We start from the raw sequence: 72,089 nt of genomic DNA, 5'->3' as shown, positions 1-72,089 counted from the left end.
CTGTTCTCTGCTCCCATCAAGTGTTCTTCAGATTACAACTGTCTCTCTTCCTATTCTCATCCAGCACAAACCTGAAACCTATTTGTCGCCAGTAACTTTTAATTTTCTTGTAAAAATTAAAAACATATCACCTTGGTTTTGTTTCCGCATCCTATTGACTTGCACCAAGCACCAGAGCAGGTCATTTCAGGAGTTAGCTACCAGCAGCCACGTTTTCTTTCACTAGTGGGTTCTGCAGGTGCCAAAATCCACTCTCTGCACATCCTTCTCTGATTTCAGCCTTAACTAACTGTTTCTAAAAGGCCTTGTGCAATTTTATTTATATCTTTATTTGTGGGGGATGAGGTCCTAGAAGACAAGCTCAGTCATCATTTCAGCCTCTGAATTTAGTGTAATTGGTTGAGTTTTAACTAGAGAGGCAAATTAGCTCCGGTAATGCTCCCCAGCAAAATTCCTGGAAAACAGCACCTGTAGTGCCCTCTAGTGGTAAGATTACGTCTCTATGCCTGACAGCTCTAGCAAACCTACCGCTAATTTTGCCTCCACGCTTTGCAGTCTCAGAGAAGTTCTCTAGCAAACTAGTTGGCCAAAAGACAAGATCGTCTAAGCATGATCCTTACTTCTCACATTTTACTGAGTTTAAGTCAAGAATAACATCTTATTCTCCATAAACACTGGAAGAAAATCCAACCCTAAGCATACAAAAACCTTTAACGCTTTATTATATTGTATGTAATAAAGAAAAGATTAACCTTTTATTCCAGGAAAGATCCCTCATTTGTTATTTAATTAGTTTTCTCTAATTAATTAGAATTTTTTAAGCTCCCCTGTCTCTCTGGGAGAAAGTGGCTTAGGTCCCTCCCTTTTTCTTCTTTTCTTTTGCTGCTCCTCTTCTTCCTCCTGCTTCCTTTCAAAGTCCTAATCCCATTTTTGTATCCTCAGTATTACATTCCCCCATTCTTTCTTTGTCTGAGATTTTTTTTAGCTTTGCACTGGGAACAAAGTTGGACTGGAATTTACAGAATATTTTTTGGGGCTACTCTTTATTGAAGGCAAGATCATAGAAAACCAGAGGACAAACTGAAGGAAAAGGAATTTCCCCACAGATCTCCTTGCGGAATTTCACCCTTTAATGTCACTGGGGGAGGGGATGAGGTATGAAAAATATTTAGTGCTCCACTAATAAAGCTACTGTGAGAACACAGATTTGGGTTTGGGGGTTGTGGGGTTGTTTTGTTTTGGTTTTTAATTATTTCTGGTTTTACACGGAGTGTGGCTTTAATTTCCATTTTACTTCATTGAAGGTAAGAATCTAAACTTAATCCCAGTTCACACACAGCTGGTGTGTTCTCAACTTTGTTATTGAAAAATTACTTGCACTGGCAACAAAGATCGCTGTGAGTTGTTCACTCCTAAACGATTGAACCCTGAAACATTGTAACTTTCCCACTGCTGGTTCCCTTGGTTTAGCTTTTGTTTTTCACCTAAAGACACATCAAGCAGAACGGCACATTTTCAAATCTCTATTAAACTGAATCAGTTACAGTTTCTTTCATACACAGCTTTCACTGTTAATTTAGAGAACAGACTAATTAATCTTAAAGGTTCGTATTTTTAAAGTAGCAGATCAGTGGCTTAGCAGACCATTCCCTTCTCTTTGGCAATCAGGAAACATTCCTATGGCAACTCCTCCAGGTATAAGTGCAGGAAAAGCAAGTTAGGAAAACTTGTATCCTGTCACTATGTCACTTGAGGCTCACATTAACAGCTAGATTCTGCTTTCAGAGCTAGACAACTCACAAGTGATTCACGACTATGAGTTTTGAGCAATTTTACTGCATAGTAGAGAAAACTTTTTAAGTGAGTTAATATTTCTGGCAATTTTAGTGAACTTTGACAGGAATTATTTGGGATTTGTATTTCAGTATACCTGGATAAGTTCTACAGTGATATCAGATTTTTAAAATACTTCATTTGCATTACTCATTCTTTTCTTAAACAACAAAAAATATAAATCTATCTCACAATTTTGTTTTGTGTACTATGCATTACTAATTGTCAGCAACTTGTCTAGAATTAAGCAGAACATAAACTTAATATGTGGAAAATCCCTCCTCAAAAAGTTACAACCTACAAGTATTTCCCTCATATAAGATAGATTTCTCAGCTCTCTAGCTCTATGATCTTTCACATGCGTATATGGAAGTATATTCATTCTCAGTCTCACTGATGCATCCTTCTCTTGTTTTAAAAGACTGTTCAATATGTTTCAGCTGTATATGTGTCCCCCTAATGATGATTTAGCATTAGCAAAGAACTTAGCATCCATCTTTGCTGAAATGGGCTTAACCCGTTACAGACTGATTAGTCTAAAATGCAAATGCGATAGATCAGTTCACCAAATTACAGAAAAAAAACAAGAGTCAAATACATTAGGAAAAAAAAATATAAAACTTAGTCAGCCACACTTTCAGGACAGAAACAGAAATGTACAATAATGCTGGTGAAGATTTGCATGAGATTCGCCCCCTGTTTTTGATAAGTGCCAGTCTCAATATCATATATACACCCAATGTTCCTTCAAGTCCAATCTAACAATGGTTTATAAGGTAGCAAATACCAAAAGTGAGTTGAGAAATTCCCTGTGCAGACAAAAAACAGCTGGTCTCTGACTCAGGGTTCACAATGTTATCTATGCATATTCATAACCCTGCATGTATATGAATTTAATCTGTGAGTTGGCTTTTTTTAATCAAAAAATCTACTAGTAAATTTCACTTCTTTCTAATAGTGAGACACACCACACAGACAAAATCCTCATATAAACAGACCAATCATCAAATTTAGCTCCCATTATTTTTGCAAGTTTTCTGTGACTTTCACTTGAACAAAGGTTTTGACCATGTCTAGCATCTTTTTGGTAACACTGGTCTGGAACCTGTTCCCACTGAAGCTTTGCTCTTGACATAAATAGGAACAGCCTCCCAATGGTTATGAACATCAATGACATAGCATACGTCTGCCAGCACAGCGTCAAATTAAGCTTCTGTTAGAAGGAAGAGAAAGGTTTCGATCACTCTCCTGAACTCACCCTTTGTGATTGTCAGGGTCAGATCAACATTAAGCATCCAAAATGCTTTTTTCAGTTTCTCTTCTATTTCAGCTGTCTCATGAAGTAAGTGCTGCCCCGTGTCCCGGGAGAAGAATGTGGGATCTGGGACAGAGCTCACAGAGAGCTGTAAAATGTACTAGGCAGTCATCAGATATTCCTAAGTCTGGAAAATCACTCATTTTTTTTTCTGAGAATTCAATACAAATCTGTTCATTTATAGAAATATATAAGTAAATCAGTTATTTTTTTGTCTACTGATTTGAAAGCAATAGATAACCAAACACATTTGCAAGTATTTAAATTAAAGATTACAGGGTATCTTTTTTTGCTACTATGGCCAAAAGAGTAAGTTGGAATATACGCTTAAATTTTCAAAGTTCTAAACCAATAAAGTTATAGCACATAGATGTGTTCTATGAAAGCAGCCCTTCCACTTCAAACTGCAGAGAGGATCTCTTTGACCTGTAAAATATAGAGGCTTTATTCAGTTGTTGAGCTTTGAGTAGAAATTTCACGTAGCAGTGGAGTCAACATCCATTGTCTGTATATGGAGTCTATGGCTGGTAAGTATTTTAGCTCATGCCAGCCCCATTCCCACAATGTGTGAAAACGCAACCAGCAATGGAAGTATCTGACAGTGGAATATGGTGCACAGGGATGCCTTATATTACTTAAGACACCTCTGGCCCTCGTTAGACTTCAATGAGAATTAAACAACACCAAAAGATTTGGCCTGACGGGTTGGTTTTTTTTTTGATTCATAATGAGCCAAATTCAGCCACAGCTATGAGCGTTTAATTACCTTCTGCTTGAATCAAAGGAGGTTTTGTACACAAATCTGAACACTGTGGCTAGTTCATAGGCATTTCTGGTTTTTCCAAACTTTAATCCAGGATCTGCTCTTAAACAAAATGTAACTGCCTTCAGAAGAAGCTTTGTTTATAGAAAGCAAGACGGCAAAATACAGCTTTTTGTTATTTACAGCTTTGCTGCAATTTTATAAAAGCCAATTTTTTTCTTATGTTCATCCCTTCCTTACAAGGAAAGTATACAATCACGGATGCCTTGAACATTTCATTTCAACTTTAAGCCATTCCAACAAAAGAAAGCATTCAAATTCACAGCTGGATACAGCTTCAGTGAAATCAATAGAGCTGTCACAGCTTCCTTCTACAATGAATCTGACCCTAAATCTAAAACTATGTGTCAAAGAGAGGAGGAAAAGTGACATGAACCGTGATAGAGGAAGCCTCACATGATAATAATTAAAAATTACTTGCAAAATGAATCCCACATTGGGGCAGCAAAATCTTACTTGATTTTAACAAACTATAAATCTTACTGCTCCAGTATGATGAGCTTTCTGTGGCAAATGCATAGTCATTTCAAATGAGTTCCCAAAGGATAGGATGTATATCAAATCTGGTAATGTGTTATAATGAAACAGGGGTCTTGTAGTGACTTCAGAACAGAAGTCTGTTCTGAGACAGTGGTCCAATAAGTGGCATCTCTCTTAAGTTCCAATGGACTTCAGAGAAGCAAAAAAAAAAAGAAATACTCTGGTTCCTCACATAAAAGTAGGATTAACAAGAAGTAGGTGAAAAGGGCCATGGCTTCCTCTTTTACCCTCTCTCCATGATTAAAACCAGACTGAGTTTGTTCATGTCCGCAGGATCCAGCAAACATCGTGTATTTGTGGCAGACAACGTCTCTCAAAGTATTGAGAGAAATATGCCCCAAACCCTAAATAGCACAAGGGTTTCTTGGTCACTGCAACTTGCTATATTGAAAGGCACCACTGAAACCCAAACACTAGGACAGAAGGACTGAGAGGGTGATGCTGTCTGCAAGTCACACAGTGTTTGTCCGCTGAGCAATGGAAGGATTTTGAATTAAAGTCCCAAGACTGTGAACACTTAGACTTTGTTACAAAACTGCAGCCAATTTAATTGAGTGCCGCCTGCTGCCACACAATGATGTTCTGGTTTGTGTAGAAGGAGGTCCTGGGGTAAATCTGATGCCCCGAGTGAAGGGGTGCAAGGCGTTGAGGTCTTCTGCGGTTGTCACTCTGGCCATGGTGTCCCTTAAGTTGAAAACAGGATTATGAGAACACGTCAGAATGAAGGACACAAAAAGAAGCACTGTGGCTGCCAACAGCAACAAGAGCGATAAAACCTGGTTTCTTAATACAAGATCTGATTTGACAACAAAAATATGGACTGAGATAGTTCTTGCTGAGCAGCAGTGGCCAGATGAGAGGAGTTCATCGTTTCTGTGGTTGAGCTGGATACTATCTCCCATGTCAGCACTTTCAGATATGCAGTTTAGGGTAGGAGACTGGAGTGGTAGACTAACTCCTTTACCAAATAACGCAGAATTATCTCTGGAATTCTTTCTGGCCATTATTTTGAAGGCCTCTAAAAATATTTAAAAACACAACCTTCTAGTTAAGAAAGCCTGCTATTTTATTAAGCAGTACAGTTCCTTAGATGTTTATTTAGACTTTCAGGCTTTCACAGGAGAAAAATGCATATACCAGATGCCAGCTCATTACACTAATTACTCTGTTTTATGAAGAGCTATTGTTAATTTTCTGCACCAGGAAACCTGAGGCAAACTATACTGTAAGTATAAACAGAAGAGCTAACTGGGAAAATAACAATCAGACAGAGATAGCATTGCACAGCATATGCAACAGTTTGGTGAGTGTGTCTCACGGATGACCTGCTAGACAATGTTAAACCATCTGTATCTGCTTTGCACAGCCATACAACTTCAACAACACCTGTGACTGCACTGAGCTCTTGGTAGGAATGCTGAGAGCCGACAATGCTCTACTGCTCAAAACACTGGGAGATGCCCTTCTGGGGCTTATGAGGCACTTGTCTTTGCCCACATGGAATGTGTTTTTAGTGCTAATAAAATAAGGGTGATCCAGGTGATGGCACTACCACACAATCTTTTCCATGCCATTTTACAGTCATCAGTCACAAAAGTACTTTCCAATATCAGCAGTCTGATGCACTGGATCATAGAGTAATTCTATTGATACTTTCGTAGTTAACACAATCAGACACTTCAAAGGAAATATTTTAAAAGCCCCCATTTCCTCTGTTAAAAACATAATTTAAAATTAGAAATCTGGTTTCTTCCCAAACTTAGTAGCATTCGGGTTGTATAATATATTTCCTCCTCTCTGATTTGTGCCAGAGAGGAGGAAATTTGCACCTTGCTCCTGTCATTCAATTACCACAGTATAGAGAGCAAATGTTAGCACAGTGAATTCTCTGAGTTCTGTAGCCTTCTGAAAATCCAGCTTGCTGTATACAAATGTCAAAAGCCATATAAGGAGGCTCAGTCAATTCTCTGTAAGGGAGATGAGAAGTGAAAATAAAGCAGATATTTCATGGCCAAGAGAAAAAACAGTGGGATGAGAGCAAGACTTACTACCTGTCTAGCAAAAATGCAGCATTACACACAGGTAGAGAAGCTCTTCCTCCTCTTCCCTCCCCATCCAAATTGAATAAACAAATGAAACCACCACAGTTCAAATGCTTCAGGTCTTTAATACATACTTAGCTCAGTGCTTTGGACTACTAGGGAGAATTGGGGGGGGGGGGGGGGGAGGGGGGGGAGAGGGGGAGGAGAAAAAGGGAAAGGGAAAGAAAACACCTTTCTGACAATGTAAGCAATCTTCACATTATCAAACAGAAATTAAGTAGATCTGAGTAGATGTCCTCCACTGCTTAGCATGCAGCAAATATGGGAGTTGTTGGGTTCTGTCGCTGGATGCTGCATCTTCATCGTTGGTACATTCAAATTGTTAGAATAATCTCTGGGTCAAGCAGCTTCCTGGGCACATTTCAGGAGTTAGCTGGGTCAGAAGAAACCATTCCCAACAGGCAGTTTGCATGCAGCCATGCTGTTTCAAAGGATGAGAAGTGTTTAACAGTCTGGACGTGGGCTATTCCATGCCAGCTTGCCTCAGTGCCAAGAAACAGTCACAAGCTCACTGAATTTACTAGCATAGCCCACCTACAGCAGTAACCCCTGGCAGATGTCCTAGCTCTGTAGCCATCTATTAAAAGAAATGAGTCTCCAAGCACTCTTTCTCCACCATTCAGGTGGAAAACAACTTTTTCTTCTTCATCTGATATATGGCTAAGTGTCATCATTACTATAGTCACTTGGCTGATACACTTACAATGCAAGTTTGGCTCCCTAGAAACTGTGAACAGGGAAGGTCCATTTCTCAGAGGCCAAGAGCTCCGATGAATGATTTCTGGCTGCAACACCTAACCCATCTTAAGTCTGGACAGACAATAAGCATATTTGAAACAAACAGAAGCAAGCCAGATCTGTCATTGCCTCCTCAGGCACCACCAAGCTCTATTGCAGGTACTGGGGGGGGGGGGAATCATGCTGAAGACGCTGTGCCAGCTATTTGTACCATGTCCAAGCCAGAGGGAAACTCATGGACATTTCAGTACTACTGTGCCCTGGTTACAGGTTCAGCAGACATATTTAAATCAATTTGTTAGCAAAAGGACCATTCAAACAGCTAAGGCAGTAACAGCTATGTGGCTCAGTAACCTGGCTACAAGAAGAATACGGTGAGCAGAAGCACATCCTGCTGCTGCTGAAGTCATTAGCAAAGCTTTCTTTCACTTAAGAAAATCAGGATGGAGCTTTGAAGTACTCTTATATAAACCAACTGCAACTGGTACTTTCCTGGACACTAGACATTTTCTGGTGGAAACATATATCCATCTGGTCTGCTAACACTCAGCTTGCATTTCTTCACTAACTTTCACAGACCCTTCAGGAATAGTTCAGCATCCACATGAAGTCCATATACTGAAAGTCAAAGATTACTGAAACAGAACAATCAAATTAAAAGTTTCATCAGATACTGAACCTGGTTCTCTTCTCCTTTACATTGCCTTTACACCTGCAAAGTGTCAGTCCCTGAATCAAAAATAACTTAACTGTACTGAATAGCTCCTGATTTATATGTTACTTGAAATTCATTCTGGTACATAAAAAGTCATAAATCAGATCCATTGCTTATATTTTTAAGTACATTCCTACCAGTACAAGGGCAAGATCCTCAGTTACCATAAATCAGAATAGCTCTGCTTGCTTTCCTATCTTCAGAAGAATTATAGCATCTGTAGCCACTAAGGGACTTGGCCCTCATTTCTTCTTATTTCAATAATTTAATTGATAAGAGTTTCCCAAGTGTCTATATACCAAGTTCCTGCGTCTGAGGCATGTTTCACTTTAGTTACAAGATAGATGGGTCTTTCAAATGATATATTTCTGGACAGTTAGACATGGAGAAGGCAGTTTCTAACTAACAGAATAATGAGGATCTGTTACAGTGCTTCAGTTAGAACCATGGGACTACATAGTTTTCTTGGAAGAATAAATGAAGATTTAGAATAGAATGCTTTATTCTATTTGTGTCTGAAAGCTTCACTACTTTAAATTGTATTTGTCAAGACAGATAGCAAATCTCACCTTCATTTTCTTAGCCTTTTTTTTTTGGGGGGGGGGGGATTGTTGTTTGTGGGGTTTTTTGTTTTAAGTCTACGACATTTTATCCTATATAACCTAAAGGATTGCTATAATATTATCTTTTATTTTGCTTTATTCCCCCTAAAAGTGTGCCAGTCTCTGCAACTGTCAGAGAACAATTAGGGCTATGAAATCCCCCATGCAGATCAAGGGTGAACAGTTTGTGGCTCTAACACAATTTGTTCTTCTCGTGATGGGGTTATAGCAAACAACAGCCATCAGAGCCACATCAGACTATAAAATCCTATGTAATCTGAAATGGGCTACCAGAGGCTTTCACAGTGTGGTGGGTTGACCTGGACTGGCTGCCAGATGCCCACACAGCTGTTCTCTCAATCCTTCTCTTCAAAAAGACAGAGAAAAAAATAAGATGGAAAAGCTCATGGGTTGAAATAAAGACAGTAAAAACCACCCACCAATTACCATCACATGCAAGACAGACTTGATCTGGGGAAAAATAATTTATTACGAAATAAAACTAGAAACAATGGCAAAATAACTACAACACCTTTCCACCGCCCTCCTCTTCTTCCCAGGCTCAACTTTACTCCTTTATTCCCAGCTCTTCTTCTCCCTCCCTGGAAGCAGTGCCTATATATTGGTAAAGGAAGGCTGCAGTCAGTCCATAACAGTTCTTCTCTAATGTTCCTTCCTCCTCAAGCTTTTCCCGTGCTCCGTTTGTGGGTCCTTTCCCCCATTTACAGTCCTTTACAAACTGCTCCTGCATGGGCTCCTCTCCACAGGCCACAGCTCCTGCCAGAAGCCTGCTCCAGCAAGGGCTTTCCACAGGCTGCAGCTTCCCTCAGGGCACAGCAACCTGCTGTAATCTGGGGTGCTCTGTGGGCTCCAGTGTGGATACCTGCCCTGGTGTGGTACTCTCTATAGGCTGCAGTGAAATACCTGCTTTACCCTACCCTCCTCCAGAGACTGTGGGGGAAATCTCTGCTCCAGTGACTGGAGCACTTCCTCCTCTTCTCTGACTTTGATATATATAGGATGATTTCTCACACTTCTTTCTTTCCCCTCACTCCTCTCTCTCTCAACACACGTGTACAGCATTTTCAATTTTTATATTTTACTCTTTCTTAAATATACATTCACAGATGTACCACAGCTGATGGGCTCACCTCTGAGATCTGGGCAGTGATCTAGGCCTTCTGGGTAACACTCCCCAATATATATATACTGGGCATGACATGCTGTGGTATGGAATACTGCTTTGGCTAGTCTGGGTCAGGTGTCCTGTCCCTGCTTCCTCCTGGCTTCTTGTGCCCCTCCTCAGAGGCAGAGCATGAGACTGAAAAATTCCTTGATCAGGATAAACATTACTTAGCAGCAACTAAAAACTTTGATGTGTTATCAGCATTAGTCTCAGACTGAAGCACTGCACCAGCTACTAAGAAGGAGAAAAATGAGCTGAACTCAGGACAGTATCCACCCCTTATTCCTTACCATTGACATCATGCTTAGATACCACATTTTTCAATACACCTTGGCTTTTTGTGTTTTTATGTATATATATATGTATACTCACACACACACACACACACACACACACAAAGAGGACCATATCTATAAAGTTTGCTGAGTTCATTCAGTCCATGCTGTCAGGCTCCATCTGTTGTAACAATCTTTCAGGGCAGCAGAGACAGTGTGCAGTGTTGGACTTTGGCCTTCTGGTGACACCAATGAACTCACCTGGTCACTGCTCAGATCGTTTGGTTTCACAAAAGTTCGTTCTTTGCTGGGGTGATGACTGGAGGTCAGTTGGTGCTGACCTGAAGACAGCTGTGGAAGAATCCCGCTGCTGCTGTCGGATTTTCCCATGACTTTATTCTCTGCTGATTATCATGACAACACATACCTTCTTTTCAAAGACAACAGTGGCAGAGATGAGCATTTAGCTGATGGGCTATAGAAGTGTTATATAGAGGGACAATCAGGTTTATGGGACAGTGTGGATCAGATGGCCTGGCACATCAGTCCCACAGGAGTATAAGGCTCTGGTTGATGCCAGTGCACAGTGTACCCTGATGTCATCAGGCTGTCAAGGGGTAGAATCCATTTATATTTCTGGAGTGACAGGAGGATCCCAAGAGCTGGCAGTACTGGGGGTGAAATCAACTTAACTGGGAAGAAGTGGCAAAAGCACCCTAATGTGACTGGTCGAGAGACTATATGCATTCTTGGCAAAGACTCAAGAGAGGGTATTTCAAAGTCCATAGCGGTGCAGATGGACATCTAGCTGATGGGATAAAAACTACACAGAGATGTTGGCAGGGATTTTGCTAGGGATTTTGCTCTGGATTTTGACAAGATTTTCCCAGTGATTTTGGAAAAGCTTTTCCATGGCTTTTCGGGCAATTCTCAGGGCTTTTTCCACTGATGTTCCAAGATATTCTCTGTCAAGGATTTTGCCATGGATTTTGTAAGGCGTTTTGGAAAGGATTCTGCCAGGGATTCTGTGAAGGGTTTTCCCAGGGGTATTGTTAGGAAATTTCTCATGGCTTTGACAGGGCTTTTGCCAGGGAGATTTACATGGAAAGCTTCAGGGTTTATGACAGGAATTGCGACAGGAATTTTGTCATGGATTATGGCAGGGCTTTTGACAGGGATTTGGCCTGGCCTTTTCTAAAGATTTTGTGGAGCATTTTACAAAAGATTTTACCAGGGATTTGACACAGATTTGGCCTGGCATGTTGACTGGCTTTTCCCAGAGATTTTACCAGTGTTTCCTCAAGGCTTCTGCAAACACTTTTGCAATTAGGCTTGGGACAGTCTTTAGAAAGATATTTGAAAAAAATCACTGGCAAAAGCCTCAGAAAATGTCCTGGTAATAACCACAGAAAATAACCTGGAAAAAGCATTGGAAAATGCCCTGCAAAAAGGCCTGGAAAAAGCCCTGGCATATTGCCTGTCAACATCCATGGCAAATGCCCTGGAAAATGTCCTGGTAAAACACATGAAAAACGCCCTGCAAAAATCTCTCGGTAAAACGTTAGGAATAGCCCTGACAAAATCACTCTGAAAACCCTTGGCAAAATCCATGGCAAAAGTCATGGCAAAAGACTTGGCAAACTCCCGCTCAAAATCCATAGCAACAGCCATGGCAAAAGCCCTGGCAAAATAAATGGCAAAAACACTGGAGTAAGCCCTGGAAAAAAAAAACTGGCAAAAGACTTGGCAAAATCCCTTGGAAATCTTCGCTAAATTCGCTGGCCAAACCTTGGCAGAAGTCTTCTCTTGTTTTTTTCAAGGGATTTTGTCAGGGCTTTTGCCAGTACTTTTGACAGAGATTTTGGCTGAACCTTTGGAAGGCTTCTTCCCAGGAATTTCCCCAGCACTTTTCTAAAGGCTTTTACCAAGGCTTTTGACAGGAGTTGTCCCACTTTTGTCAAGGCTTTTGTCAGGCATTTTTTCAAGGTCTTTCCGCGGGATTTTGCCAAGGCTTTTAGAAGGAATTTTGCCAGGACTTTTGGAAAGGCTTTTTTGCAGGGTTGTGTTAGGGATTTTGCCAGGGATTCGGTGAAGGCTTTTGCCAGGGTTTTGCCATGCCTTCTGACGAGGCTTTTATCAGGATTTTTCCCCCTTTTCTTCCAGGGATTTGCCAGGGCTCTTGCCAGGGCTTTTGCCAGGGCTATTTACATGGATACATTCCGGGCATTTGACAGGGATTTTGTCAGGGATTACGTCGGGCCTTTTACTATGGATTTTGCCCGGCCTTTTGACACAGATTTGGCCTGGCATATTGACTGGCTTTTCCCAGAGATTTTACCAGTGTTTCCTCAAGGCTTGCGCACACGCTTTTACAATGAGGTTTGTGAGAGACTTTGGGAAGAGCTTTGATCAAAACACTGGCAAAAGCCTCGGAAAACGTCCTGGTAATATCCATGGAAAACACCCTGGAAAAAGCATTGGAAAATGCCCTGGAAAAAGCCCTAGAGAAAGCCCTGGCAAAAGCCCTGGCATATTGCCTGTCAACATCCATGGCAAATGCCCTGGAAAATGTCCTGGTAAAACCCCTGAAAAACGCCCTGCAAAAATCCCTCAGTAAAACCCTAGGAATAGCCCTTGACAAAATCACTCTGAAAACCCTTGGCAAAATCCATGGCAAAAGTCATGGCAAAAGACTTGGCAAACTCCCGCTCAAAATCCATAGCAACAGCCATGGCACAAGCCCTGGCAAAATAAATGGCAAAAACACTGGAGTAAGCCCTGGAAAAAAAAAAAAAACTGGCAAAAGACTTGGCAAAATCCCTTGGAAATCTTTGCTAAATTCGCTGGCCAAACCTTGGCAAAAGCCTTGTCTTGGTTTTTTCCAGGGATTTTGTCAGGGCTTTTGCCAGTACTTTTGACAGAGATTTTGGCCGAAACTTTGGATGGTTTTTTCCCAGGAATTTCCCCAGCACTTTTCTAAAGGCTTTTACCAAGGCTTTTGACTGGAGTTGTCCTACTTTTGTCAAGGCTTTTGTCAGGCATTTTGTCAAGGTCTTTCTGCGGGATTTTGCCAAGGCTTTTAGAAGGAATTTTGCCAGGACTTTTGGAAAGGCTTTTTTGCAGGGTTGTGTTAGGGATTTTGCCAGGGATTCGGTGAAGGCTTTTGCCAGGGTTTTGCCAAGCCTTCTGACGGGGCTTTTATCAGGATTTTTCCCCCTTTTCTTCCAGGGATTTGCCAGGGCTATTTACATGGATACTTTCCAGGCTTTTGACAGGGATTTTGTCAGGGATTATGGAGGGGCTTTTACTATGGATTTTGCTCGGCCTTTTGACACAGATTTGGCCTGGCATATTGACTGGCTTTTCCCAGAGATTTTACCAGTGTTTCCTCAAGGCTTGCGCACACGCTTTTACAATGAGGTTTGTGAGAGACTTTGGGAAGAGCTTTGATCAAAACACTGGCAAAAGCCTCGGAAAACGTCCTGGTAATATCCATGGAAAACACCCTGGAAAAAGCATTGGAAAATGCCCTGCAAAAAGCCCTAGAGAAAGCCCTGGCAAAAGCCCTGGCATATTGCCTGTCAACATCCATGGCAAATGCCCTGGAAAATGTCCTGGTAAAACCCCTGAAAAACGCCCTGCAAAAATCCCTCAGTAAAAACCTAGGAATAGCCCTGACAAAATCACTCTGAAGACCCTTGGCAAAATCCATGGCAAAAGTCATGGCAAAAGACTTGGCAAACTCCCGCTCAAAATCCATAGCAACAGCCATGGCAAAAGCCCTGGCAAAATAAATGGCAAAAACACTGGAGTAAGCCCTGGAAAAAAAAAAAACTGGCAAAAGACTTGGCAAAATCCCTTGGAAATCTTTGCTAAATTCGCTGGCCAAACCTTGGCAAAAGCCTTGTCTTGGTTTTTTCCAGGGATTTTGTCAGGGCTTTGGCCAGTACTTTTGACAGAGATTTTGGCCGAAACTTTGGATGGTTTTTTCCCAGGAATTTCCCCAGCACTTTTCTAAAGGCTTTTACCAAGGCTTTTGACTGGAGTTGTCCTACTTTTGTCAAGGCTTTTGTCAGGCATTTGGTCAAGGTCTTTCCGCGGGATTTTGCCAAGGCTTTTAGAAGGAATTTTGCCAGGACTTTTGGAAAGGCTTTTTGCAGGGTTGTGTTAGGGATTTTGCCAGGGATTCGGTGAAGGCTTTTGCCAAGCCTTCTGACGGGGCTTTTATCAGGATTTTTCCCCCTTTTCTTCCAGGGATTTGCCAGGGCTATTTACATGGATACTTTCCGGGCTTTTGACAGGGATTTTGTCAGGGATTACGTCGGGCCTTTTACTATGGATTTTGCTTGGCCTTTTGACACAGATTTGGCCTGGCATATTGACTGGCTTTTCCCAGAGATTTTACCAGTGTTTCCTCAAGGCTTGCGCACACGCTTTTACAATGAGGTTTGTGAGAGACTTTGGGAAGAGCTTTGATCAAAACACTGGCAAAAGCCTCGGAAAACGTCCTGGTAATATCCATGGAAAACACCCTGGAAAAAGCATTGGAAAATGCCCTGCAAAAAGGCCTGGAAAAAGCCCTGGCAAAAGCCCTGGCATATTGCCTGTCAACATCCATGGCAAATGCCCTGGAAAATGTCCTGGTAAAACCCCTGAAAAACGCCCTGCAAAAATCCCTCGGTAAAACCCTAGGAATAGCCCTGTCAAAATCACTCTGAAAACCCTTGGCAAAATCCATGGCAAAAGTCATGGCAAAAGACTTGGCAAACTCCCGCTCAAAATCCATAGCAACAGCCATGGCAAAAGCCCTGGCAAAATAAATGGCAAAAACACTGGAGTAAGCCCTGAAAAAAAAAAAAACTGGCAAAAGACTTGGCAAAATCCCTTGGAAATCTTTGCTAAATTCGCTGGCCAAACCTTGGCAAAATCCTTGTCTTGGTTTTTTCCAGGGATTTTGTCAGGCCTTTTGCTAGTACTTTTGACAGAGATTTTGGCCCAACCTCTGGAGGGTTTTTTCCCAGGAATTTCCCCAGCACTTTTCTAAAGGCTTTTACCAAGGCTTTTGACTGGAGTTGTCCTACTTTTGTCAAGGCTTTTGTCAGGCATTTGGTCAAGGTCTTTCTGCGGGATTTTGAAAAGGCTTTTAGAAGGAATTTTGCCAGGACTTTTGGAAAGGCTTTTTTGCAGGGTTGTGTTAGGGATTTTGCCAGGGATTCGGTGAAGGCTTTTGCCAGGGTTTTGCCAAGCCTTCTGACGGGGCTTTTATCAGGATTTTTCCCCCTTTTCTTCCAGGGATTTGCCAGGGCTATTTACATGGATACTTTCCAGGCTTTTGACAGGGATTTTGTCAGGGATTATGGAGGGGCTTTTACTATGGATTTTGCTCGGCCTTTTGACACAGATTTGGCCTGGCATATTGACTGGCTTTTCCCAGAGATTATACCAGTGTTTCCTCAAGGCTTGCGCACACGCTTTTACAATGAGGTTTGTGAGAGACTTTGGGAAGAGCTTTGATCAAAACACTGGCAAAAGCCTCGGAAAACGTCCTGGTAATATCCATGGAAAACACCCTGGAAAAAGCATTGGAAAATGCCCTGCAAAAAGCCCTAGAGAAAGCCCTGGCAAAAGCCCTGGCATATTGCCTGTCAACATCCATGGCAAATGCCCTGGAAAATGTCCTGGTAAAACCCCTGAAAAACGCCCTGCAAAAATCCCTCAGTAAAAACCTAGGAATAGCCCTGACAAAATCACTCTGAAGACCCTTGGCAAAATCCATGGCAAAAGTCATGGCAAAAGACTTGGCAAACTCCCGCTCAAAATCCATAGCAACAGCCATGGCAAAAGCCCTGGCAAAATAAATGGCAAAAACACTGGAGTAAGCCCTGGAAAAAAAAAAACTGGCAAAAGACTTGGCAAAATCCCTTGGAAATCTTTGCTAAATTCGCTGGCCAAACCTTGGTAAAAGCCTTGTCTTGGTTTTTTTCAAGGGATTTTGTCAGGCCTTTTGCCAGTACTTTTGACAGAGATTTTGGCCCAACCTTTGGATGGTTTTTTCCCAGGAATTTCCCCAGCACTTTTCTAAAGGCTTTTACCAAGGCTTTTGACTGGAGTTGTCCTACTTTTGTCAAGGCTTTTGTCAGGCATTTGGTCAAGGTCTCTCTGCGGGATTTTGAAAAGGCTTTTAGAAGGAATTTTGCCAGGACTTTTGGAAAGGCTTTTTTGCAGGGTTGTGTTAGGGATTTTGCCAGGGATTCGGTGAAGGCTTTTGCCAGGGTTTTGCCATGCCTTCTGACGAGGCTTTTATCAGGATTTTCCCCCATTTTCTTCCAAGAATTTGCCAGGGCTTTTGCCAGGGCTATTTACATGGATACTTTCACGGCTTTGGACAGGGATTTTGTCAGGGACTATGGTGGGGCTTTTACTATGGATTTTGCCCACCCTTTTGACACAGATTTGGCCTGGCATATTGACTGGCTTTTCCCAGAGATTTTGCCACTGTTTCCTCAAGGCTTCCGCACGCGCTTTTACAATGAGGTTTGTGAGAGACTTTGGGAAGAGCTTTGTTCAAAACACTGGCAAAAGCCTCGGAAAACGTCCTGGTAATATCCACGGAAAATAACATTGGAAAAAGCATTGGAAAATGCCCTGGAAAAAAAACCTGGCAAAAGCCCTGGCATATTGCCTGTCAACATCCATGGCAAATGCCCTGGAAAATGTCCTGGTAAAACCCCTGAAAAACGCCCTGCAAAAATCCCTCAGTAAAAACCTAGGAATAGCCCTGACAAAATCACTCTGAAAACCCTTGGCAAAATCCATGGCAAAAGTCATGGCAAAAGACTTGGCAAACTCCCGCTCAAAATCCATAGCAACAGCCATGGCACAAGCCCTGGCAAAATAAATGGCAAAAACACTGGAGTAAGCCCTGGAAAAAAAAAAAAAACTGGCAAAAGACTTGGCAAAATCCCTTGGAAATCTTTGCTAAATTCGCTGGCCAAACCTTGGCAAAAGCCTTGTCTTGGTTTTTTCCAGGGATTTTGTCAGGCCTTTTGCCAGTACTTTTGACAGAGATTTTGGCTGAACTTTGTAAGGCTTCTTCCCAGGAATTTCCCCAGCACTTTTCTAAAGGCTTTTACCAAGGCTTTTGACAGGAGTTGTCCTACTTTTGTCAAGGCTTTTGTCAGGCATTTGGTCAAGGTCTTTCCGCGCGATTTTGCCAAGGCTTTCAGAAGGAATTTTGCCAGGACTTTTGGAAAGGCTTTTTGCAGGGTTGTGTTAGGGATTTTGCCAGGGATTCGGTGAAGGCTTTTGCCAAGCCTTCTGACGGGGCTTTTATCAGGATTTTTCCCCCTTTTCTTCCAGGGATTTGCCAGGGCTTTTGCCCGGGCTTTTGCCAGGGCTATTTACCTGGATACTTTCCGGGCATTTGACAGGGATTTTGTCAGGGATTACGTCGGGCCTTTTACTATGGATTTTGCCCACCCTTTTGACACAGATTTGGCCTGGCATATTGACTGGCTTTTCCCAGAGATTTTACCAGTGTTTCCTCAAGGCTTGCGCACACGCTTTTACAATGAGGTTTGTGAGAGACTTTGGGAAGAGCGTTGATCAAAACACTGGCAAAAGCCTCGGAAAACATCCTGGTAATATCCACAGAAAGCAACCTGAAAAAAGCATTGGAAAATGCCCTGCAAAAAGGCCTGGAAAAAGCCCTGGCAAAAGCCCTGGCATATTGCCTGTCAACATCCATGGCAAATGCCCTGGAAAATGTCCTGGTAAAACACATGAAAAACGCCCTGCAAAAATCCCTCGGTAAAACCCTAGGAATAGCCCTGACAAAATCACTCTGAAAACCCTTGGCAAAATCCATGGCAAAAGTCATGGCAAAAGACTTGGCAAACTCCCGCTCAAAATCCATAGCAACAGCCATGGCAAAAGCCCTGGCAAAATAAATGGCAAAAACACTGGAGTAAGCCCTGGGAAAAAAAAACTGGCAAAAGACTTGGCAAAATCCCTTGGAAATCTTTGCTAAATTCGCTGGCCAAACCTTGGCAAAATCCTTGTCTTGTTTTTTTCCAGGGATTTTGTCAGGGCTTTTGCCAGTACTTTTGACAGAGATTTTGGCCCAACCTTTGGAAGGTTTTTTCCCAGGAATTTCCCCAGGACTTTTCTAAAGGCTTTTACCAAGGCTTTTGACAAGAGTTGTCCTACTTTTGTCAAGGCTTTTGTCAGCATTTTGTCAAGGTCTTTCCACGGGATTTTGCCAAGGCTTTTAGAAGAAATTTTGCCAGGACTTTTGGAAAGGCTTTTTGCAGGGTTTTGTTAGGGATTTTGCCAAGGCTTTTATCCAAGTGTTTTGCCAGGGTTTTTGTCGAGGCGTTTAACAGCGATTTTGTCAGGGCTTTTCCCATAGCTTTTCCAGGCGATTCCTGGCTTTTCACAGGTTGGAGATCTTCATTGACTTTCACTGGGATTGGAGTGGCTGTAGTATCTGTCACTGGCACTAGATTGGCTGCACTGTCTGTCACTTGGTTTGGACTGGCTTCTGGGTCTGTTACTCTGCTTTTGGAGTCGCTGCAGCATCTGTTGTCATGGTTTTGAGTAGCTGTTGTGTTTGGCATTTGATTCACTGTGTTTTCTGTTGCTTTTCCATCAGACCAGAGACATCTTTTTCTTGCTTCTTGCAGAACAGGGCTCTGAAGGTGTAAGCCCAGTCCCAGCACATTGTGGTGAGTTGTCCCTCTCTGGTATTGCTAGGATGACAGTACACGTTGTCTACATGTTTTGCTAATATATACTGATTTCACATTTGTTTAGGAGTGAAGTTCCAAAGCACTGGAGGGGATAACTGGCCTAGGAGGTTGCCCATAAAATCTTACACACCCTGCCACTCATGGCTCAGTCAAGGTCAGGAATTGAGAAGTTACCTTTCTCTGATTCCGGTACTACTTCACCTCATTCACATGTCACCTCCTCTAGTTCTTGCAAAGGTGAAACAGAACTTTTTCAACTTTGTCCTCGCAAACAGAGCTATTGAATAAACCACATATATACCAGATTCTTTGTTACCAGATGCAGGTAGGGATGGCCTTCCTCATGAGCTAGTTTGCTTTCTTACTTTACTCTTCTTTAAGTTAACAGCAGGTGATTTCAACAGCCACTGTCTTTTCTTCAGTGCAAACCTGCAGCCCTCACCCTGGCAGAGCTCGAAGCTCAGAGCCACCAGAGCCCAGTCTGTACCAGCAGTCCCTCACCCCAACCTCCAGAGCAGTTTGGTACAAGCAAATCGTGCAGCACTTCTGCTTTGCTTCAGGCTGTGCTTATCAGTAGAGGACAGACAATTACAGCGCTTAATTGAAGTGGCTTACACAGGGAGACAGGTGCTCCACCGGCACTCACGAATAGATTCTCGACTCGGAGCTTTTCCTCCTCTGTGCCAGCTCCCACTCCGCGCTAGGGCGCTGCAAAGCGGCCGTTAGTCCCGGGCGTCCCCCGCTGCTCCCGGCCAATTCCCCGCACCGACCTGCAGAAGTCTCCGGGCTCCGCAGCCCCAGGTCTTTCCCTGCGACCCGCTCCGAGAGAGCGGGACCCGCTGCTACCTGCACCGTTCAGCGCCGCTTCGAAATGCTCCTGTGGCCGGACGCCGTTGGCGTAGTAACAGCGTCCTGCGCACCTGATTGGGCAGAGGCGCCGCCGTTCGCATGGCAACAGAACGCAGGGCCCTGTTGCGTAAGGGGTGCGCTGGGGCTCGCTCTGCCCTGCCCTGCCCTGCCCTGCCCTGTCCAGGAGCTCTGCCGTCGGGGCCGGTCCGGGCCGGGGCCTGCTGTGGGATGCCGGCGGAAGGGCAGCGGGAGGAGGAGGGCTGCGTTGTGCCACCCCTCGGAGCCCCAGCAGCCCTCACAACTACCTCCGGCTCCCGGGAGGTGGGCAGTAATAGCCCAGGGCCCACCGCAGCCGCCGGGAGGAGGCCCGTCCGGAGCCCGGAGCCACCGGGAAGTGGTATACCCCCAGGCGCAGCTCTGGTGGTCGTGGCCGTGGTGTGTTGTCCCAGAAGCTGAATCGTTACCCGGTGTGCAAAACACCAATGTATGCGCAGAGTCGAGGTGTTTTATTGTGAGCTGTTTCATAAATCAGACTGCTAGATGGAAGCTCCACAAAGCTGCATGCCTTAGAATCAGGTTGGAAGGGAACTCAAGGATCAGGTGGGCCAACCTTTCTTGGCAAAGCACAACCAAGACCAGATGTCCCAGCACCCTGTCCAGGCAAATCTCAAGTGTCCAGTGTTGGGGAATCCACCACTTCACTGGGCAGATTATTCCAATGGCTGACTTTGTTGTGAAAAATTTCCTTGTATCCAGGCAGGATTTCCCCAGGAGTAACTTGTACCCATCACCCCTCATCTTTTCCATGTGATTCCTGTTAAAAAAAAAAAAAATAAAAATCTCCGTCTTCTTTGTAGCCACCCGTTAAATACTGGGACATAGTGATAAGGTCTCCTCTGATCCCTCTTTTCTCTAGCCTGAACAAACCCAGCTCTCTCACCCTTTCCTCATACAGCAGGCTTCCCAGTCCTTTGATGGTCCTTGTGGTCTTCTCTGGACTCTCTCCAGCCTGTCCAGAGGTTTTTTTGTATAGCGGGGAGCAAAACTGAACACAGTATTGTCCAGGTGTGGCTGAACAAGCACTGAGTGGGATAATGACATCTTTATGTCTACTGGTGAAGCCCTTGTTGATGGAACCCAGCATCCTGTTGGCTTTCTTTGCTGCAGCAGCACACTGTTCACTCATACCGAGTCTGGTGCCCACCACGCTCCCCAGGACCCTTTCTGCAGAGCTATTCCCCAGCCAGGTAGATCCCAGTCTGTGCTACATTCCTGGATTGTGTTTCCTCAGGTGCAAGACCTCTAGCTTGTCCTTGTTGAACTTCAAAAGGCTCTTGCTAGCCCACTCTTCGAGCCTATCCAGTCTTCCTACAGGGTTGCTCTCCCTTCCAAAGTGTCCACTTACCCACTCAGTTTGGTATCATCAGCAAGCTTGGGCAGGGTACATCATCCATATCGCTTATGGAGATATTAAACCGCATTGGGTTAATATCCTGGGGTATCCCACAAGTGACAGATTGCCAGCTGGAGAAGGAGCTATTTACCACCACCCTCTGGGTGTGACCTGTGAGCCTGCTCCTCACCCACCTCACAGAACACTCGTCAAGACTGTAACATGGCAATTTCTCTGGGAATCTGTATCAAAAGCCTTGGAGACATCCAGGTAGACAGTGTCCATCCTTGCCCCACATGAACCAAGCAGGTTACTTTGTTGTAGAAGGCAATCAGGTTGGTCAAACACGATTTGCACCTGGTGAATCCAGGCTGGCTTTTCCCAATCACATGCTTCATTTGACTTGTGATAGCCCCCATATATGAGTTTTGTATGCACCAGATTTTAAACATTTCAGAGAACAAAGAAATAACTTCTCATTGGTCAAAAGTTAATATATGATCAGTTAGTACTCTATCTTCTACTAGGTAAACCCTTTTTGCTTGCCATGTAAATTAGCAGGCATGCCCTGTGAAGGTGCAGGGAAGCAAGTTTATTCAGTCCTGAATTGAGCGGTTGTGATCTTCCTCTGCCACTTTCTCTCAGTTACTGCTGTTTCTTGTTGACTGCTTGTTTTTCTGATACTTATTTTGTCTTTGGCACCTTCTAGTGCAGATGTGCTCCATTATCAGTCCTTTTTTCTCTTCTTTCAAGGTTAAGGTAGTTAGTAAGGAATGTATTGCTTTTACAATGTCTTCTTTACCTAAGTGATGTTGTTAATCAAGTCAGACACTGTTATCATCATGGCAAATTCCGTTCTTGCTGTACATCAGTGTGCCCACTGGCTGGGCCCAGAACTGAGGAGCAGCAGAGGAAGCATTAGTAGGGCATCTGCAACTTCTCTTTTCATTCTGTTTAGAATACAGAGGTTACACAGGTCTTTAATAGTAAAAATAAAGTCAGAACTAGTTTTAGTCTCTAATCTCACTGGGATTTACTGAGGGAACAATGAACATGTCCAAAAGTGCCTGGCTGTTAGGAGAGATCAACCTCTAAGCATGTGTGGCTGAAGGAGGGTGGTTAAAGGTGAACTGGATACCCACCATGGATCCTCTTCTGTAAGTTTAAATCCTACCAACTATGGAGTGGTGGCAATCCCAGGAAGTGAAAGTTTCCTACAGCATTTCCAGGACTATCAGCTTCAGTAATGTTAGAACTGCCTTTCTTTTTTGGGGGGGGAGAGGGGAAGGTGCAGCACCAGAAACAACTAAGGCACAGAAGCAAAGAAGAGTGGTACATGAATAACCTGGGAAAAGTTAAATCTGGAGTGGTGCAGGCTTTGAGTAGGGAATATTCATCATCACCTTTGTTTCCTCTGGTAATTTTTTATGTATTAAGCAGCAACCATTTGATGATGTAATATATGGGCAAAAATAAATTCCTGCCTTCCCAGTGGAGCTTGAAATCTAATAATTTCCCTTGGTTCTTGTTTTCTTCTTATTGGTTCACTCATGCTGAGTTCTTGGAGCTCTCACATATTTTACAGGTGACTCTTTTCCAAAGCTGTAAGAAAGCAGATGTAAGGCCTGTGAGGGCTGACGTCTTAGCACACTGTTACACCAGCTGTGTTACTGTTATCTGCGTGCAAGGATTAAATTGTCATCTTATGTTCAGTACTGGCAAAAGCTGAGTGTGTGACAGGGATGGTGACAGTGTATTTAATGTCTGGGTGGCAGTTACTTTGAATATCACTCATACCACACATATCAAGCAAATCAGCATATCAGTGATTGTGATTAGAATCAGTCTGAACAGTCAGCTGCCGTTTCATTACGGTTCTCTCTGCATCTTGCATGCTGTCACACAGCATGTCTTGTTGCAATACGCCCTCCTACAAAAAAATATTCTTTCTAAAAGTAGGTTTTAGTTAATTCGCTCCATTTGGCAGCATGGAACTGTCTCCCCGTCTTGCTGAAGGACATGATTCCACCTTTATAGACCACCCTTCACAGGGGAAACTCAGTCCAACTGTTCACAAGCAGAGGCTGCATTCAGCTAGTTGCAGAGGTCTTGAGAAGAGCTCTGACAAGGCCCTGGGTGATCGTCTGTCATCCAGGGCAGCACCCAAGGACATGCTTTTGCTCCTTGCAGCTGCAGTTCACATATCAGCCCATTATCTAAAACCACCATCCACATCAGCTGAAGTTAATATGTCAGCCTGGAAATTACAGCAGCTGAGGAGCCAGCACACATTTGCTTCTGCTCTCCTCCATGGTGGCTGTTTCTGGCAGAGAGGCAGAGCGGACAGCTGGAGGTGGTAGCTGCTAAAACTACTCAGGCATGCATTGCTAGGGCTTGTCATCTGTGCACAATGAGAACTCCAGCAAAAGTTGTTGCATGGCTTTACAATTTTACCCATTGATGAAGTGGCAAAGCCCAGAAAAATGATACCAGTGCAGCACAGATTGCCAAAAGAACCCCATGTAGGTTCCTGCGTGAGCAGAGTGCAAAGGCTTCTCCTTTCTTTCCTCTATTTGATGGTGTCAACAGCTTCATTGTTTCTAAAACCAGTTTCTGGTAAGGAGTCCCACACTGCTAATAGTAATTCCCACATGCTGGAGTCCTAAGGCACAGAAAATTGCCCTGATATTTTGTGAACTTTCTTGCATTTGTTTTTAAAGACCACACAGCTCCAATGCTTTCAGAAGGACACCAGATGTTACATGCACAGAGGTTCAATTCAAGCCTGAGAGCTGGAAAGAGGCCTTGTCCCAGTCTGCCTGCAGGATTTGCACACTTGCCCGTTGAAGCCATCTTTTAGGTTAGAGGGGTGATTTATAAGCAGATAGGCCACGGCAGAGTGGCATTAGCATTGCTGACTTCCTCGCTGCTCTCTGAAGGCAGAACAGCAGTTTTCACTGAAGTCTAACCCGGCACTGAGGTCTAAACCTCACCGTGCCAAAATCTGGGTAAGTTTTATTTTTAACTGAAGATGCTCATTTTTGCACTTACCTTCCAGTGCCAGAATGAGCTGACTAGTGGCTGTAATTATTTCTGTTCTGTGTGATATATACCATGACAGGTAGCAGAAAATACTCATCTGCATACGTTTAATGATTCAGACACTAGAGGACACCAGTCTGCAGATCCAGCACTAAAGAAAACAAATGGATTATGTAGTGAGATTACTTGTCATTGTTTCTGTACTGTGTCCCTTCCACGGCTATGGTCATGGGGTTTGGGATATTTTTGTCACTGTTATTTGATTCAGCTGAATCTGTTTAACCTTTTTCTTTTGACTGAAGAGACAAACGCTGTTCCTCAATCCCCCCCTCTAAACCTTTGCTAGTAGCTACTAACTGGCATTGGTTTACAGCACAGCAGGACTGAATGGCTTATAATAATGGTGACTCAAGCCTATAAATCTTTATAATTATTGCCAGAACTACTGGTGCCATGTTGCGTTGTGATGCTTATACACAAGTGCTGAGAATCTTTAATGGTTACTTGTTTTCTTGTTTTTCCCCTTTACTGCCCAACTTCACTGAATCAACACTTAAACCTTTTGTATACAAAACCCTGCAAAACTTTCTTACCTAGATTAGTTTCCTCTCAGTTCCTTGATATTAACGCTTTGGGAGGCTCTTGCTGAGGGAAGCAACTTAATGCAGCTAACATTTTTGAGACACCTCTCTGACTGAAGCTGCAGAGCCAGGAGCCACAGTGGTGCTTAGCACAGCCATAGGGCTTTCCTGGGGCTTCATGGCTAAAGCCTTGACATGTACCTGGTTGATCCAGTTGTCCTGGGTTCGGTTATGTTATAGTTCTTCTTCTTCATAGCTGCTGCAGTGCTGTGTTTTCAACTTTAGCCTGAGAACAACGCTGATAACATCGATATTTTTAGTTGTTGCTCAGTAATGTTTACACCGATTAAGGACTTTTCAGTCTTATGCTCTGCCAGTGAGGAGGAGCACGGGAAGCCAGGAGGAAGCCGAGACAGGACACCTGACCCAAACTAACCAAAGGGGTATTCCATATCACAGCACTTCGTGCCCAGTATATAAACTGGGGGCAGTTACCCAAAAGGGCTACATCACTACTTTGGGTCGGGCTGGGTATCGGTCAGCAGGTGGTGAGCAGTTGTATTCTCTTGTTATTTCCCTTACCATTATTATTGTTGGTGGTAGCAGCAGTGGTTTTGTGTTATGCCTGAGTTACTGGACTGTTCTTATCTCAACCCATGGGAGTTACATTATTTTGATTCTCCTCCCCATCCCTCTGAGGATGAGGGCGTGGGAAAAGAGGGCAAGTGAGAGACTGGCTGCGTGGTTCTGAATTACCAGCCGGGCTTAAACCACAACCCTAGTGAAGACATGTATTTGGTATTTCCATGAAGATATATGGCCAGTGATGGCTGGTTTGAACCAACACTGAGGGTACTCAGTTCTTTACAGGAAAGGAGGATGCCTGTTGGTGATCTGAATTATCACTGCAATGAAGCCTCCAAATCCTCCCCGTGTCTTGCAGATTTGTATCACTAAATGGGCTACCAGCTGCATAACTATGATAAATCTCACTAGCGCGCTAACTCTGCAGCAGTTACCTCAGCAGAAGCAGCTTAACAAATCTGAATGCTGACGGCAGAAAAGAATCATTCTGTTGGTTTTCTGGTATTTTTGCTTCTTGATTGGCAGTTCATTCGGATCAATGAGGCATTCTCTCCAGAGGTAATCTGGGGCATCTGGCCAAGGGGTGTCTGCATTTGTATAGAGTCATGGTGACATTTGGCTGAGTCCTGAAAGTTCAAGCTGTCAAAATAGGAAGGTGCTTACTACCTACGGATGTTAAGAAAGAATGCTTTCAGGGACCAGACATGCAAAGACAGAGTATCAGCATGGCTTATCTAGGAATGAGCACTGACCAAACTTTGGACTCTTGGATGAATTTCATCTGATAGCACAGAAGGCACCACTCAGAGGGTAGGAAAGAACAGCTCTATTAAACACAAAGATGCTCATAGAGTCCCGTGCTCTCTATTGTAGTCTCGCACAGGCATTCGTTATGGGCCACTGTCAGAGGCAGCTCACTGCATCTCAGTTGATGCTGTCTTTCTGCGGTTCTTCTGTCTTAAGTTAGGAGGCTGGGTAGGGGAGAGAATCTATGGCTTGTACAAAGGCTACCTGGCCTGAATAGGAGGTCTAGAAAATGAGCAAACCACAATGCATGGAACACATCTTTTATTCAATAAGCAAGCAAGCACGCACAGAAGTATAACGTGTAGTGCTTAATATTCATACAGTACTAAAAATATAAAAATAGAAATAAAATTTCACTGAAAGCATTTTCACTCACAAATATACATGGAAAAGTGCTGTCAAGCCACATCATGCTACACCACTTGCCAGTTGCTGAACTGACAGTTTCCCAACAGAACTGAAACACTAAAAGTCTGCTAGTCCTTCCTCACAGCTTTTGGCGTGCCTGAATATTTGACTAGCAAAAATGGGCCTCCTGCAGCCAAGAACCTAAAAAGCATAGATGTCATTATCTAACAGAACAATAAAGTAATTCTTGAGAGTTTAATAGTGATAGCAGCCTGCTTCAGACTGTTTGTGTACCTGTCATAGAGAATAAAAAAACATTAAGCAGACTTGAATCCTGATCACAATCCAGACCAGTCATGGCTAAGGATTACTGAAACTGTATTCTGCATGAAAATTTGTGCAATACTCCCACCTGGTGGCGTATTTTAAAACTATCTATCTTCCTTCAGTACTGCTCTTTGCCTGCTTACACTTGCACCTATATTTCACTTGGGTCAGAACAAACCCAAAACAGTGCTAAGTACCCTTAATTGTTAGTGGAACTAGAAGATATCCAGCACCTTATCTTCTCTTACTATAGCTAATGGGTGAAATTCACATCTATACAGAAAAGCAATACAGGTCAGAGACTGATTCCTCAAGAAAAAAACTGCACCAGAAGCCTTGCTTTTAAGCCCCGTTTTGAGGGACTGAATTAAGAATTGGAGACTTCAGAAGCTTCTGTTTGCCGACCTTCAGCATGGAACTGAACTTCATCCATCAGGCAGACAGCTGTGTGCTGTCATCCTTGAAAGCAGAGGCGGGTTTAGGGATTACAGTGACAATCACAGCTATATTTCATAACAAGGCCTGTCTTGCAGAGTATGCCAGTGCACAGGACCTACTCAAATTATACAGATAAGGGTGTGCAGAACCTAACGTGAACCCCACTTTGATCAGTTGCTATTTTGGAATGGGATTTATTTATACTCGATATACCTGCTATAAAAATAAATGTGACAATTAACCCCTGAGATCATTCTAGCATACAGTTTTGGCCTGTTACTTGTTTTCCTCTGAAATAATTTTTTATTTGGTTTATGGCCATTTATTTACGTCCTAGTGAAAAGTTTTTATAAAACACATTAAATAATCAATGTGGGGCTGAAAAGGTGTACATTCTAGTTGCATATATGATACATACCTTATACGTATATAATACATTCCATAACAGCTGTATATTCTAGTATTGTCTAGGAAGTTCTTGCATGTGGACAAAGGATTAAAATACTAGAAAATAAACAGCTGTTCAGGATCAAAGATAATTGTATCTGATATGGTTTACTTTGATTGTTTTTCTTTCTTTAAATCTTGTTACACATAATAGCTACAGTAGTTTATCCAGCAGGTAATAAATGAATGCATAAAGCACTTCTAGCTATATTTGGATATCGCATGCATACATTTTTTTATAAATAAAAATCAAACGTGAGGTCACATTTTCCCATCTTCTGTTTATAAACTAAATCAAATTTCTCATTCATCGAAACAGTGAAGATGTCTTTCCATAGCCCAACTCGTCCTGAAATGGAGAGAAGGAACACAAGTCAGAGAGCAGACATAAAAGGACAACAAATATCTACAGTCCAATTGTGTAGGGCACTAAGTATCATCTATGAGATGCTAATCAGTCTTAGCTTCCATTGAAAGCTCAGTAAGACCTAAGTCTATTCACTGACTTACCCAACTGCGCCACTACAACCCTTACAAAGCCTTAAAATAGGCACTATACAACTCAGTATCTGCATCAGCTGAGTACTATACAGGAAGAATTCAGATTTTTGTGAGAGTTTACTCTAGCCTGAATCAGAAATGAATACAGATTTGGGGTTGGGTATTCATTTAAAAGTGCATTTCTGGTTTTAGTTCAAACTATGGTTGTCAATGAGACAATAATAATGTATCAATAAATCCAACAGCTAACAAGAATACATCTCAAAATGACTGTGCCTCCAGCATACATGGTTAGAGAACTATCCAAAAAAGTACATGGAATGCGGAGTATTAAACTGATTATTGAATTCTGATTATTGAGATGTAGTATCATTACTAATTTCTATTATTTTATGTTTAAAGATCTTCTCAACAGATTAATTTATGTTTCTCAATATGGAGAGAATCACTTGTTAAATACAAGTGCCTACATTATACCTACAGAAGAGAACAAGTGCCATGCACCCAGCTTGTGCCACTTAAATTTTAATTTTGTACACAGAGAATAGGAAGCTTTTGGTGGATGCAGTACAGATGCTGAACACTTCTTCCTTGTATGGAGTATTCTTCTAATCTACTGAATCCAACTAGTAACAGAACCTGATGGCAAAGGCTGCAGCCTCCTTAATCACTGCTCCACTGCAGTCCAAAATTTATTTAACTCAAAGTCAGCTGCGGTTACTTGTTGGTGAATAAAGCCCATGGAGTAACCAGACTGAGAGGCCCAATTCTCTAGTCATTTATGTTGGATATAAATAAAGAAAAGACCCAGGCTTGTTCAACTGGAATAAATGAAAGGAGAATTGGGACTGTGCTACCAGAGAGTTTAATCATAACAGTTAGAACCAAAATACATGTAGGGAGCTTAATTATGCATTTGATGCATAAGAAGAATACCCATTTAATTTAATTACCATTGCTTTTACGCAGCAACTCTATAATCGAGTCCAAAGACAAAACTGTCTGACGCATCTACAAATTACACACTAACGTGATGGTGTATGTATGCATGGCAAGGGCCATTTTAAAAAATCAGGGGTTTCCTATAACTCTGAAGGTATGATAAGTGTCCTGTTTTTTTTTCAGGATCCAAAGATCAAAAGAACCTGAAACTGACTGAAAATGCATCATTTATTGTTTTCACCAAACAACTTCTGCATCAAAAAAAAACCCAAACCCACACACATTTAAGGAAACACTTGCAATTGTAACACATCTGATACTGATTTCAGTTTTGCTCTGACAACTATAATTGCATAAAGTACAGCATAAAACATAAAAGCTTGTTTTTCCCTTTCAATAATGATAATCAAGCATTTTCTTCCTCTGCTTGAGAAAGAGAAGCCTTTTATTTCTGAATCTCCCTAACAACACATATGGACAAATGACAAGTTTTATACAGGACATAGACAGTGGATTATTTGTAACATCTTTTTTAACGATATGAATTGATAGCTCGTCAAAAAGTCACCCACCTGGTTTATGATTTGAATCATGCAACTGTGTAAATTATGATGTGATAAGAGTCAAATATAAGTAATATATCTAATCATTGTTCTGCTTTCACAGCAGGTCAGGCTTATCTTCAGAGTAAAGACCAATGTGCTAAAAGAAAAAAAAACGAAGAACTAAAATAAAGCAAAATAATAAAGTAAATGTAACTAATGACAAATTAAAAATACTTGAAACAAATTACAATAAGCTGTCATGTTATTGCCACCATTCTTTGTCACAGAAACAAACAGAGAAGGAACAAAGCACTGTTAATGAAGCTGCATTCTGAAGCAACAAAATATTGTAAAAGCCGGAGACAGCAAACAAAAGAAATTCAAAATAAGGATATTTTTAATAAAAAGCACACAGTGAACAAATGACAAAATATTACATTAACTGCTGCAGCTCCCTTCCTTCTCTATTATAAAATGGAGGCTTCTTTTTGGAAGATTTGCAGACAGTACAAATAAGAGGCTCTGCTCCTTGACTGGGGGTTTGCAGGCTCCCCTACAGAACAACAAACACTAATGCCACGTACAGAATGGTGCATGCACCAAAAGTTGGCATTACCCCGTTTATCTGGGTGGAGATGAACTGGCCAGCAGATACAAAAGCTGACCTTTCTGCCTGTGGAAGGTCTCACCAGCAGCTATGTCCTCTTTCATTACAACCTCACCTTTCTTTCACAACTGTCTTCCTGGCTTTCACTGGACAAGGAGGGGGGCTTGGGATAGGCATAGCATGGAGCTGTGCTGCTGCTCCACAGATTGTGGGGGTTAGGAACAAACCTAGGGGTCTGTGTCACATACAAGTCAATGGAGGAGAATGTGGCTCTGTTATCTGTAAAATCTTGCACAGACAGAGAACACTTTATTCAAGACCCTCAGGATGTCTTACCAGACTCATTATTTTGTGATCTTGTCTTTGTAGCAGAGAAGTGGGTTGATAACCAAATCAGTTAGGCAACGTGACTTAAAATCCTACTGCAAATGAGATGGTCTGTTTTCACAAAAGACACAAGTTGTGTTACATGATGAATTTTCAGTTTTAAGTAGTAAGGGGAGGTTAGGATAGGAATTGAAAGCAAGGTAACTAAAAGCAGGAAAACACACCATATGGTGGAGACTGTAGCAGAAACTCTAGGGAATATATTAGGTCTTTCAGTGAAACTACAAACTACTTTGTCTTCACTGGAATTTTACCTCAAACCAGCAAACCTGAGATACTTATTTCAAGAACTCATCATTACCATGAACTGGAGCAAAAAGAGGTGCCATCTCCCAGTTGTGACAGGGAATTAACTAGAGAGCAATTCAGCTGAGAGGTACCTGGGAGTATTAGTGGATGATAAACTATGAGCCAATGGCTGCCCTTGCAGACAGGAGGGACAATAGTATCCTGGGATGCACTGGGAGGAGTGTGGCAGTAGGTCGAGGGAGCTGATCCTCCCCCTCTCCTTGACCCTGGTGATGCTACATCTGGACTGCTATGTCCAGTGCTAGGCTCCTCAGTACATGAAAGACAAGGAGCTACTGAAGAGGGTCCAGTGGAGGACCACAAGGATGATCAGGGGTCTGGAGCATCTCTTCTGAGGAGAGATTGTGGAAGCTGTGCCTGTTTAGTCTAGAGAAGAGCAGACTGAGAGGGGATCTCATTAGTGCAGATCAATATCTCAAAGGTGGGTGCCAGGAGGATGGTGCCAGACTCTTTTCAGTGATGCCGAGTGACAGTGAGGAGCAACAGCCATTAACTAAAACACAGTAAGTTTCACCTCAACATGAAGAAGAACTTCCCTGCATTGAGGGTGGCAGAGCACTGTAACAAGCTGACCGGGGAGTTATGGTGTTTCCCTCTGTAGAGACATTCAAAACCCATCTGGAAGCATTCCTGTGTAATCTGCTCTTGGTGCCAACACCCTGGTAGCAGGTTGGACCAGATGATCTCCAGAGGTCACTTCCAACACTAATGATTCTGTGACCTGCCCAGGAATCCACTATCTGGTTTCCAGGTCCTACTGTAATAACAAGAGTGTATAGCCCCTACAGAATGCACCAAGAGCCTTTCCATACCAGGTATGAAAATCACCTGCTAGGAGGTGTGAGCAATGGCTTTCTTCCAAGTATGACATTCTGAAATATTTGTGCCAATGTGCAAGCAGGACAAGTCATACAGGGTCAATAACTGACAAGTCTGAGCTGAGTAATAGAAAACTGGCATAAGGCTCTGCCAAGACAGACGCAAAGGCAGTACAGAATACAGTGAAGCTGTTTTCATGGGAAAGCAAACTTGCTCTCAAACAAACCTGAGTGGTGGTAAGATTACAGTTTGACTGATTAAAGGTAAATATGAAGATACAATAGAATTTTGTAAGGCAAGTAATTTTAGTGGTTTAAATAAAATATGTCGACAAAACACACAATAAATGCATAAACAACTGGCTAACTCAGAACTGGTAGTTACAAAGGACTGGAGATACTTTAAATTTTCGTCAGAGATCTGAAAACAATTGTAAACATTACAGCTGATATGATTTGCAGAGCACATGAAGAATGGCTCAGAGAGGTAGTATGGAAAGGGCTCCTACAGGTCAAAGTATTCAGATCATTGTATCCCTCAGTAAGAGACAATAACCTGTAAATCAATTCCTCTGAAAAGATTTCGTAGCCATAATAAACATGCCTCACATATGATGCTGTAACAAGAAGTGCTAACATGGCTAGGGATGGACAAACAAGGAAGACGGAGAAAGTTCCAATTAAAACTGGAGTAACTGAGTCAATAAAGTGATTTTATGTCTGAATAAAGCATATGTGAAGCTGACACACGAATTGACCATCTTGATCTTATTCCCTCATATTGAAAAAGAGCTGTTAAGTGCTGTACAGAAAATAATTTGAGGGAGACTTACTGAGTTCACTCTTTTATGCTTGTCAGAAAGACAGCTGAGAGAAGGTTTGATTTCTTGATATTATCAAAGGATAGATGTATCAACAGATTAAAGGGCACTTCAGATTCCTAGAGAAAGACCTCACCAGAATAAGCATCTGGAAGCTGGACACATTTTAAACAGCTAAAGTAGGCAATGAAAAAAGCTTATGAAAAAGGAAAGATACAGGTTTTTGTCATTTCATGCCTTCAAATTAGAATTATCTGCTTTTCTAGAAAATCTGATCTATTTAAAACCAAGGGCTTAGGGCAGGATGAACTGTATGAAATTGTGTAGACTATGACATGCCAAAGTTCAGAAGGAGCGGTGCAGTCTTCCCAGCATGAATAGCTCAAGTCACTGAAGCGGGTCAAAGACTCTCCAACACAGTGTTTTGCATGGTGTTGAATATACACTGTCAGTCCTGGATTTTCGTCCTTTTTAGTCACTTCTACCTAAATTTCTTTCAAAACAAACAAACCCCCAAATTGCATTAACAGTCAGTTATCTCCCACAATTTCCATAGCAATATTTTGCCAACATCTTAACACATCCTGGAGGTTACTAAATTGTCAGTTGCTTCTTGCAACTTTCACAATAAGAGTTTTATTGTGGGTTTTAAACATACCCCTGCCAACGGGAAGTGCTTCTGCATTACAGCACTGGTCGATGAGTTGATGGCAGTGTTCCACCATGGATTCCAACTGTGCTTTGTCATAAGAAACTCCTAAGAACCTCACCAGTTGCTCAACCATCGTTGCTAGGTCCTGTAAGACAGTATTTAAAAAGTAGTTTATTTTACAATAGCTTAAGTGACCTTTTTAAATTAGTTTAAATATTTCAAAATAAGTTATATCCTGATGAGTGCAAGAAATAGAAATGCAGAATTGTAGAAACACCCCGTCTTAAAATTTTGCCACCTTCCAATTTTCTGAAAATAAACATATTTAAGTAATTGGGGTAAGACAGGTTGGCAGAGAACATGGTCATGTAAGCTTGCCTTTTTGAATATTAGACCAGGGAACCGTGAAGTAATTCTGATGGTTCCTACTTCAGACACCTGTACCCCCTTAACTCATTACTTTGGAATACCAGTGTATTTTGGAGGAATATAAAAATTACTTTGATTTTGATCTTGGTAAAAATAAATGACTACAAATATTAGAACAGCCCTTCATTGTTAGCTTCTGGGACTGCATTCAGGTAGGTAGAAAGGATCTAGCAAGATGGCCTCTTAGAATAAGCAATCATTAATTTATATATCCATAACTCCAGGGTTCCTCAGTATGAGTAAGACTTCTGGAGTTGCAAGGGCAACATAGCAACGTTTATCAGGAAGCAGGAAGATACCGGGAGCCCACCAGCTTTCAGCAGCATCCACCAGTGTGCATGGCTAGGCATTTACCATTATTCAAATGATAGATTTGAAATAAATCCTACTTAACCTTTTTAATTGTTCTGATTGTATTACATCTTCCTTTAGCATCCTGCTCTATCAGAAGGCTCTGTAAAGCTGACAAAATATACCCAACTTTATTGAGTTATACCCTTATTTTGCCTTTCTGTAGTTTAGAGATAGAAGCTGCGTTTTCCCTGTTTTAGTTTTCCAGTCAAATAAAAATTTTGAAGTATTTTCATTAATTCTCAAAAATACATTATTGCAATAGGAAATGAAAACCAATGTTCTACATTATTGCAATAGGAAATGAAAACCAATGTTCTACGTTGTATATCTACGAAATTTCTGATTAAAAAATACAAGTGGATTTATTAGCCAGCATATTGTAAGGACCAAATAATTATGTTCACCTTATACTACACTATCATCTCTAATTGTTTTCAACATTGTTTCACAGAAGACAGTAACAACAACCAAATAAGTAGAATAAATGTCAAATATATAGGAAAAATACTAATGATACACTTTTTCCCCTCATTGATACAGCACACACTGCAAGACATTTCTTTTAAATGAATCCCAGGACTGAGGGCAGCAAGCACTGAGCAGTTACACATCTCTGCCTTCTCTGTGAGCAGTCTGATGCCTATGGCTTCAGGTAGATTCCTGAGTAAACTGCTGTGTTTATTAAAGTGCTGGAAGTCCACAGAAGCTATTGAATGCCGGTGCTTAAAAAATGGTATCAGACATTAGGGAGCACAAATATGGACATAAAGTTGTACTTTATGTATTTTAAACACTCCGATGTTAAATGTAATAAAAATACCTTTTTGCTACATCTAACCTACCTTATGCATGTCTTCATACTTGAGAAAAAGTACATTGGCATCCATGTGATGTTCCCAAAACTCTTGCACATGTTCAAACCACGAACCATATCCTACTACAAAGACATTATGATTGGCATGAGGAAAATAAATTCTTTTGTTATTAAACCCTTTTCAAAAAAGAAAAAAAGGAAAAAAATAAATTGACTGGAATGGTTCATAGCCCCAGCAGAACATCTGGTTTTGACCCACTGCCATGCACAGCACGGAATTTAATTAAAACAGAGTTTTTCTCAGTTTGGAATATTCAAAATAACTAACTTACCATACAGATAAAATTTTCTGCTGAAAATGCCACCATATTTTATGATGGACCTCTTGTAGCTCAGTATTAATAACATCTGACTACTGAATGAAATTGAACCAAAATAAAAATTATACAGATAGCTTTGAAGGAGGCAAATTTCTAGTGGCTCCAACCTGTGTGAATTCCTGCAATTACCATATCCCACTGCAGCTTCCTTCAATTAGAAGAAATGCTAGATACAGCATTCATGGAAAGTTCTACAGAGCACCCTCTGTTACAGACAGAGAATTGTTAACAACCATTGTCCTTTCTTAATTAAACACATATCGAGGACATAGGCCTACAAAATGCTTCATGGTCATTCCCAAAAAACATAGGCTGTACTGACAGAATATTCTATTTATCATTACATCTTTTGTGTCACCCTATCCTCCCCGCAGCTAAAATCTAAAACCTAGTCTCTTCTATTGTTATTTTCTAAACACTTCCACACAACTGCTGTAGACACACCAGAACACAGCTGAAGCTATGCTATCAGGTACCTCAATTACACAATAAATCCAGTCTTCAACAAGATGCCTATGAGGTGCTGAATGCTCCTAAAAGCTTTTAGAGTGATATGATTGGGTACTTCCAACGTATCATAAGATGTGAGCAGGCCCAGCATGCAGGGTTGCCAATGATGAAAAGCTTATGCCTCCTACCTCCTGCACACTACTAGCAGCTTGTCTTCAGTTCCCCCTGTCTGCTGTGTGCAGTTTAGGAGTTGAAGAGGAGCTGAGGTGCTATGCTAGGAGGGCTTGTGCTCCCAGCACTGCTGAGGCAGTGGTTACTGGAAACCTTAACTCCCCCCTAAAACTTTCCTCCTTTGTTTTTCACTTCTCTGATAAAGTCCGCATTTGCACTGATTTTAGTCAATTCATGTATGTCTAGCAGAGGTTCAGACAGTTGTATTTGTTATGTAGAGAATTCTTTTTGCTGAAAATATTACCAGAAAGACAACCCAAAGAGAAATGAATCTTGCATATTTGTTAACTGTGATAAATTCCCCCAAAGTACTTCAGATAATTAAGAAATGAGCTAAGCAAATATGGTGAGCAGTTTTTCACGTTCTTCCCCATTATTTTTTGGCCGAGTTTATATTTTCAGCAAAGGAGCTATAGAAAAATATTAAACTTTTTAGGTTTGTATATTGAGGCCACTTTTTTTATCCTTAAAAAAAACCCAACTGTTTAATTTTGGTAACTGGAATATTTTCAATAGACAAAGAGGTCAGTTTCACGGGAAAATTATTTCAATCAGCTGAATAATTTTCAATTTTTATAAAGGTATTGGAAAAATTCCATTTTGTTATTCCCATTCCATACACCCCTAAAGAAATTCATGCATGAAGCTAACACAGTCAAGCAAAAGATGCTCCTAGCTGCTGTTAGAGGTACAAGGCAGGAATCTCCCTCAAGATTATGTTAGTAGAGTTTAACTACGGTTTATGTAAGAAATTCCCTTAAGCTTTCAAGGATAATAGGAAAGAACTAGCACATTTAAGACTAATCCCTATCCAAGTCATGTTTTCAAACAAGATAGTTAACATGCACTGAATTTGTTTCAAGGTTGTCAGTTATAAGGAGGGGTAAAAAGAGTGGGATTGTGTCATTTGGGCTCAGTGCTTCTCCATCTAGCAATATTTGGACTTCTTATGAAGGTTTGGTTGTTTGTTTTGGTGTCTTTTTTTTTTGCTGCTGTACTGCTTCCATGAGGTGCAAACATGAGCTAAATGCAAAACACTCCATTTGCACAATTATGGAGACAGAACACACTGTTATGTTGCACTGACTCTGGGAGGTTGTGATAAATCAGCTAACTGCTACAAGATGAAGGTATAAATAACTCCTAGGAGACTTACATCAAAAAGTGTACAGAACCTTTCTCCTATCTTAGAAGACCTTCTAATGCATCCTTCATGTCTCCAGTCCAGAAGTTCCTGATCATGGGCTTCAGACAAACATTCCATTCTCGGAAAATGTAAAAATAAAAGCTGAAGGTGGGATGGAATGGAAGAACATTTATCCACCCTGCACAAACTTGTAGAAAGGTTTTTAAGGCCTGTTAAATAACCTCCACTGATATGCTTTTACTTTTTTCTTCCATTTAGTATTATACAGTCTTCCCTTTAGTGTCATACAGCTCTTTTAGCATCAACTCCTCCAAATTCCAGGCTGAAGGGAAGTTCACTGCAGTGGATCTAGAGGAGATCCTGTTCTCAGAGCACAAGGTACCCAGTGAATTCTTAGTGTCACATTAAGATATCATAGAGAAGATTTTGTAGGGAAACAGAAGGCAGTAATTATTTTTTTCTATTCCTAGCTAGAAAGTGTGGCAACCCATTGGCAAAAAGCCCAGTGGCAGCCAGTTACGTGAGAACACAGGGCTTGCCCTCCCTGTAAATTTATTGAGCTAGTGCCATGGAGCTCCTTAAGGCAGTGCAGCCTGAGTGGGAACACAGTGGGTGGGTGCGTCATGAAACAGCCCTTGCTCAAAGGAGTTACTGGGTGAGCAGCTGATGAGTTGCTGTAAAGCAGGTTAGTATATTCTTATTATAGAGGTGTATTTGTCAGCCAGTAGCAGACTGCAACTGCCTTCTTACAGGGGATCACTTCAACTTACTAATGTACTCCACAGCAATCTCATGCAAGCTAAAGATTTTTATGTGTTAACTGGTATCTTACACGGGACAAACACTGAGATTTTGGATGAAGTAAAAGTATTAAATGGATTACCAGAAAAAAAAAAAAATCCTTGAGGATCAGAAGGACTCCTGAGAAGTACTTAACAATAAGGTACAACGGAAATAAAATGATGCTGGGAGTATTCACCACTTTTCACAAGGTACCTGGTACCTTGCAAACTGAATTTTAGAAGAGTAGATCAGAATTTTACCTGAGCTAAGTAGTACAATGCTTAGCCTATGGGGTCAAATGTTGTAAGACATTTACAAGGTATGGTCATATTTTGCATGGACAAATCTAAGTCCATGTGGCAGTATCTGTAGCAACCTCCTGGCTGTATATGCAAAACAAATGCACCTTTATCCAGTTCATTTCTGTACTTGCAGAAGGAATGCAGAGATGAAAACAAATGTGTAACAGCATGTGCAGAGATAACAGCTCCTTACACTTGTCATTCATAAACCTTCTGCAGAACTCCTGAAACGTTCCTCTGTAGCTCATGGTCCTTAGGGAGCGGTGAAACTGGTAATAAGACACCACCAGGTCTTTGGGGTTGCGAGCCATGTATATTACCTATGACGGGGGAAAAAAAAAAACATCTTATTGAAAGCTTTTCCCCTCCAATCCTGTTTCCCATATCACTTACTGTTGGCAAAATAGTCAAACAAATATGACTTAATTTCATTTTTACCTTTGAATTGCCATTATGGAGGTCTGAAGGCAAAAACCGATACGGTAGGTGGCTTTTTATAAGGCGAGGAGATGTCAGTTCCTAAAATACAAGCAGATAAAAACATTTCTTACCATGCATTAGGTTTTGGCACATCCTGAGCTGTCCTGAACTATCATGCTTGAAGTCTTTTACTATAGTGAGTCTCATACACAAATTTACTTCTTAAATTAACAGGGGTCAAGGACTAGAAATTAGGTCAGGAAATTACATCTGTTTTTTTAATATTGAAGAGCCAGGTAATGTGTTGAGGTTTTTTTGTTGGTTTGGGGGTTTTCTCCCCCCGTTTTGTTTTCAAAATACTTTCATTTGTAGGACCTTCTCAGGAAAAGAGTGTCATAGTTGAAGATTCTTAGTAGGAAATTAACTTTGTTTCCAGTGATGCTTCCACGAAAATTCCTTGAAAAATATCAGAAGCTCTCAAAACCCTACCTCTAACTTCTTAATTTCAAAATTTTACTTTTTCAATTTATTGATCTTCAGAAGTAGGCCCAGACAATCCAAATGTTTATCTGAATTTGTGAACATCTTTCAGAGCATAAATTCATACTGGATCAAGTTGCTAGCACATTGTATAGATAACAATGCATAATCTGAAACTAAACCTCTCACTATTGCCACCACTTACTTGCATCAACATAGCATTAAGGTCTCATTGGACTAGGTGTCACAGAGATGAAAAGAAAAGCAACCTCCAACCCCTAAATACCCTCAGCCTAAAACAGGCTGATGCCACAGTTGTCATTGACCAGAAGCAGCTAAAAATCTATCTGTGCTCAGTTCAACAAGCACTGTAGCTGTTACAGGATGGAATCCCATACTTTGCCTGATCATTCCAAGATATGCCTGTATCATTAGTAGTTGCAGCAGTGAAAAGATCACACTTACATGCCATGGCATTAGTGTCTGAGTGATTCTGAACACTGTGAGTGTCATTTCACGTGGAGTATTTCAAACTCCTCAAACTACATGTACAGAGTCTGTAGATCTACAAATCCTGGGACTCTGGGGATTTAGATGTGTAAATTCAGAGCAGTGAGTCTATACATCCATAGATCTCTGTATCTGTAGTTACTGTTTTGCAAACTCAGGGAAGGCATTAAAGAAAATTTGCCTCATTTGGGCAGCTTCTGTTTGCCTAAGCAAGGAAGGCCTAGAACTTCTATTCAGAAAACCCACTGCCAAGATATTTAGGACATGGAGAAACTTCTAAAGCATTACAGGATAACAAAGCTTAATAAAAGCAATTTTAAAATAACCTAGTAATACATGGAATCATTCCAACAAACTCTGCAAGTCCAGTGATGAAAAGGACAACACAGGATGAAATGAAGTGATAAACATGGAACAGAGGAAAAAGATACCCAAATGCTGAAAGACTTTCTTTGCAATAAATTGTACCTTGATGATGTCCAGACCAGGCTGAGGGTACTCTAAGACTGGAAGTTGTTCATCTATATTCATTAGTCCAATCTCATCTGGATCAGCTCCCTGACTCACTAGATATACCACTTCTTGTAGCAAGCCTGTGCCTGCATGAAAGAGAACAGATTGTATTACAGTTCTTATCTAAACAGAAGCGTATGAATGGAGACCTAGACATAGTAATAATGGTAACTTTTGTCCTTAAAAGTCTGTTGTGAACTACATCTGTAACTACTGTTTTAATGTAGTATGTCCCTTAGTTTATTGTAAATGCATGGAGATCTCCTTTCACATAGAAGACCTGAGATTTTTCTTCAAAAATAATTTCACTCTGTTTCTGTCTCCAGATCATTTAATCTGTGAATTAGAAAGCATTCAAAAATAAAAAATAAAAATAAAAAAATAGAAAAAAGGTAAGTTTTTTTTCCCCCTGTGAATGTTAGGGGCTGGCAAAATACTACTGTTTCCATTTTAGAAATAAAAAAATGATGCAGACAGAGATCATCCACGTTCATAAAATGCATTAGTGGCTGTACTGGGAGATTGACAGTGTCCTCTATTCTAAATTGTAGGCAATTGTTATGCAATGTTAGAAGAGCCTATTAATACCTCTGAGGACACTTACAAAGCAACCATTAGATATTACAGTCCTAATGACTGTGCTTTGAAAAACTAATAGGTATTCCAAATATAAGTTTGAACAGAAAAACCATTTCAAACTACCTTCAGGCAGGTAGGAAATCCTCAAAACAGGCAAACAAAGGTTCAGCAATACTTGACAGAGGCTTATGAAGAGAAAGGCTCAGGCTTTTGGTGAGATGGAGGAACAGAATGAGGGGAGAACAAAGTGAGCTAGCAGGGAAGGGACCCCCCAGTTTAGACGACAAGTCACACAGGCATGGGACATCCTGGATACTGTGATAAATAGACCAGTTATTCAGGAGTTGTGAGCAATAAGGAAAATGAGACTGGAATTTATTCTTTCTCTCATTTTGCCTAACAGAACAAGTAATTGTTCCAGAACTCTTTACAAAGCCCAAGCCCACTGTAACATGCCATGTCCTTGGAAAGATGAGCTGAAAACTCACAGATCATGACTTTAATTCCCATTTTAACTTGAAAGCAACTTGTAAGTGCAACACTCCCTAGTTAATTCATATTAACTAGCATGGATGTACAAACAAATAAACATGCTTTGTACGAGTTCTGTACATTGTTCCAAAGCAAAGAACACCAGTATGTCATTATTCATATATTTTTTTAATCTGACCTAGGAAAAGTTAAAAAAAGCTAGTCAGAGTGAACACTGTCTGGATACAACGTGAAAGCACACACGCCTCCAAGAACTGCTTTGGAGAGTAAGTACTTTAAGATGCCTCTGTTTCCTGACTGATTTGCACATAAATTAAAATGGCTAGGAAAAGAAGATACTTCTACATTATCATCACCCACAGAGACAGCTGTCACAGACTTAATGTGCACTTGCCCCTGAGGCTGTTCCCTCTGCATTTTTAAGTCCAACCATGTATTTTATACATTAAAATGAACATACATATAGTACTTCAGTATCAGTCCCCGTGACTCTGAATGAGCACAATCCTTGTTCTCATTAAATATTTATTCTGACAGGAAACACCCTGGATCTCTATAATTTATTTCTGTATTTCCAATTCCATCTGCAAAGAAAAATGCTATTCCAGCAAGGTTGTTCCGTGAAAGGAAAAGGAGCAACTCTATGGGGAAAACAGTACCACTAGGACTTTGCAACGTTTTGCTGCTAGCTGCTCCGTAAGCAAAAAGTAGCCACCTCCATTGTGCCTCTGAATACAAAGAGCTGCAGGGTTGAGGCAGAACTACACTGAGCCTTCAGGAGAAAAGCATGTTCTGTACCAGCTCTCCACAAAGTCCACCAGATAGGAGGTGAGGGCCAGGGAGCACAGCCCCCATGGCCTTGCGCAGTTCTGCTCAGACCCGTGGCCATGTGCTCGGCTTGGCTTGATTGGCAGTAGATCCACAAAGTATTGCAGAGATAGGAAATGACATACTAATATAGCAGGTGCGGGGAAGAAGGGTTCTGATTCAGAAAGAAGTGGGCCTTTGGAAACTCAGAAGTCTTGATCTAAATGGGCTTCCATCAAAACCAGTCATTCATTGAAAGAGTAAGGCTGGTCACATGGTGGGTATTCAAGAAGGAAAAATAAATATCTCCAGTACAGGTTCTTTAAAATAGTGCTTTAAATCTGTAATCCTCAAGGCTAATTATTAGCACTCACATACACAAATTACTGTAGCCATGTATATAGTGCTGCTCATATTCCACCATCCTATTCCAGTTCACACAGCAAACAGTATTTCTGCAATCTCTCTTCTACAAAGGGGAGGACTGCAAGCTGTCAGTTCAGACATCTGGCTTCTGGCCATCCAGCAGGTTAGAATCTCTCCTCCCTGCACCTGCAGTAGGACCACTCATCCTAATTTCTCCCACCCATGAATTCTGCGCTAGTTTTTGCTTCTGTCACCATATTAGCCTGATTTTTTCCCACATTAGCACTCAATTATTCTGCTTAGTATTTTCAGGGTCTTAATACAAATGAAAACTAGAGATTTAACTTTGGAGGGGACTGTTGTTTTTTTTTTTTTTCACCCTTAGTCAATTATCATTTATCTCACACATTTCCATTTATCTCACACATTTATCTCTTGCATTCCCAATGATACATTAAAAAATTATCATTGACCTGATCTCCTATTTTAAAAAACCAAACAAACCATATGCTTGTTAAAAAAAAAAATTAGCTAAAAACCTTTATGGATGTAATCAGATATATATAACCTCCTCACATCTCTATGAGGATTAAAAACAACTCAAGATAAATTACAGACACCAGAGTTGAATATTCTCTTAAGAAACGATGGCTTAACTTAGCAACAGACAAAAGGCAGCCCAAATTCCAGACACAGCTGCTAGGGCAAGATTTATTAGTCCCTGGGAACACCAGCTGGCTGGAAAGCCAAACAAACTGAGGTACTATACCTATGCATGTGATGAGAAGCCTAAACCTAGACTGGGGCTAGCATAATTTATTAAATTTGACACCCACAGGAGGTTTAATGTGAGTCTTCTGCTGTAGCTCCTAACTCCCCATCTGTGTATAAAGCATACAGATACTGGCCATTTGAACCAACTGATTTAAACTGATGTCTGCAGAGATGTGCAATAGCCACCATTTTATGGGTGGAACCCAGAGTAAATTGTAGAAACTGAGATTTTCAAAGGAGATGATGGGAATAACCTCCAATAATCCGGTCTGTCTCAAAATTTGACTAGATCTAAATGTCACAGAAACTTTCTTAGTAAAAGAGAAAATTACAATACTTGTTGGCAAAAAGGAAGCTAAAAAAAAATTTCTGGCCTGGCTGCCAACAATGATTTATTTTCACTTGAGGGTTACTAATATTTAAGTGAAATTAAAGGATTAGGTCACTAAGTGAAAAGCCAGCATGTATGCGTATGAACTCAAGTCTCTTCCTGGAGACAATCAGTGGATCTTGTACATCTCTATCATTTTGCATCATTTTCTCCTTGTGTTGTTGGAAGTGCACGCAGGTACATGCATGCCTCACTTGGTATTGTACAGAGGAGTAATCAGTCACTGACAAACAGGATTAATCTGTCAGCCTTTGGGCATGAGGCACTAGATGCAACATTCAAAAGTACCCAGCAATCCTACTTTTCCTTTTTCTAACTGCAGCAGATCTACATTTCATCCTGGAGGAAGACTGCTGGCCCTGTTACCTCCAAGGTCATATCACCAAAACAGATGTGTTATTCATTTACATTTATCTACTTCCAACTAAAATTGAGCCAGTCAGCATCTGAGGAACTTCAGTGCACTGTATGTACCCAAGAAATGCTCTTCCCTGACAAGTTCTTTTGTTGTATCAATACAACACCTCAGGATAAAACAGTGTTCTAGCTTATCACACAGTATCTGGTAAGAGACGGATGGGAAACAGCTGTGATGAGTGTCCTGGGTTCAGCAGTGGCAGTCGTTTTTCTCCTTCTTAGTACCTGGTGCAGGGCTGTGTTTTTGATTCTCAGCCGGAGAACAATACTGGTAACACTGATGTTTTTACCTGTTGCTCAGTAATGTTTATTCTGACCAAAGACTTTCTGAGTCTCATGCTCTGCCAGGGAGGAGGGGAAGCCAGGAAGAAGCACAGACAGGACACCTGACCCAAACTAACCAAAGAGGTATTCCATACCACAGCACATCATGCCCACTATATAAACTGGGGGAAGTTACTCAGGTCAGGCTGGGTATCGGTTGGTGGGTGGTGAGTGGTTGTATTCTCTTCCCTTGTTATTTCCATTATCATTGTTATTGGTGGTAGCAGCAGTGATTTGTGTTATACCTTTGTTACTGGACTGTTCTTATCTCAACCTGTGGGAGTTACACTCTTTCGATTCTCCTCCCCATCCCTCCAGGAGCAGGGGGGAGGAAGGGGGGGAGGAGGTGAGTGAGAGAGCAGCTGCCTGGTTCTGGGTTGCTGGCTGGGCTTAAACCAGGACAATAAGCTACTGCTAGAATTTTCAGGTTTTTAGAAGATCCTTTCAAATTATCCTTGGAACCACACTTCTACTCTGCATAACAGCATGTCAAAAGCAGCTCCACCACAACAGTTTGAACGTGCATTAGTTGGGCTGTACTTTCCTCTTCTGTGATGCCTAATGATACACAGAACTCAGGACTCATTAAGAATCCTATCATGCCTACAGCAGCCCCTGCGCTCACTACTTTCTGGCCGCTAGCACGCTCCCAGACAGCCACTGAACCTCAGAGATTTGTTCAAAGTGAAGTGGTAGATATAAAACCATACAATTTCCTGCAAAATTTTGCTTTCCTACATGGTTTCTAATGTAGCTTATTTCAGTTTTCTGCCCTGTGTAGCAGCTAACATGGGACAAACCTGAAGTCTGAGGATGCAAAGGTCTTTGATATATTCCTTTTATTCCCCCCTTGTTTGGAAACCACATGGAAAAATAAAATAAAGAAATACTAATCTTAATACTAACACTATTCTAGTACTCCTAATTAGTTGCACTTTGTTCATCTACCAATGTTTGATGAAGTGTCAACTAATACAATACAATGGACCCACTGTAACTCATGGTTTTTCACAGCATTGGTAGATACAAGTGCTCATTAAAAATGAGGCTACTAAAGCCATCAGATTGGCCTAGCAAGCGCTGTAAAGCAATTCACCACATCATTGTTCTAATTGCCTGCAAGCTCGTTTCACTTTCACCAATTTCAGTGTATACCTGCAGGCGAGTATGACAGTGTCATCTTCACCCTCCAATAGTTTTCAATAATAAATCCAACAGGTTTTATTATTAGAAGTCACATATACACCTTGATACCGCATTTTCCAATTCTGTTCTTAGAGAGACTCAGGATTCAGAATAAAGGCAGAAATTGCGATGTTACATTATCAGTACTTTTGACTGACCAACTAAACGTGTATTAGAGGGCGCAATTTTCAGAAAGTACTCAATACTCATCCTCTAAGATTAATGCCCCTTTTAATGGCCTAAATGCCCTAAATTCAACAGCAACCTGATAAGGGACTCTGTGGACCATGAGGAAACAGAATCCAGATCTTCTGAAACTGATGGTGACAGCATATGTAAGATGGAATTTTAAACAAGTGCTCACTGCATGATTTCCAGTAACATTAAGTAAGCAGAATCTTGGATTTTTAGACTTATTACTCAGTTTATTCTTCCACTTGCAGTTACTGGCTTTTAAAACAAAACCAACAGGCTGAATTCTGTTTGTCTTTCACCAGACTTAGAGAATGCAGACTTAGGTCCATTAAGTCCAAGTTGTTTCAAATGTGTTTCACTATGGGCTGTAAACAACAAACTATGAATACCATATTCTATTTAGGACTAAAATGTACTTTCTGTTGGGTAAAAAAACTGTCATGGAACTGTTTAAATATATGTATTATCTACAGAATTATTGCTATTGTGTACAGTATCCTAAAGCACTGCTTTAATGAATTTACAAAACAGTGTTCTTTTCTGCTAATGCATTAGTACTATTTTTAAAAAATGGCCTGAGTCCTAATTCTCCCTTACATTAGCACACTAACTACTCAATAGATGGCAGGATAAAAAGCATAGTATTGACCACAGTGCATCTCAGACCAGGCAGTGATTGTAGAGATATCTCCACTTCCATACAGCAAGGCAAGCAATGCAGTATGTTTCACACCTACCACGTCTCTGGGAGGACATATAGAAAAACTGAACCCACATCCAGAGAAATCCATTTCCCGAAACAAGGCAGCCTCATCCATAACTTTCCAGGAACAGTCCCTGGCTCCAGCTATCTCCCCCACCATGCTGGGGGAGCACACTGGGAGACCTCAAAGCCATCAGGGAATGTGCTAGCAAGGAGATAGCACAGATGACAGCCAGTTGGAGCCTCTGTTGAGTGTACTAGAGTAGCCACAGTGAAGCAGGTAACTGAATTGTCCAGGTTGCCTACTTCAGACTTTATATAAACAAAAGAATAGCTCAGGAGTCACATACTCTCTAATCACTACATCTAACCCATGCCTACCCCAATCTGTCCCAGCAGGGTAAGGTCCACAAGGCCTCTTGGCAAGGACAGCCAGGGCAAAAAATGTTTCTTTTCTATCCCTCTTAAGCTACAACATCCTCACATGCACTGCAGCAAGGGCTAAGTAATAAATACTCTAACACCTATGAGTCAGGTGTGCAGATTGGTCAACACTAGTCAAAAAAAAACAACCAACCAAAAAAGAAAAAAAACCAACACACAAGTCACAGATTTGTCTTTATTTGTCTTCTGACTGAAGATTCATGGCTTCTGTCTTCATGCTTGTCTCTACAACCATGCTTCCATCATATCTAGATGTCTCAGATTTTTACAGGTCCTTCAACAACAGCTGGTATTTCTTGGTATCAGATATTCAAAGGGAAAAGTATTTTGCTTTTCTCTAGGCTTTACCTGGGTTGGTAAAATATGTCCATGTATATGGATGTTCATCCCATCTGCACCAGATGTCATCACAAATGGAGCAGTTTGTGTGAAGTTACACCAATTCACTTAAAATTATATCAGCCAAATTAGCTTAAAAAGTTTCCATTTTTGGCCTAAACTCACCTACCAAATTTTACCTGGTACAAACTAGAATGCATTCACACAAAATATTGCAGGTGGTTCTTTAAGAGAAATTACAAACAGCTGGCTAGGGACACTAACATCCTGCATTACCTCAGATGTTTCTAAAAGAGTGTATCTGCCCATATACTTAAATTATTTCTCTTTCAGTTTCTACTTGCCAATCAAACATGCTCCCATGGTATAAAAGCACACCACCTATCACGCTAAAACAACAAAAAAGAAATTATAGCATAACATCAAGAACATGAAAATAAGACAAGCTTGCTTGCTCCCTTACCAACTGACACAATGACATCCCTTTCCACCCTTCCCATACTTATTCAAGGTTGACCAGGTCCAAAGTCAACCCAGGACATTCAGCTGCGACCTTCTTTCCCCAAGCTCTTCCCTTTGATGGACAACCTCATGACCCACTTCAGAAACACCATGCCTTTCGTAAGGGTGTGAGCAGTTTTACCAAAGGACTGGCTAAGAGGACACTAATTCACAGGGGAAGAGTACTTTTATTGGCTAATACATGCCACAGGGCAGATTCTGTCTCAAACATCTGAAAATCATCTGGCAAATTCTGGCCACATAAACTAACAGTGGCACTTCCTCACAGTGATAAGCAAAATGTGTACTAGCAACTTTTCAAATCTCACTTCCTCTCTGAGCATGCATAAGAAAGTACATGCCTTTACCCCATCTTCTGCATCTGTATCCTGCCCTCCTGCTTCCTCTGGAAGTCTGTTCTCCCAGCCTTGTAGATCCTATATCAAAAACATGCCTAAATTGCATTGTACATTACAACAGCAGGAGCTCAATCTCCAACAGTAAGTCCTCCCACTGTGTCTAATATCTCTTCATTTCCATACAGGTGATGCAACACTGCACCAAGAATAACAATGCAGAAGGTAACTGCGTAATGGCAAGTCACTGTTTTTTTAAAATCACTCTCAAGGACTTTATAATGTTGAAGTGCATAGTTACTCTTAGGGCCACTGATTTCTAGGACAACTATGTGACTTTCTGTGTTTGGTTCTACAGAGTTGTAGCATGGTGCGTGGCTAAATGCATAGCCTCGCAGTGAGCTCTGCTGAGTGAAACAGGATCAGAAGGCAGGAGACAATAGGACATCCATGTTAGACACCTACGTTGAGGTAGTTGTCATACCTTTGCTGTGAACATGGTCCTCTCCCCACACGGTAAGCACATTTCAGAAGACATCTGTCACTACTCAAATGCAATTCTATGCTTCAGTTTCAATCCCTTCCAGGAAAATTGTTAGGCAAAAGCTGCCTACACATTAATGTGCATTTTCATACACTAGATGAAAGACACCAGCACACCAATAGTAAAATGTGAAACCATTGCACATAAGAGTTTTACACAAAAAAAAAAAAAAAAAGCAGCACGTTTGTTTCAGAATTTCAAGAAACATTGTTTACCCTTTATGCATGAAACTACTCAGCCTGTTTCATCAGCTAGTGGTTGTCCCAGGTCAGGGAGTAAAGCATTTTGTCTCAAACAGAATCCTCCTCAAATCATAGGTGCCCTAAGCAAAACCATTCTTCGCAAGGTACCTATGACCCCACTCATATTTAGCACACAATCATTCATTCCCTCTCTCTGCTGAATCGCAGTTTTAGCCAAACTACAGCTATTTATATTCTATTTCTATTCTGCTCTTCAGAATTAGAAATGGAAATAAATCTAACTGGAAACATAAAAGGGGATCAGCCAATCTATATCACCACAGGTTTTCTCAGTATTGTGGCAGAACACACTATTTCTGATAGAAAGCACTGGTGATCACTGAAGCATTGACACTGATCATTATTAATGTGCACTTCAGCTATATATGCATAAAGCAATCCAATTTTAGCAATACCTATAGCTGTTCTGTGATACTTTAGCAACCATGATCAGCAGTAAACAGGCATTTTACTGGATGATTAACCTGGGTTTACGATTCCTTTGCCTCCACAGAACACTGCAAAGCAGCCAGCATACTGCTAGATCTGTTCTGCTGCATTTCCCAGGGCAGCGGGATTGGAACTACATGGTCCTTTCTAACCCTAACTATTCAATGATTCTATGTACAGTCAGTGTGTCTTCTGAGCATGATTCTCATCTCACCAACTTCATGCTTGTCTCATTTTGTTGCTTTAGACGAATTTATTCTTCACACAGTGAATGCAGTGAAGAGCTAATTCAGCACCACTGTCTTATGTCCCATAAGGTGATCTAATGTCATTACACATCTAGGATTTGCAGCCTTATAAACAATGATGGCCTTCACATTATGCACTATAAAGAGCAGGTGGGTAACAGCATATGAAATCAGCTTGGATTTTTTTTTATTATAGATCGATTCTGGCATTTAGTGACAAAAATCTATCCTCAGTTGTTTCTTCAGCGTTACTCGTTTTATCCTTTGCTATCTCAGCCACTGCCTCAGACATACCCATCTAAACCTCTCCTACACATTCAGCCCCATGATATGCTTCCTTCCTGGTGTTCCTTCACTCCCCTCAGAGCACCTTTCCTAAGCTTATAGTCCAACTTGGCTGAGATGTCATAATGATGGACCGTTTCGTCTGACATGCACGTCTTGCCTGCATGCATACACAGCAAAGCACTTCTCTTGCTTCTGTTTTTACAATACAGTAAAGAATTAACACATGACACAAATGGTTTATGTCTTTTGTAAGAGTCCACAAAAGACTTTGGTATACAGAACTATAATTATTTCAGCTCTGGTGCCCCACCTTCCTGGATTCTCCAAGGTGTTACAAAAACTCTAAATAGGGTCAAAGTGATGAGATACTGTGTGATTCATAAGATAATAGAATAGTTAGAGTTGGAAAGGACCTTAAGATCATCTACTTCCAACCCCCCTGCCATGGGCAGGGACACCTCACACTAAACCATGTCACCCAAGGCTCTGTCCAACCTGGCCTTGAACACCGCCAGGGATGGAGCATTCACAGCTTCCCTGGGCAACCCGTTCCACTGCCTCACCACCCTCACAGTAAAGAACTTCCTCCTTATATCCAATCTAAACTTCCCTTGTTTAAGTTTGAATCCATTACCCCTTGTCCTATCACTACAATCCCTAATGAAGGGATTGTATTCCCTCCCCAGCATCCTTAAAGGCCCCCTTCAGATACTGGAAGGCTGCTATGAGGTCTCCACGCAGCCTTCCCATGTTATTCATGTTATCAATCCTCTGTTCTTTGCTCCCTCACGCTGCAGGGAAAACCACATTCCTACATACTAGCATTATTACATGATCAGCTTTAATACCCTAGATGCTTAATTCAATTTCAGAACCATAATTTGCTTGTTCCCCTACAAAAATATAGATGACACCTTTTGTCCAAGAGAATTTCTTTTTGTAATACATTCCAGTAGAGAAGAAATACATCCACATGCTTGCAGTGGAAAATGTAGACAAAAAGATTATGCAACTTCTCCAAAGTCACGGAATCTTCAGCCAAAAAGTCATATCAAATACCCAGTAGTACACCAAACCTTGCATCACTTCTGAAGGAGTACTGACAAGACAATATAGGGGGTAGTTCCACAGGGTATATGAATCCCTACCGTGCCCAAAAGGAGCAAAAACTCTTCTGACTGCATAATAAGAATGAAAAATGATGTGTGCTTAATCTAATTCAATCCAGTGTTCAAGCATTTTGCTTCCTTTCATTAACACCTTTGCTATGACTGGCTGTTGGGTTTTCTAATTCTTTAGTCTTCGAGGTGATTACCATCTATCTAATGCACTCAACAGTAATTTCACATGTCCAGAACAGCTTTTTACACCCAGTAAAATCTTTTCTTTTTTTTCCCTGAACCAGCTTTCAAAAAGTGTGAGTTCTGCACTACACAGCAGGGAAGCAATTACACTACATTTGCAAAAGACCGAGCAAAACCTGTTAGGTAGCTGGAGAACTCTTCCTCTTCGGAACCATTTGTTTTCTGTCTCTAATACCATCTCTTCACTGGTTTGATAAAAAGCTCAAGAGAAACACTTCTAGCAAGGTAACAAAAATGAGTTTTCCTCCACAATAATATTTTTCTTCTCCACCTGCAGCAGTAAGAACCTATTCAATTCTACTCCCACTGAAATCAAGTGAAATGCATCAGTGGCAAACTTGACATTGTCTTCAATTACTTATTTGATGCTTTTATTTATCATTTATTTGCCTAGCAGTATTTAAGACCAAGTCAATACCAGAAGGAATTTTGCCCTATGAAAACAGAAGATAAACAAAAGATACACCCATTTCAAAAGGACTTTTAAAGCACAGAAACCCAGTGGCCTTAACACCCAGAAACATTTGTCTACAGCTATTACTTCTGCACCTGAATGATCCTCAACAGAGTGAGTTTAAGCTGCAGAGTATAAACTCTTCTAATTGGTGAAAGGAACGTGACTTCAGTCACCAAAAGCATGAAACCAGATTCAAATATGGACTCAATACATCCATTCCTAAAAGGACAGCTTACAAAACTTCTCCATCACTCAATGCAGTTTGCTGTTCCCTTTCTGTTTGCATAAGAAGTCCATTCTTTCTGGCCAGCTAGTATGAGAACTAATACACATTCATATCACATTAAAACAGAATGACATCTGAGCTTTAAAATTTAAATAGATAAACCAAGTAACTGTGACGTTATTGTAAAAGAAAAAGTTAAATTCCATATTTTGATTTTAACGACATTAACTTGTTTATCCACATTCATGAAACTAACAGAGGTTTCCTATCATTCCATGTCACAGGGAAGAGCTCAGGAGTGTGTATACTTCCTAAAAAAAAAAAAACAGAGGTCAAAGGGAAAGAATCCTAAACGTATTCTGTGTAAAAATCTACTGATTTTTAAGCCAACCTCATGATATCTATGGCAGGGGGGTTGGAACTAGATGTTCTTAAGGTCCTTTCCAACCCTAACTATTCTATGATTCTGTGATTCTATGATCTAGCTCTTTGGCAACTGCAAAACTTATTACAAAATAATACCAGCAAAACTCTTGGGAGGAGTTCCATATGAGAACTCTGGAAATTAAGGCAAGTCAACTAAGCTAACACACAAACATCCACTGGATGCTTGTGTTCCCTAAGGAGCTTCAGCTACAATGCTATACGGTCATCTCAGACTTGCCAGTAACAGGGTAAACCTCTGCAGTCCACCACAGCTGCCTCATGTCACTGTATCTGACAGCTCCACAGCTCTGAAACTCCCACACCCTGGGCACATTTTGGGCAACCTTTCAATCTGATTCTCCTCTCATTTATGACTGCGCAAATCAGGACAGATTGTAAGTAGTGTTGGATCTATGTATATCTGGGTAGGCCAGAAGAACTGGATTCCTTGTGTGGCTTATCCGTGTGTCACATCATGCAGAGGTCACTAGTCAATGTTAGCTAGTTAGGCAGCAAGCCAGGGCACTAAATAAGTACATCTTACCAAGGCATAACTGAGGTATACTTACAGGTAGGTAACAGAGGATACAGGCACAGTGATTCCCTGACATGCTATTTAATCCATGCAGGTCTATGCAGACCCGTCACCTACTCATTGATTGCTGTGGCAGGTAACTGCAGGTATGTTAACTGATGGGTTACATGTCCTCAGGCTGCAGGACACCCCTGCAAGCATAGGTCATGTGTAGCCATGTAATCTTAGTCAACCAATATTACTCTTTATATTGAATAATAAGAAAATTATTGTGCAGTACAACAATACCTAAAGAACCACAAAACAGTCTTACTGGTACATATAACCTCACTGCCAAGAGGTACACAAACCTCATTTTAGAGTCTGCAGAAAATATGAAGGGCGGGATTGCACAAGACAAACAAAGCAAGATCTCACTCAGGTCATAGCAATTTGGTACATTTTCCTTATAGTATGTTTCTTAAATCAAGACATTTTACCTATGTTTTTATAACTTGGTCCCACAGACAGCTAAGACTGATTGGAAAGTGAAGGAAACAGAACAATAGGCCAGAAATACTAATCTTTAAACCAATTTCACAGCCCAAAGAAAGCTAAATATGTCTACATGCCAGCGGTTCAAGACTCCCTTTGCCTGAAGTGCAGCAACATTTGAGTGCTGAGTCTGATTAAAGAATCTTCTAGATGTTGATGAGTGAAAGTCTATTATTTTAGTGGAAAATTAAACAAGAAAAGCGAGGTTTACACTGTACTTTTCAGGTTTGGCTCACAACCCAGCAGCTGTAATAGTCACTAGTGTAATGGTCAATGGATCAAACTGTTTCCCCGTAATAGAAGAAGACCCTGTGGCACACAGTGTCCCCGTCGTGGAAAGATTAACAGGGATGAACAGAGATCCTCCTATCAGCCAGGGAAGGGACAGGGGCATACCAGTATCCCAGCAAGAGGAAGTGTTTGACTCAGGAGTGCTGGAGATGGAAGAGGATAAAAGTGTAGTATGCATGCAGAACAGGAGACGGAAAGCCCACAATGCGTGCAATGCAGTTTACCAAGAGGTGAAATGAGAAGCGTGACCTTCTTCTACACATAAAGAATCTTTCAAACAAATAAACCAATGGACAACTCAATTCAACTTTCTCTGGTTCATTTCATATAAGACTGGAGGTAAGTGTTAAAGAATGTGAAAGAAGACAATGAATATACGCACAGGCAAGCTGTCCTTGAACAGATCTGCAAATTCACTGTTGGCACTTCATTAAGCCAAAGGCCTAGAGTCAGCCATCATATTCCCTACAAATTAATGCGTAGTTATAAAAATCCAGGGCTGCAAGGAAAATTCAAAATACTATCTATTAAAAAAAAAAAACCAAACAAACACACTTCCAGGTAAAGGCCATATCCAGTACTTGCTCTTCTGACCTGTTGTCTGGCACTAAATGGGAGAGTTCTCATGAACTGGCTGAACTTGAAGCTGGTATTTACCCAACAACTGACATTTTCCCACACTCCAGAAAGTTATTTGGCAAAATAATCAACGTGGGAGAGATAGCTTCATTTCTAATGTAAACAGCTTACTTTTTCAAATTACCAGTTTTACAAAAGGCATTAATTTGTGTGCTTTGACCCAAGAATGCAAAATGCACAATCATTCAGATACAAGATGGTATTAAGTACTGTACACCACTTATGAGTAAAGCAAAAGGACAGATCATGTACAGTCAGGGGTTAGCATTGTAAGACACAGCAAAATACTAAGTGAACCTGGACTCAATACCATAATTTAGGGACTGAATTAATTCTACTGAAAAAATTGACCTTAACAGACAGCTAATCTTGTCATGGCGACTGATGGAATACCATGAAATAATTTGCTTATACATTAATTCTGTACTTCAATTTCGCAGAAGAGAATTTTAATTTTCAAGCAGGGTACAAAAAGCCCACTGTATGAGAAGGTTCAAGAAAAGCTATGGGAGAGATGCAGTGTTTCCTCTGAATATTGCATCTGTACCTTATCTGTGAAGCAATCTGGTCTGTAAACTCCAATTATTTAATGCTATAGAGAATGGTATTCCATTTTACACTTGCAGCTACTGTAAACCTCAGCGCGTCCCATTCAGCCTGCCCATTCTATACGAAAAAGTTACATGAAAGATGAAACTTGTGGCTGTATTTCTTCAAGAGAGAGGGGTAGCACACCTGACTTTAAATTATGCATCATCATAAAAAGGACTGCTGTAATTACAGCTCTACCATATGCATAAGCATGTATGCTCTTTCACATGTTTATATGACTAAATGAGTCCCTAGATTTTAGGCAGAAGCTTCTTCTAGGCCAGCAGCTCTCAAAAGCTGTTACCATTGACTGGACACAGGTGTTAAGAATAATTAAAGATATAAGGAGTATCATGATTTAGCCATACATCAGTGGAAATCACATTAAAGCACAGTCATTTTCCATTAGGCTTATTACATTATTCCCAGCAAGGTCACTGTACATTCAATTTGCTACCATTATTGGACCAGCTTTTTCCTGGGTCAATCCCAGTTTTCCAATATCTCTATTTCCAAGCACTATCTCCACTTCATACGTTTAGATCTCTTTCATCTGGCCTTGCAGAGTTTAACATCTTCAAAATGGCATACATACTACTGCATCAGTCCCTAGGATTACTAAGGCAGTCCTGACCCTGTACGCCACTTGTGTATTTTCCTTGGCAGATAAACCAACATATATGGTCAACAGCTACTGATGAAGCCTTCTGCTATTAGACTATACCATAGGCCTCAGTAAGAGCTAGAACCTCTGGCCTCTCACACATCTAGCAGACAAACTTGTGTATTTTCCACAGTCTGAGCAGATGAAGAGCTGATGAAAGACTGAACAAAACTGATTTCCTTAAGAACAACAAGAGTTTTTCATTCAACCTGACATTGCTGCATTTTTCTTTTCCTAAAATTCCATTGTCAAAAATATTCCTGAAATTTTGTTTAAATGTAATTAATGGAATATAGATAACAACCATTTTTTATCTTCACAGATTATAAAAACCTTAAAGTATTTCACTACAAAAACCTATATTTTGTACATTAGATCTGTTTCATAAACCTACTTTTTTGATTACAGCAACATTATGAAAATTCTAATTAGCTCCAGTGAAGAGAAAAATCTTCGTCAATGCTACTGACAGGAAGATAAAGTTGTAGTTAAGGTAATGCAGAAGAGCTCAGGTTCTGTATTTACATTCCAGCTTTGTTGTAGGCTTCCTGCATGACCTTGGCTAAATCAATGGGAACCATGTTAGGGCAGCCTAATTTCTACTAACATGCCTGTCCCTAGCCAGCAGACCCTTTGATAACTGATTCAGAAGCCCTAAATAAGGCACCGAGTTGTAAGCCACATAGGATCAGCTCAGAAAACAAGCTCCAAGGGTCTCAGGAGACTTCAGGCTACCTAAAGGTCAAGCTTGCAGACATTATTGTATAGAGCCTATTGTCATGACAAGGATTCCTCAAGACTTAAGTATTTACTTTCCTGGCAAGTAAAACATGGCCCCTATTTTGATCCCATGACTGTTCCCCAGCTCCTCCACACAGCACTAACTTCAGTGCTGGGGCCCCAGTCGTCAGTCTTCCTTTTCCTTCTTCCACAGTAACTGTCAGTAAATCCTCTTGTACTGCCACTAACTTTGTAAATGTTCTCCCTCAGCTGGGGCCCCAAGAGACCTAGTATGATGTTGCTATATTCACAAAATAGTAGCAAATTAAATATGATTATGCAATCTGGCTTTCTACAGCCAACTGTATAGGCATCAAAACTGAGCTGTTGCCAGCTGATGTATTAGCTATATTGTGCCCGACTGCTGGAAACTGAGGTTAGCTGAGGATGTTTAATGATCCGCCAGTATGGAGCTGGAGTGCGATACTCACATAAGAACACTGTAAGCACAGATTCATAAACTGAAATCTTAAATCTGAAAGAATTAAATAGTGTTCTTACTGCATGCTATAAAGCATCAGGAAAACAGTTTAAAAGAACAATAAAGATGTAGCTGCCTGCTCCTAATCCTAGCATTTTGGGGGTCATCCATCTACAAACTATCCCTTATCTAATGTATGCATCTAACAAGCTCTAGACAGTCTTTAAAAGCATCATTAGTAATGAAATATCAAAGAGATTTGCAGAAAAATATTTGAAACTGCTTGAGAAATGAACACATAATAGATAGTGCATTGCAGAAAATATGAAACAGCACATCAAAAAATTGAAAAGCATTGGCCATTCATATAACAATGAGGTAAGTCAGAAGCCTATGATACTGAAACGTCATTTCAAGGGTATTGACAGAGCTAACATCTGTTATCACCACCAGTGAACTTTGAATTTTCTAGGAAGAGATCATCTTATTGTCAGGAAAAAAGTCACTTAATAAGGAAGAGTCCGTTTTTATCAGGTGGATTACAAAGCTACCATATTGTCTGCCTCTGCAGGCAGCACTATGTCCATTTTAGTTCTCTTTCCACATTTTTGCCTGGAAACTGAGAGGATAAGAAATGAAGAACTATGGTATTAAAAGCAGATACCGAATAGTATAAAACAGCCAAAGGATGTGCTCAATGGAGAAACACACACTTATGTTGCAAGCAGGAGATATTTCTGGTAATTCAGACAGCACAGCAAGAACGTACTTCGAGCACATGTTCTCCCAGAACGATTTGGGCGGTCGCTTCGGGAGCGCAATACGGAAGGCTGGGGCACAGACAGTAAACCTGTATGCCACATCATAAGTCTGTATGTGGAAATACACACTTCTGCTTCAATACATACACGCTGAGCAAGGTTTCCCTTGCCTGGAGCAGCATCTTCACCCCCGAGTGCTACACCTGGTGGGCACCGTCACTGCCGAGGCGAGGACCACTGGCGGCAGCAGGCAGCGCTGGCAGTGTACCCAAACTCGGCGGGTACCCCCAAGTGCTAGGACCCTCCACCCGTGCCTAGGGCGCGGGACGGGGCCCAACTCGGAGGGGCTTCGGGGGCCGCCGGCCTGGCCGCACACGCAGGTGGCGGTGGGGCGCAGGCCTCGTCCCGGCCCTCCCGCGGGGACCCGCCGCCGCTGCGCACCGCTCGCCTGGAGGGGACAGCTGCCGCGGGCCCGGGAGGCGCCTCCCTGCGAGCGCAGGGCGCGGAGAGGACAAACCACCCCTGGGGAGCCCCAGCCCAGCGGGGATGGGATGGGGCCCGCCTACCTGATTTGGGGTAGGTGACAATCCAGACGTCGCTGTCCCTCACCGGGAAATTGGCGATCTCCTCCATCTTCCCCCGGCAGAAGGGTGGCAGCCGCACCCCATTGTACTCAAAGTACTTGCTCTCGAACTCGCCGGGCGTGCTAGGGGTCTCGGCCTCGCTCTCCGCCATCCTTTTCCCTGCCGGCCGCGGTATGGGGGGGGTGTACCTGAGGTGTGGGGCGGGGGGTGGCTGCGGTGCGGGCTTGGCGCGGCAGCCCCAGCCCCCGGCACGCCCCCACGCACGCACCGGCAGGGGGCGCGAGGCCGGCGGCGCATGGGCCCCGCGCGCGGTGATGTCATGGTCGGCGCTAACGGCAGCAGCGTCTGAGGGGCTGGCTGTCCGCCCCTCCCCAGCCCTGCCCGACCCTCGGCACCTCTCGTCTCCCGGCGGGCCGCCTCACGTACATGGTCCCGCGGCCGCAGCCGGGTGGGCAGAGGCGGAAGGAGCTGGGGGGACCTGCTTTCACCTCTGCTGCGCCGTGGTGCGGCAGTGCCAGGGCCCGGCCGCACAAGAGGGCAGATAGCGGGCGGGGGGGGTGAGCAGCCGGGGTCAGGTGCACTGAGTAGTCACAGAATCGTAGAATCGATTAGGTTGGAAAAGATCTGTAAGATCATCAAGTCCAACCATTACCCCAGGACTGCCAAGGCCACCACTAAACCATGTCACTGATGGCTCCATGTACATGGTTTGTGAGCAGTTCCAGGGACTGTGTCTCCACCACTCCCGTGGGCAGCCTGTTCCAATGCCTGAGCACCCTTTCTATGAAGAGATGTTTCCTAATGTCCAGTTTAAACCTCCCCTGGTACAGCTTGAGGCTGTTACCTCACTTGTTACTCGGGAGAAGAGACCAACTCCCACCACACCACAACCTGCTGTCAGGAAGTTATAGAAAGCAGTAAGGTCCCCCAAGAGCCTTCTCCAGACTGAGCACCCCCAGTTCCCTCAGCCGTTCCTCATAAGATATATTCTCCAGACCCTTCACCAGCTTTGCCGCCCTTTTCTGGACCTGCTCCAGCACCTCAATGTCTTTCTTGTCCTTATCCTCGCACTGAGCCAGGCACAATGCAGGTGTGTGTGTACAAGACAGTGAGGAAGGGGGTATGCACCCACTATTTTCAGCTACTAAGGTTGTTTGCACCTTTCAGTGTTCAGGTTTAAACCTACACTTGTTTTTAGCACTAAGCTTTTCTTCCTGGTCCCCTCTTCCCAATTTCTCTTTGCGTCTGATAGGGGAACAGCTTTCATTACACCATGAGGCAGGTGGACTTGAGCCTGAGCACCCAGCTCCTGACTGGGCAGGTGTCCAGCACATCCCCTGCCAATTCTGACTTGCTCCCTGGGCTTCCCAGGCAGTCATCCGAGCTGACCCATTAACTTATTGTCCTGGGTTCAGCAGTAGCAGTCATTTTTCTCCTTCTTAGTAGCTGATGCAGTGCTGTGTTTTTGACTTTCAGCCTATTGCATATTGCTTTTCACTTTCTGAGTCTCATGCTCTGCCAGGGAGGAGGGAAAGCCGGGAGGAAGCAGAGACAGGACACCTGACCCAAACTGACCAAAGAGGTATTCCATACCACAGCACATCATGCCCATTATATGAACTGGGGGAAGTTATCCGGAAGGACTAGATCACTGCTCGGATTAAGCTGGGTATCGGTCGGTGGGTGGTGAGCGGTTGTATTCTCTTCCCTTGTTATTTCCCTTATCATTATTATTATTGGTGGTAGCAGCAGTGGTTTGTGTTATACCTTAGTTACTGGACTGGTCTTATCTCAACCGGTGGGAGTTACATTCTTTTGATTCTCCTCCCCATCCCCCTGGGAGTGGGGGGAGGAAGGGGGGAAGTGAGCAAGTGGCTGCGTGGTTCTGGGTTGCCAGCTGGGCTTAAACGACACTTACTTTGTTCAGAGGCCATTAGCAGTAGAAACTATCCCTATCCCAACACTACTAGGGGCTAGTTGCTGAGGGGATAGCCCTGCCTGCACCACAGCTGCTGTCTGCCCATCCCTCATCCTTCCTATTACAGCAGCTCCAATCTCACTGCTCCTAGCAGCACAAATGATGCTTAGGGCAGAACTCAAACAGTACTCCCAAGCTTATGGGAGTACTATTTAAGTTGCCCAAATTACTTGCCCAAGCAGGTAACTACCCAGGTCTTGCAGTTCAGGGTATTTAAGGCCTATTGGTTCCTGATGGGAAGGTAAAAAAACTTTAGCTTCCATTAAGATGTTTTTAATACAGAAATTAAGACCATTTTAGCAGTTTGGTCTGTCATGAATGAAAAATTAATAGTAGTTAAACAAAAAGAAGACTTCTATTAGTTCCAGAAAGGTCAGTGAGGAGTTTTGGCTTTGCTTATGCTTTTTAGCCTTATAACAGCTGATTTATTTTGTGTTGAATTATGTATACTTCTGTAATGGTGCTGAAATGGAGCTCTTTGAAAGCTTCAAAGTGTTTGTAGCAGATACATATTTGAAAGAAATAAAATAAGCAAAACAAAGGAAGATGGCATACTGACTTATAAAATAAATATATCTTAGTACTAGTGAGTAAATTATAGCTCATTTAAACTGAGTTTACTAAACTGTGAACAGCAACCAGCTGGAGGTTGTGCCCTGTCAAACTCTTCTACAGGAGCAATCCCAGGAAAAGCAACAGTGCAGACAGCTGAGGGCAGTAACTGCTTTCAGCCTTTATAGTTCCATTTACCAGCATGCATAAATCAATGCTTTTTTTGTAGTTTACTGACATTTGTTCATATTAATAATAAACGACAGGCATTGAAACTATGATGAAGCCAGGTAGGAAAAGTCCACCAGAAACTAGTATCAGAAGTATTGTTTCATTAAATGTAAATGGTTTGCAGGAAGGTGTTAGGTAAACAAAAAAAAAAAAAGAAAAACAAAAAACAAAAAACAAACAAACAAAAAAACAAAAAAAAAAAGAGAAAAAATCATCGTACAGTCAGTGGTTGAATAGTCAGATTTGCCCTAGAAGTTAATAATGCAGGTTCAAGTCCCTGTGGTGCTGTTCATTTTTGAGCCTGCTTCTTCAAGACACTGAAATCAGAATTATCTTTTCACATCTAAAATAATTTTTCCAATAAAAAAAAAAAATTGGGTTCACAAGAGTAACAGGCAGCTGGTCAATGCATGTTCTGTGTTTTAAGATAATGTTGCAAACTCAGCAGCAACTGGCATACTGGCACTGGGACCTGTTCCTTTCTTCCCTATGATATTTTAAATAATTTAATTTCTTCTTTTTCTTAATAAAATAATTCAAAATTGCAGTTTTTCTATGGGAAGTAGAGTGGGGGGTGGTTTAGCCAACCTTTGAGGTAAAATTGATTTGTCTTTTCTGACAATTAAAAGCATTATGCTATGCTAGTAATTAATAACTTTAAAGTCCAACTAAGCAGACTTGAATTCTAGTCTCTATTACCTTTTTTTTTTTTAATCCAGACTTCATCCTCAGGCATAGATATGATCTTTGCTCAATACATCAAGTGGAAAGAACCATACTGACAATATGAAAAATCTGTTTCTGTTTTCTCTTTAAGTTAATAGTAGTACAAAAGTTAATAGTAGTACAAAAGCAGCTTATGTAGAGCCAAAAGCCAGGCAGGCATGACACAAGGGACACAACAATACTTGGAGCTATCTCTTCAGCAATGGCTGCTTTCATTTATCTTACAATGTTCTAAATGGAAGAGCAGTTGAGGCTCGGTGTGGCTGAGAAAGCAGGTGCCCTGGATTAACTGCGCTTGGAAAGCTCATCTCTGTGTTACAGTTACAGTAAGTCCTAATATATGGATTTTGGATCTATAGTGCAGAAATTGCACAACAGATGTATCCATGTGGATATTAAGTATACAGGATGTACTGCACGCATGCAGATCACCAGCCCGGTGCTTACTCACATCTGACCTATCCAAGATGCATCAGATTTTGCTGGGAATTCAGACAGCTGAACTACAAAATGCATGAAAACTGGGGTTTTGGGGGAATTCCCTATTAAAAAGACTACAGTCAGTACATTTCACAGGAGTCGCCAGATTCCCCTCTGTATAAAGCTCAGTTAAGAAGAAACTTGACAAAAGAAGATCATAGAAAAAGAATGAAATTATGTCCCTAGGAAAATGTTATTTTAACATCTGTGGAAGTAGGATTTAACCATGGAAACAGACTGCCTTATGCTGGTTTGGTATGTCTGTATTTCTCTGGTCATCACTACAAAAAGCACTCCTATACCTTTGCATTCCTGAGGAGTCAGGTGTCTCCTTGTCTCTGTTGTCATAAGTGCATACATGAGCTGAAGATAACATAAAGAATGGCCCTGGCTTGAGATGTGTGCCTACTATTGCACACACAGAAATGAAGTTTCAGCTTTCAAAAATCAGTCAGATGAAATAAACATAAATCTGGCCATGGTCTTTTTATTAAACTACAGTAACAACAACTTGCATCATCGTTGGAGGGGCATGTTCAGACGAAGATAAACTGGTTGCACTTTTTGGGATGCCAACTGCAGTTTAGTTTTATACATGAAATCTGTAAATGCCACCATAAGTATTACATGAAACTGATGTAGTAATATGCTAGTAACAGCATGTGACATTGTATTAATGCACCAAACATCTGTGCAGTAGATTGGTGTTTATAAAACACTGCTGTTCAGTGAGGACACATGAACATTTCTGACTCAGTCCAGACATGAGCCGTAGCTGTGTGAGGTTTCATCACATGACCCTAACACAGCATTTAACTCTTATGCTGAATGTGGCTGAGGATCAAGCCGTTAATCAGCACTCACTATCTTTTTCAGTTGTTTGTGGTATCTGTAACCAGGAATGAGTGCTCTGGCCTCATAATCAGGATGTTAAGGAATGTGGTCCTTTTCTGCTAGGATTTCCATGTAACCTTAACTAACTCAGTCTCCCTGTGCTTTAATTTCCACCTGTCAATACAGTGCAAGTACTGTAATCCACCTCACAAGGCTATGTAAAGATAAATCTCTTGCTTCTCGTTACACAAGATTCATGGTCTTTCCAGGAGGCAAGATTAACGCAAATTATTACTACTTTGATGTGATCCTCATCAATGCAAGTGTTTGTATTTCTCTCAAAAGTGTTTATAACTGGCACTTCAAAGAGCCAGTTTCTCAGTGTCTCAGGCTGTAGAAGACCACTCAGCATTAAATTCAGTAGCAAAGCAAATCACTCAGTGCACCAGCTCTGAGATGGAGCCTTACTATATAATACTTTTCACAAATTTACAGTGCTTCTAAAATTATACTCTACAGCATTTCAAATTCAGCAGACTTGGATCATGAGTACATGTAGAGGTCACATATCATCTTTATTCTTAGCACTACACTTTCCAGCAGGCCATGTATGGATGGAATTTTGGACAAGATCAGTTTGCCTTACCACCAGCCTACACAGTATAAAGGAAGCTGTGGTCACTTTGCTGATGCATCATATACATTAAGCTCAAAATGAGGGCAGGAACATAAAAAGGCAAATAACCAAAAACAATCACCAGGCTGTCATATCACTTCAAGGGAAAAACGTCAGAGGTACATCAGTATTTTTGATGAGTCAAAGCAAAGATCACGTGAGAGGAAGATGAGCAGCAAATGTCAGCACTGTGGATTAATGGCTTTGCTTTCCCAAAAGGTCAGAATTGCAGTTTTGTGAACCCTCACCACAAATTGTGCAATGATAATTACACCGGACAAGACAGTATGGGATAACTTGCATAACTCGGCAAGCATTACTGTAAATATTTCCCCAGTGGGTTGTAGGTGGCTTTAGCTATCTGCACATTACTATCTCCACTTTGAATTTGTGACAGCAAACAGAAACTTCTGTTAAAACCAAACAAAAACAAGAACAAAAAAAACAAACAAACAAATGAAAAAAAAGAGCTAATTTTTAATTGGGGATAATTTTTGTAGTGTAACTGTTCATGGCTGGGACTAAGCCATAATGAAAGAAAATTTCAAACTTAAGATGCCCTAGGTTTCATCAGAAATGTTTCCAAGGTGGCCTTACAGGCACAGTGCTGGCACAGGACACAGGGTAGCCAGGTCCCATTGCAAACTCCTGACACTTCTATAGGTGAAGTTGGGTTAGTTACTTTGCCACTCTTTGGTTCCATCACCCTTCATTTTAAAGGGGGACAGAGACAGTTGGTCGTATTTATGTGTTCATGGGAGAAAGTACAACTCAATATTGATGCATAACAATGCTGTAATTATGCTTATTAGTCTTACATTCATTATTTATGTCATTATTGAAGAAGAACTTAAATGGTCACTTAAGTAAACTTAGGGCACTGAAGGCAAATGATTGTTTCAAGGCAGTAACTTATTTTTCAGTGTTAGGAGAGGCATACAGCTGTGCCCTTTGGATATGCTAGTTATGTTATCTCTGCATAATGAAGGTTGTGCAGCTATCTTGTATAAAACTGGTTTATGTTTGAGGGACTTGATTTGAACATCTCAGTGATTCGGTACCACAAAATAAATCAGGAGTTTTTGTCATAGTTACAGCTGGAACACCATAGAAACTGAAGCGTGACAGGAGGTGAACTGAATGTGGCTGCTTTAGCACTACAGGTCGAGTAATTTTCGCTTCTAAATGCCTTTGAATGTATCTATGTCAGAGCAAGCTGCCGTAGAAATGGCACAGATGCAGTTATTCCAGATGAGAATCAGTGAGAAAATTTTCATTTGTATTATGCTTCTAAAAGTATATTATTTTGGGCTTTGTTTTTTTTTTTTATCTAAACATGGGCATTGAGGTATGAGGATGGATAATGTTGAAGTCATGGGCTTTAAACCACACAAGACCCTGTGATGAGTTCCTGAATGGAGTTTGAAGTGTATGCTTTTGTATCAGTCTTCTTCTGTTCAAACAGCTGCAGAATGTCACGTCCAGTTAACTGGGAGCATATGTACATGAAAACAGAACTCTGATCTGACTCTGCACGTATCAGGCTGTGATGTAGCCAGATTTGTGTAATGATGTAGGGAGGCTTCACTGCTTCCAGACAGCAGCTCAGCCTTCTCTGAAGGCTTCAGGCTTCAGCTGTGGATGAGCAACAGTATGTGGGTTTGAAGGCTTGGGACGGTATTGGACTAGGGGACTCTTCACTGTGCTTTGTGATGCCTATTCTTCAGGCACTTTCATAAAACCAGCAACCCCTAGCAATTACAGCTTTAAATCAGGACTCCAGGCATGGGGGGGGGGGAAGTGTTATAAGAAGTTAGCTGCTATAGCTGTGCAGCTATTTTTACAATGAGAATGTAGATATCAATAAAATTTCACAGCAAAGAAAGGAGCTGCTCAGCTGGGCTTCTGGCTTCTGAGAGTTTCTTTAATCATCAACAGGTGTTGATCATGGTTCTAGGCTACTTACCTCAGAAGGTAGTAAATATGCCATCCTAGACAATGTCTCATATGATTTCAGAAAGGTACAGATCAACAGTCTCTGCTACACATTGATTACAAAAAATGCCTCGCATCAACACAAAAAACTGAATGGATACACTCAGCTGTGAGACAGCTTTCTGCCCCATTTACTATTGAGTTTCTGGGAGAGGCAAGGCCAGAAGGTTAGAGAGACTGAGGGGGAAGCATTAAAAAAAAAAAAAGGGGGGGGGAGAAACAGATCTCTGCTGCTGAGGTGAGCTACCTAGAATGTTGGGGAAGAGGCAGAATGATCACAAAAGGACAGTGTAGTCAGTCTTGGAAGAGTTGAAGTGCTTACCAGATAGAGGTGGACAAAGGAACTGGGAAAAGGAGGGCCACATAAGGGGCCAAAAGAAAGTAAGAGCATATTTATATAGTAACATAATCCACACTGAACTACTCTAAATATTGATTAGGATTTAAGATGAAGACATTGAAGAATATGTGACTTGACTTACATGAGTCCTGTCAGCATGAATGTGGCTATTCACATACTCAAAATGACCATGTGCTTTCATACTTTATTGCATTGATGTATCAGTAATAGAGGTGTTAAAATGAGTGGGAACTGATAGTAGTAGTGTCATTAGTGACACAGCTGTCATAATGTTCTGTATGTTTATGCATGTATGTATCACATCCATATGCACTTAACTAGTCAGCTACTAATTCAGAACAGATGTGAGACAAGCTATGATGATCAAGAAGATAGTTGCTGTTGATCTGTCCTGACAGTTCCTCTGCAAGTTGTTCTACTTTATATTCTGTCTGCATGTGACACATATCCATGATGGTTGTCAAGGTTAGGCTCATTCTCAAAGGCAGAGAGTCTGGTATTGTAAGTTACATCACCTGAGCCTCAAAGCAAACACCTCAGGAAGTGTGATGAGAACCTTTATCTGGGACACTAAGCAGCTGACTCACATGGTTCTCACAACTATGCCTGCTTCTTATTTTTAACTCCTGGGGCAATCGTGGAGTAAGGATCACCCTCATGCTATGTGAGACACTAAACAGAGACAAAATGTATATCATGTAGACAGCCTGTTTGTAAGAACATAATTGTTACAGGCTAGAATCAGTGCAAAATCCTCTTTTCCTTGGTCAGCATCTTTGGAGCAGGTAGTGCCTGGTACGTTACCTGTGAAGTTGAAGTACAGTAGTACTGCTATCCAACACTGACCTCAGCTGAACACATCTATCACATTCTCAAGAAAAAGTAGGTAGTACCATATATGATTTATCATAAAACTAGAGTGCTTCTTTTAATCTTCAGAAGAATCTTTTGGGGTTTTCTTGTCTGAGTCCAAAATTTGTCTCCTGAGTTGTTTCCTAGTTACTCATTTAATTCCTAGGTGTGTGGTGAAAAAAAAAGGACTTTTGAAGGACTATTTCATCTTCTGTAATTGTAGGCAGTCCTACATTTACCCCATCAAGGATGACAGCCTCGACAGGGTAAATATTCTGGGCACCTATCAACTGCTGCTGCTAAATTCTAGCAGAATACTTAGCCATGGGGAAGCATAGTGGTTGGAAAGAACTTGAAAGGTGGAAGGAAGTATGGTGACAGGTGCCTTGAGGTGGATAGTTACTCAAAGTATCAAAATGTCAGAGGTAGTGCAGACAGAATAGCTGATAGCCCTTGAGAAACTGCAGACTACATTTTCCCCATGTTTTACTAAGGCTTGTGTGAGTGGTGGCAGCCACTGCAGTAGTCTTCAGACCATGTGTACTTTCTGATCCTGCCTGTTACTCCTTGTGCCAAGTGCACTCCCTGAAGGCTTGTGTGGCCCAGGAAGGGAGAAGCCAGCTCTTCCACTATTCTTACAACAAAAAGTCTGTTGAGCAGGGAGCAGAGATGTGAGCAATGCCTACAGCATTGCTTGCATGGATTGCATAAGGCATAGGGAGAAAACCCCTCAGGTACCCAAGAATGACGACACAAAACTGAACCTTCCCTGCATGTCGGATGCCACAATTGGTTCTGTGAGAACAGCTATATTAATTCACAGTGGCCTGATTGTGCCCAGATATCTGCAATGAAGATTAACAAACCACAGTAGTAATGTGCATATAGTAATGCATGTTATATGCCAGACTTCATGCATTACTATATGCCAGACTTCAAAGCCACTCTGCCCTGCAAGTTATGAAGAGATACAAAAGTGGAAGAGCAGGCTTTTTTAGTGGCATTTGCTGTATTTGGAAATGAAAGCAGTTCAGCTGCCATATCTACGTTGCCTATTGCGAAGTTTAGAGATTTTTTTATTTCAGACTACCTTCAACTCCATCCTAATACTAATACTTATAGCTAACAATATGGTTCTTCAGACAGTCACAAGGACAAGTGCAGTATGTGCTGGCATGTGGCAGCATCATGATGATTCTGGGCATATCGTCAGCTGCATCATGGAAGCACCTGAGAATAATAGTTCAGATGTATCATGTCTTCTGCAATTGGCTGTAGTCATCTCCTGTGGGTGGACCTGTAATGAAGACAGAGGTCACAGTCTTTCTAGAATATGTCATATGTTCAGGTGCAATATGACTTATGTTAACCAGACTCATTAATTAAAGTAGCAGATAGCTCTGTATATTTTTCTTACTCTGTGTGTTATAACTTAAGTAGCAAGCCCACCTGTTTGCTAAATATAATTTGGAGCCTTTGGAATATAGTAACCTGATATTATTTCTACCTTTATTATCATAGGTTTTGTCACCTTTATTATCATAGTTTAGGTACTGAATGCTAAGAAAGCATAGGTGTGGGATAAAAAACCCCAAAAGCCAGCAAACCCGTAAGACTGCAATTTATATGCTCGATCTTGACTCTTTTCTCACTAGTTTCTATGGTACTGATCATATGAATTAGGGATGTAGTCTTATTCTCTAAAAAGAGAAACAATACAAAACAGATGTACTCCAGGAGCGATTGCTCCGAAATTTAAGCATGTGGATGGTAAATAGAAGTCTTATTTTCCAATCCCAGGTTTGCTTACATTTTCTTGAGGTTCCTAAACCTCCTTTTTCTGTACTTATAAAATGTAGCGAATGTCTTTGTCTTAGTGTCTCGGAGTCTTTATGATGATTTTACTGAAGCTTCCTCCCTCATAGCAGCTTCTAAGCTAAATGTGAGAGTCCTTACCACATGTCCAGTACTGTGTTCTTCCCACCAGAAACTCCAGCTCCTAATACTTCATACTTGTTCAACCTTCAGTCACACAGCAGAGCAACAACGACTTTGAAAGATTATTACCGTTTATTCCTCTTATTTGTCTTCTCTTGCAAGCTTAGTAACTCTGCCACCAGGACATGTATGTGTTACCACCTGGTGAGATGGACAGTACAAATCCACTCAGGGAATATCTGATGTCTACACATTTAGTATAGTTTCTGTAAGACAGCAAGGGGGCATCAGAGTAACAGGAAAAAATAAGGCTCAGGGGAGCTACTTTTATGAGTTAGGAAAACTGAGCAAAAACTTACTTTTCATTGAGAGGCAGCTGCAATGCAAATGTAATTAAAATCTTCTTTGGGAATGATGTAGAGGAGATGAAATATATTTTATCAAGCACTGAAACAGAGATGACAATTGCTAGGGAAAGAGGCTATTAAAAAGTAGCTATTGCCCACTAAGTTTTGTATTGTCAGGCGTGGGAGTTTCTGACCTAGTATTGCAAGGTATTCTGGGTATGCTCAGTACCTTGTGTGGCTTGAGCAGGAAGCTGTTCCAGGAGCAGAAGGCAAAGTGTCTGAGTCTGCCTGTGCTCAGATGCCATCTGAACTGACTCAGAAATAAGTCTCATTTTCTCATATATGAGCCTTTTTTTGTGTTTACATTGAAGGAACCTGAATGGGGGCCTGGGGAAACAAAGATGAAAAACACATTTGTGAAAAAGCTTCAAATCCCCATCATCCATCTCCTGGACTGTGTCCCAGTTGTCATGTTATACACTGGATGAGAACTGAAGCCTCACCTCCCTCCCCCCTCACTTCCTGTGGATGCTGCAGGCTAGAAAAGTTTTGGGGCCAGGAGGAGGGAAAACTTCAGATGTGCATCCCAGGAGTCTTTGGCTCCTGCTAGTGGGCAAACAGGGTGTGGGGGGTATTGGCTGGCTTAGTGATGGTGTTGTGATTAGGCTGGGATTTGGTACTCAGCTCTAGGGCCCTACGGGTAATACTTTTTTATTAAATTTATAATATTTCTCCCATTCTCTTATTTGCTCTTAAAAATCACAGTAGAGAGTTCCTCAAAGTCTTGAATTGCACTGAATAGTCATAATAAATACAGCTCAGGTCACACATAATTGAAAATGCTCTATTCAGCAAAATTTTAAATAGCAGACAGAAGTCGGGATATAATCAGATGTCACTAAATCTTTGCACTATTTTGAAATAGGTAATAAAGGAGCTTTCTTTGGATGCACATGAGAAATCAACACGAAGCATGAAGTAAGATGGAAGCCAGTCCTAAAGGAGCTATGTGCAGATGAACATGAAAGGCTTTCAACCACTGTTAGCACAGATAAAAGCCTCCTGAACAATTTAACCCCAAGCCTACTAAATCAGCTACTGAATTGGTGATGGGTGTTCTGAAAGGCTGTGGCAGGAGGAGTACTTCCATTGTGGAGGTGATTTGGAGAAAGGTGTACTCCAATTGCAAAAGCATCTCCAAGGGTCTTACGCACTTAGGAACCTGTCAGAACCGGAGAAACAGGAGACTATAAAAGGAGCATCTTCAATTCCAAATATTCAAGCTAGCATGCTATGGAGAATTTGTTCTATAAGTCTTCAAATACCAAGCCAGAGTGCTTTACCTTTTCATATTGCAGCTGTGATATTCACATTGCTATTAGGTAGAAGTGCAACTGGCACTGATGTGCTAAATATCTTATGCTTTACAACAGTTATGCTTGATTTTTGAAATGATCACTAGGAAAAGGAAAATGCATGGGAGCACTCTCTAAACTGTAACAACAGTGAAAGTGTTCCAGTCTACTATTCTCTTGCTCAGATATAGTCTTCAAAAGTACAGCTTAATTATTTAAATTTTTTTTTGTTCAGAAGCTCAAGCTGAAGGTGGTATTCTGGATTGCTGCTGAAGATAAGGCTTTCCTTTGTAACAAGGGATTTAAAGGCTTCAGTTGTGGCAGTACATTTGGGCCGGAAATGCTCTTTGGGTAGGTCTGCTCTACCTTTCACACATAGACCCAAATCCATTATCAAGCTTCAACTTCTTCTTCATATGTGTTTTCAGAAAACACTAATGGTTCCTAAACTACTTAGGTATTTACATCATGAATTACACTGAAACTGTAGATAGCCTATAGAGGTTCTCTAAAGCACCACTGTACATTGACTGCGGGCTGTACTGAATAAGTAGCCTGCATTATTCTTGTCAAATTTAGTTTTCAAATGGAGACTACCTTTAACCAGAATCACTGTTTATTCATTCCTGATATGGCCTTCACCTAAGAAGCATTGTTTGCAAGTGATGAGAAGTTGGGAAGCTGCGGTGTTTTGGATGGGTGTCCCTGCTCCCCTAGCCAGAGTACATCAATAGAAATGTACACGCACTGTGTGAGCATCCTTCTGATCTGCGTTACTACTAGGTCACCTAAGCTAGCTCAGTCACTCTTGCGCTTCTGTAGGAAGCTAAACTAAAATGTATGGCTCTGCATTGTGGCAAATCAGGTATGGTCCCATTGCTTTTACCAACTTCGCAGCTGGGAAGAGTGATCTCTTAGAAAGGGGTAGCAGGGAAACAAGACATAACTGCTCCATAGATTTACAGCCAAAGTGAAGTTTACAAATTAAATAGCATGTCATTGGTCTTCAGTGATTCAATTGCTTTCGGTTTGCACTGCAATAGACATTACCAGGCAAAATTTCTGTGTTACAAAATGAATACTTTATTATTGGAAAAAATAATAAGGTATCCACTACTTGTTTCACCTAGCAATGTTTCCAGTGCTAGAGTACATGTAATAGAAGGATAACTACAGGCAGTTAAAAAAAAAAAAAATACTGTAAAATTTCCTACACCAAGGTTCAGGCAATGCAATTTCCATTCACAGGCTGAACCTGCAATTACTGATGCAACTTCAGATGCTGCTTCTTTCAAGGGGGTGGTTTCCAATTGAGGGCTACAGATGTCATCTCTCAACATTAGGGACATTGAGCATAAACTGCATTTGTCTACATCTCTCCTCTGTCACAGGGATGAAGCAGTCGTGGATTTAAATATGGATTTAAATGGATTTTGGTTAAAAAAAGGATACCTCATAGACTAGGTGCATAATATGTGCAAGGAGGAAGCAGATAAACTGAAGAAAGAATGGCACTTCATCTGTAATAGGGAGTCTCTTTTCCTTCCCAGTACTAGGTACTGCATGACCTAACCTTTGTAACTCTTGTTTAAACTATCCTTTAATTATTCTGCTGCATTTCCAAAGCCAGACATGTGTTGAGTACGGTTGTTGGGATTTAGCAAGAAATTCAGCCTGCCAGATTTTGAAAATCTGACATGAAATGGAATGTTCCTTCTTACACAACAAACTAAATACATTTCTAGTTCTTTTGCA

The 72,089-nt window shown here is 41.4% G+C and overlaps 1 protein-coding gene across 2 annotated transcripts; it reads right to left on the bottom strand.

The window, feature by feature from the left end:
* Positions 1 to 26,382: 26,382 nt before the first annotated feature.
* Positions 26,383 to 58,223, bottom strand: SULT4A1 (sulfotransferase family 4A member 1). 2 transcript variants are annotated; one of them, XR_009746716.1, is made up of 8 exons: positions 57,992 to 58,223; positions 40,047 to 40,177; positions 38,607 to 38,687; positions 38,362 to 38,488; positions 34,904 to 34,998; positions 33,285 to 33,423; positions 29,712 to 29,841; positions 27,931 to 28,045 (listed from the first exon to the last, which is right to left on the bottom strand). XR_009746716.1 is itself a non-coding variant. In XM_061472067.1 (7 exons), the coding sequence occupies exons 1-7, from the start codon at positions 58,158 to 58,160 to the stop codon at positions 27,933 to 27,935; spliced, it is 855 nt and encodes a 284-aa protein (XP_061328051.1). In that variant the 5' UTR covers positions 58,161 to 58,211; the 3' UTR covers positions 26,383 to 27,932. The 2 variants fall into 2 exon arrangements, 1 of the variants encoding a protein (XP_061328051.1); XM_061472067.1 differs by lacking the exon at positions 29,712 to 29,841 and having other exon boundaries at positions 26,383 to 28,045; positions 57,992 to 58,211.
* Between the last annotated feature and the right edge of the window lie 13,866 nt (positions 58,224 to 72,089).

The sequence above is a fragment of the Pezoporus flaviventris genome, unplaced genomic scaffold (assembly GCF_033815535.1).
Source record: "Pezoporus flaviventris isolate CSIRO_AGI_PZ_B2104156 unplaced genomic scaffold, CSIRO_AGI_Pfla_v1 ptg000070l, whole genome shotgun sequence".
Taxonomy (NCBI): Eukaryota; Metazoa; Chordata; class Aves; order Psittaciformes; family Psittacidae; genus Pezoporus; species Pezoporus flaviventris.
The sequence above is the reverse complement of the archived record's forward strand: the minus strand, read 5'-3'. Positions and strand labels throughout refer to the sequence as shown.

What these genes read in the sequence shown, in the direction of transcription:
- SULT4A1 (XM_061472067.1), bottom strand. Translation starts at nt 58,160, where the DNA reads ATGGCGGAGAGCGAGGCCGAGACCCCTAGCACGCCCGGCGAGTTCGAG. An exon ending in AAGGTTTATGAATGACAAGT is followed by an intron (nt 34,999 to 38,361) that starts GTAAGGAGCTGT and finishes ATGTCTTTGTAG; the next exon opens with TAGGATATGGTTCGTGGTTT. An exon ending in AGCACTTCCCGTTGGCAGGG is followed by an intron (nt 28,046 to 33,284) that starts GTATGTTTAAAA and finishes TCTCCATTTCAG; the next exon opens with GACGAGTTGGGCTATGGAAA.